The sequence below is a fragment of the Hippocampus zosterae genome, chromosome 10, assembly GCF_025434085.1.
Source record: "Hippocampus zosterae strain Florida chromosome 10, ASM2543408v3, whole genome shotgun sequence".
Taxonomy (NCBI): domain Eukaryota; kingdom Metazoa; phylum Chordata; class Actinopteri; order Syngnathiformes; family Syngnathidae; genus Hippocampus; species Hippocampus zosterae.
Genome location: NC_067460.1, coordinates 9161163 through 9233251, shown reverse-complemented (window position 1 = coordinate 9233251; position 72089 = coordinate 9161163). Strand labels below are relative to the sequence as shown.

The 72089-nt window shown below is 43.1% G+C and overlaps 2 protein-coding genes and 1 long non-coding RNA gene across 4 annotated transcripts in view; 2 read left to right on the top strand and 1 right to left on the bottom strand.

Moving 5' to 3' along the window:
* Positions 1-23675: 23675 nt before the first annotated feature.
* Positions 23676-58085, top strand: LOC127609128 (tyrosine-protein kinase receptor UFO). Its single transcript, XM_052078867.1, has 19 exons — positions 23676-24022; positions 30519-30732; positions 34090-34190; positions 34268-34450; positions 37444-37524; positions 37655-37770; positions 39643-39838; positions 43376-43515; positions 43924-44068; positions 46730-46859; positions 47163-47254; positions 49508-49603; positions 49823-49900; positions 51306-51398; positions 52244-52365; positions 53531-53640; positions 54272-54431; positions 54510-54646; positions 55036-58085. Exons 1-19 carry the CDS (start codon positions 23878-23880, stop codon positions 55511-55513), a joined length of 2817 nt encoding a protein of 938 aa, XP_051934827.1. The 5' UTR covers positions 23676-23877; the 3' UTR covers positions 55514-58085.
* Positions 58002-66507, bottom strand: LOC127609222 (galectin-4-like). Of its 2 annotated transcripts, none has more exons than XM_052079058.1 (12): positions 66371-66507; positions 64784-64872; positions 63834-64038; positions 63654-63767; positions 62427-62453; positions 62264-62326; positions 61462-61500; positions 61302-61328; positions 61179-61208; positions 60210-60298; positions 59358-59523; positions 58002-58291 (listed from the first exon to the last, which is right to left on the bottom strand). In XM_052079058.1, the coding sequence occupies exons 1-12, from the start codon at positions 66413-66415 to the stop codon at positions 58145-58147; spliced, it is 1041 nt and encodes a 346-aa protein (XP_051935018.1). In that variant the 5' UTR covers positions 66416-66507; the 3' UTR covers positions 58002-58144. The 2 variants fall into 2 exon arrangements, with proteins under 2 accessions (XP_051935018.1, XP_051935020.1); XM_052079060.1 differs by having other exon boundaries at positions 61462-61497.
* A 5040-nt stretch (positions 66508-71547) lies between these two features.
* The window catches only part of LOC127609300 (uncharacterized), an 11637-nt gene continuing 11095 nt past the window's right edge, over positions 71548-72089 (top strand). The window contains exon 1 of the long non-coding RNA XR_007964520.1: positions 71548-71672. This is a non-coding gene — a long non-coding RNA (uncharacterized LOC127609300). The remainder of the gene's footprint in view (positions 71673-72089) is intronic.

Sequence of the window (72089 nt, the reverse complement as noted above, 5' to 3'; positions counted from 1 at the left end):
AATGTCGGGGCACGGGTGGGGTCGACAACAACAACAACAACATCAACCTGCTGTAAATAATGCCTCCATTCATGATTGTAGAAACCCCAGAACGGTAAACATGTGATTATTTTATTTTAAAATATAAGAAGCCTATGTTTTGCAATTGTGCTCATTTTCATTGTATTGCACGACAAATATAATAGATGAGCCGGTTTGGGGACATCATCAACCAAGCTGCTGCTCCAATTGCAATGCGATATATTGTCCTGCTCTCCTAAATTCGCATCTACACCCCAAATTATAACATCCTAACTGATTTAGCAACAACTGAAAATTCACATCATTATTTAGGGAGTTGCATAACTGTTGCATTATATGGTGCCCTATTCATTTTATTTAGTATAGCATACATATATAAAAGTGGAAAGATACTGCAGAGCTGTGCCATTACTCTTTATCTCTGTGTACATAATAAATAAACATCACCTACAGATACATTGGTAAAAATTGCTTGATTCCTTCTGTATACTGTAGATATTACGCAAATGGCGGTAAATAATTGTGAAAGCTCAGAATCAGGTTTTAAAGGGTTAATTCTTTGCTGGGTGGAGCTCTTATCATGGAGCCAATAGGAGGTGTCCTCGGGTGGTGTCCGTCCCTCATTCAGCTCGGGTCCTCCACCAGAGGCCGGGAAGCCCGAGGGCCCCGCGCAGTACCCCCGCCGCTCCCAGCACCGCACACCTCCGGACCGAGATGTCCGACGCTGGTCCCGGGATCTGTCGCAACCACCCATCCAGTCCGGGGGTCACTGCCCCGAGCGCCCCGACCACCACAGGCACGACCGCCACCCCCACCCCCCAGGCCCTCCCCAGCCCCTCCCCGAGCCCCTGGCACCCCCCGAGCCCCCCATGCACCCCCCTCCCGATGCCTCCACCACCTGGGACCGCCACATCCACCACAACGGCCCTCCTCCGCCCCCCATCCACGACCACGACATCTGGCTGGCTCGCCACCACCATCCCGCCAGTCTGGATCCGGAAGTCCCACAGGATCCCCGCTCCGCCACCCTCCACCACCCTCGGAGGTGCCCCCCACTCCGACCCCGGGGCCCCCAGTCCACACTCCGCACAGATGCCTCGGCAGACCACGCCAGCCACCTGGCCATGGCGCTCCACGCAGGCCCCCCCTGCCAGCATCCCACACCCCGCAGCCACGTGCCGGATCGTCCCAGGCGCCTCCCCGCACAACCCACACCCCGGGTCCTGTCCGGCGCGGCACATCCGGGCCTCGACGGCTCCGGCGCCCAAGGCCCGCTCCTGAGCAGCCAGGATGAGCGCCCCTGCGCTGTCCCCCAGGCCAGTCCCCTCCAGCCACCGATAGGACTTCTTGAGATCAGCCACCTCAGCCACGGTCCGGTGGCACATCCCGCGTAGGGGCCCGCCCCACCACGATGGTCCCCCCCCCAGCGCCCGTCCCTCCGCTCCCCACTTGGGGCAAAAAATGAGCACATAACACCATCCAGTGTGGGTCCTTGGGCAAGAGCCTTCACGCTAATGCGTACCTCATACAATGATGAGAGACAATAAAATGAATGACATGCCAGCTCAGACGTCGCCCGGCCAAACAAGGTCTGCGTCAGGTGCTGGGGAACCAGAGCACCTTGATGAAAAATGGAGCAGAGATGGGCAAGATGCAATAACATGGCTCTGTTGGAATGCTACTACTCAAGCAAGCCTAGTCAGAGAGGTTACATGGAGAGAATGTGGGCTAAATGGTTACTTCGAAACCCACAGTCACGGGTGGCCACGAAACAACTCGTAACTCAGTGTTCCAACATCCACAAACGGCAACTGGGAAACCTAGAATCCGATTACAACGGCTATGTGAAGTACCACCTGAAAGTCTCTTGGAAAGTGTGAATGCAGCACTGAGGGCGATCCTTACCGTAACGATCACGGAAATGAACTGATATACGCTTCAGCATCAGTGATCCTTGAGATGCTTGGCTATCAGAGCAACCATGGAAGCCATGAGATACATTACCGACCATGGAAAAGACGGTTGGAGGCTAAGATCAAGGCGGCTCGGAAAGATGTGAGTCAATTGACTGAGGTCCAGAGAGGTGTGATGAAAAGGCCGATCCTGAGAGGTACATCCAGATGACCATATATGAAGCACTCGAAACAAAGGCTCCAAGCCTTGTCCAGCCGCCTAAAGCGGTACACGAAAGAGAATGAGGCCAGACGAATAAACAGGCTGTTTGCAACACAACCTGCGAAAGTGTACGCTCAGTGGCAGGGTCCTAACAACAGAGCTGATCCACCAAGACTGGAAATTGAAAGGTACTGGAGAGGCAGATGGGAGAAGGAGGTTGCACATAACAGCAGTGCACAATGGCTGGTCACCCAAAGAGAGGAGCACAGACACCTCCCTGAACAGAACCCAATTACCATAACAGTGGCAGACATAAAGGAAATAGTCTCAAATATGAAGAACTGGACAGCACCAGGCCCGGACATGGTCCACACTTACTGGCTAAAGAGACTCACAGCACTCCATGAGCGCCCAGCAGCACAAATGAACCAGCTGCCTAGGAATGGGACTCACCCAGGATGGCTAACCGAAGGGCGAACGATCCTTATCATGAAAGATCCCTCAAAGGGTGCAGTCGCATCCAACTATCGGCCAATAACCTGTCCCTCCACAATTTTGGAAGCTCATGTTGCGGCTAAGATAAGTGCACACATGGATCAATACATGAGCGAAGCACGGAAGGGCATTGGTAGAGATACCAGGGGAGCCAAACATCAGCTCCTGGTTGACAGAACAGTCGCACAAGACTGCAGGTCCCGATGTACCAACCTGTGCACAGCCTGGATTGATTAAAAGAAAACCTATGACTCGATGCCACATACATGGATCACTGAATGCTTGGATGTGTATAAGGTGAACAGGACCCTAAGAGCCTTCGTTGCGAACTTGATGAGGATGTGGAAAACCACACTTGAAGCCAATGGCAAGCCACTTACCCAAGTGTCCATCAAATGTGGCATATACCAAGGTGATGCACTCTCCCCACTGCTGTCCTGCATAGGACTGAACCCCCTAAGCCAAGTAATCACCAAGACAGGCCATGGATACCGCCTCAGAAATGGAGCTACGATCAGTCACCTCCTCTACAAGGATGACATGTAGCTGTTTGCTAAGAGCGAAAGGGACATAGACTCCCTGATCCACACAATCAAGATCTACAGCAGCGACATCGGGATGTCATTCGTGCTGGAGAAATGTAGTCGGATGGTGACTAAGAGAGGAAGGGTAGTCCGCACTGAAGGGGTCTCACTCCCTGAAGGAACAATAGCAGACATTGAGGACAGCTACAAGTACCTCGGCATACCACAAGCCAATGGCAACCTCAAACTGGCAACAAGGAAAGCGGCTACGGCCAAATACCTCCAGCGAGTGAGGCAAGTCCTAAGAAGCCAGCTCAATGGCAAGAATAAGACCCGGGCAATAAACAGCTATGCCCTTGTAGTGATCAGATACCCTGCAGGAAAAATAAGGTGGCCAAAGGAAGAGATTCAGACCACGGATGTTAAGACCCGAAAGCTCGTTACCATGCATGGAGGGTTCCATACCAAATCCAGCACCCTGAGACTGTACACAAGCCGAAAGGAAGGAGGCCGGGGACTAGTGAGTGTGAGAGCCACTGTCCAGGATGAAACATCCAAGCTCCACAAATACATCAAGGAGAAGGGACCAACGGATGATGTACTCAGAGAATGTCTCAGACAATGGGGAACAGAAGATGAGGTGCTGGAAGAGGGACCATCATGGGAGGACAAGCCCCTACACGGGATGTACCACCGGACAATAACTGCCGTGGCCAATCTCAATAAGTCTGATCAGAGTTCTAGAGAGGGCTGGCCTGAAGGACAGCACAGAGGCACTCATCCTGGCTGCTCAGGAGCAGGCCCTGAGCACCAGAGCCATCGAGGCCTAGATATACCACACCAGCCAAGACCCAAGGTGTAGGTTGTGCAAAGAGGCACCTGAGACGATCCAACACATAACTGCAGGGTGTAAGATGCTGGCAGGGAAAGCCTACATGGAACGCCATAACCAGGTGGCTGGCATAGTCTACCGAAACATCTGTGCGGAGTATGGACTGGACACCCCAAGGTCAAAATGGGAAACACCTCCGAAGGTGGTGGAGAATGACAGAGCGAAGATCCTATGGGACTTCCAGATCCAGACTGACAAGATGGTAATGGCGAACCAACCAGATATCCTGATGATAGATAAAGGGCAGAGGAAAGCCGTTGTAGTGGATGTAGCGGTCCCAAGTGCTGGAAACATCAGAAAGAAGGAACACGAGAAACTCGAGAAATCCCAAGGGCTCAGAGAGGAGCTGGAGAGAGCCTGGAAGGTAAAGGGGACAGTCGTGCCTGTGGTGGTCGGAGCACTCGGGGCAGTGACCCCCAAACTAGATGATGAGTGGTTGCAACAGATCCCGGGAACAACATCGGACATCTCAGTCCAGAAATGTGCAGTGCTGGGAACGGCAAGGATACTGCGCAGAACCCTCAAGCTTCCTGGCCTCTGGTAGAGGACCCCAGCTGAATGAGGGATGGACACCACCTGAGGGGTGAGACGAGGATTTTTTTTTATAGATATACAGTAGATACACATTCACTCCCATGAACATCCCCAACAACATTAACACCAACACTACAGAAATTCAAACCGTAAAGATTCACATAACCAACCACAAAAGACTACACATATGCAACATGTATATACCCCCCAGAGATACCACCCGACCAGACCACGCCACAGAAGACACAGACATCACCAACACCTTCCAATACATAAACTCGCTGAACAACACCATTCTAACCGCAGACATCAACGCTCACTCAACACAATGGCACTCTCCCTACGACGACCACAGAGGCACCCACATTGCAGACATACTACAAAACTCCCAACAAATCACTCTAAACACAAACACACCCACCAGAAAACCTACAAACATCAACCAACAACCAACATCACCGGACATCACAACAGCCAGCAACAGCATCACAAACAGAACAACATGGACCACAATACACGCACTCAGTTCAGACCACCTTCCTATCAAAATCACACACAACACGCGTGCTCCTTTCCGCCTACAACAACACCTTCAAACTTGCACAAATTACAGGAAAGCAGACTGGGAAGGATACACCTCTGAAATAGAATCAGCACTGGAGAACATAACCATACCTGACAACATCCACACAGCCAACACCATGCTCACAAACCTCATACTTACAGCAGACAAACACCACATACCCCACAGAAAAATAAAAAGCAAATCACTTCTCCTACCACAACACATCAGAACACTCATCAGCCAAAGAAACGACATCAGACAACAAAACCACCAAGACCCACGCATCACAGACCTAAACAAAGAAATAGACAAACAAATCCAAAAACACAAACAAGAGCTATGGAAAGAACACTTAACGGATGCATGGAACCACAGACACAAACAATATATACTCTGGAACACAGTAACAAGACTATCTAACAAAGAACAAAAAGCACCAGAAAACACCACAATACAGTTCGGACAACACACGGCAATATCCAACAAACAGAAAGCACGAGCATTCAACCAACAATTCACCAACATAATACAACACAAAACCAACAGAACATACAGACAACTACAACGCAAAATACGAAAACTCAACACCACGCCCATAACCATCACAGAACAACAAGTCAAACAAGCACTACAACGCTCCAAAAGCAACAACTCCACAGGCCCAGACAACATAAACATCAGACATCTGAAACACCTAGGCCCCAAAGCAATAACACTACTCACACACACTTACAACACATCACTCAACACCAACACCATCCCCGCAATATGGAAGACTGCAAAAATAATCCCAATACCAAAACCCAACAAAAACCACGCACTCGGCCCATCTTACAGACCAATAGCACTACTCAGCCCAATAGCCAAAACAATGGAAAAGGTAATACTACCCTTCATTACCAACAACACTCAACTACCCTCTCACCAACACGGCTTCCGAAAACAACACTCCACAACCACAGCACTACACCACATACACAACATCATAGCCACAGGTTTCAATCAACAAAAACCACCACAACGAACAGTTGCCATAGCCCTAGACATGTCCAAAGCCTTTGACACGGTAAACCTACACACACTCACAAACAAACTCAACAACACTAACACCCCAAACATCATCATCAAATACATCTTCAACTACATAAGGGGACGCAGACAATACACTCAATACCGGGGGGAAACATCAGAACATAGAAACACGAAAACGGGGGTACCACAGGGGGGAGTACTTTCACCAACACTATTCAACATATACATGGCAGACTTACCACAACCACCTCCAAATGTACACACAGTTACATATGCAGACGACATCACCATTCTATCCACACATGTCAAACCACAACAGGCACAACAACAAGTACAAAAATATCTCCACGACATGTACAACTGGACAAAACAGAACCAACTCACACTCAACGCAGACAAAACCACCACCACTCTGTTCACACCGGATCCGGCAGAATACAGCAACAGGCTCACTTTACAAATAGATAACACCACCCTACCCACAGTCCGCGAACCCAAAATACTGGGATTAACATGGGACCCCAAACTCACCTTCTCAAAACACACACAACACACTCTAACCCGCGCCAAGCAATCAAACAAAATACTTAAAGCCTTAACAACCACTCACTGGGGAAAATCCAAAGAAACTATACTCACCACATACAAAGCAACCACACTCACACGCCTCGAATACGCAAACACTATATGGTCACCAACACTATCGGACACAAACAAGACAAAACTCCAGACCACACAGAACACAGCACTCAGAATAGCAACAGGATGCACACAAGACACAAACATACAACACTTGCATGAGGAAACAAAAACTCTCCCACTGAACATCCATCTAAAACTACACGCATCGCAAATCAGACAAAAAGCCCAACACCCAACCCACCCACTACACCCACTCACTCAACAACCACCACCACCCAGACAAAAGAAACAAACAATCTTCCACAACAACAACTACACACACAACAAAGACACAACACCACAGGACACCAACAACGACACCATAAAACAGAACATGAAAGACATACACACCCACTTTGTACAAACACACTTGGACACCAGACAACACAACAAAGTAATACATGCACCAGCACCAGAAATAGACCCATCAGAGCAAGACCTACCACACAGAACCAGACAACTCCTAGCACAACTCCGAACCAACAAATCACCAGCCCTCCACTCCTACCTACACAACATTACACCGGACACACACCCAACACCACTCTGTGCGCTATGTGCGCAAGGATACTGCGCAGAACCCTCAAGCTTCCTGGCCTCTGGTAGAGGACCCGAGCTGAATGAGGGACAGACACCACCCGAGGGTGGGTGAGACGAGGGTTTTTTTTTAATATATACAGTACCTGATTGACTGTTGTGTTCTTGAGATACAGCACAAACATTGCTGATTACTTCAGCGTTCATTCTTTCCCTATGGAATGCAATGTTAACGGAGTGGTGGCTTGCTGACATGGTGATGCACTGCAGTTCCAAAACAACAATAGCGGAGCCAACCGGGTTTGCAACAGAAAAAAAAAACACAAGCAGCCAACACCTGCCCAAAAAGATGTTTGTGAGAAATATAACAACAAAAAAGTCACCGATGCAAAAGCACGGAGACTATGTTTATATGCAGACGTACTATATGCTCATGCATGCTTGACATTTTCAATGGTCAATTTCAACACCAGGTTGGTCATATTTTTTTTTTACAAAGAAAACACCTTTATTTCAGCCTTGTAACAGGACTGTACTGTGTTATGGCTGCTTCATCATCGACGTCGTGAGTCATTATGAGTACAGATATTTTTTATTTGTTGATATTTCTCTCTTAATATACTGTATGATACATTTTAACTGTGTTTGATCATTTAAAAAATGTGTTAAAACACCGTAAAAACATTTTTTTTAAAAACGTTCTGGAAATGATTTTATAACTTGCTCAGGTGTGTAAATTGAAGGAAACAACTGTAACATTCGTTCATCTATTTTCTATATTGCTCATGAGAGTCACAGGTGACCTGGATCCTATCCCAGCTCAATCCCAATGATAGGCATGATAAACCCTGGACTGGTCGCCTCTCTATTGCAGGGCACTTATCGACAAACATCCATTCACACCTAAGGATTTGTTTTTAGTTTTCAATTAACACAAAAAGTGTGGTTTTGGAATGCAGGAGGAAGCCAGAGTACTGGCATAAAATCCCAACAAACATGGAGAGTGCATGCAAACTTCTGGAGGCCCAAGCTCGGATTCTAACAACCGACCTCAGGACTGTTAAGTGACCACAACATATTATATATAATTTTACATTGACCTTAATGAGTAACTTTTTTATTCAGTTCACATACTGTAAATACTTGTATATATATGTGTATATGTATATAAATGTATAATTTTCAAAGGCATGAAAAAGTCACCCAGGTTTTTTTTTAAGGTTATCTTTATCCGCTGTTGCAGCATGATCTAATGGTTACTTTAGGCCAGTGGTCCACAACTAGAAATGCTGTAGGTCCACTTTTGTTTTTTTTAATAAGACCAAGGTCCGATTCCATGCACGGGAATCATGGGTAGCAGGGCTATATGCCCATTTGGTATGGTAAAGCCAAGCTTATACAAATCAATACTCCTCACAACCAATCAATAATGGGGTGCATGAAAATAACAATTATTCACTTTGCCAGTACACAGCAAATAATGAGATAATAAATGAGCAAATAATTGTGTTGAGGCACAGGAACTCTTTTATTTTGTTAAGTTGTGTCTGCTTAATAATAAAAATAGCCCTTTTAGGGAAATAAGACATTTTTACTTTAACTTTGTTAAACAGTAGTTGTCTTTTTTCCCTGACTTTAACAAAAACAAAACACTAATTTTACCAAAATAAATACTAAACATGAAAACAAAAATATCCTTTTCATGTGTACAATTCCCCTTTTCAAATCCCCTCTCCTCCTTAAAAATATATCAGGAGTTAAGAATCATTTTAAATACTGACACAAGGAGCACAGGAATGTGCAGTGCTGTTCTTCCACTATAGGATCTATGTATTTAACATATATTATTAAAATCCCCCATTAAGAGGATATGATCATATCTCAGCCTGATTTCCGCAAGAAAGGTTGAAAAATCGCTTTAAAAGTCTTTGTTGTATTTAGGAGGACGGTAAATGACAGCACAAAGCACCGGAAAACACGACCAACTTCAAAGAAGGTTAGTTCAAAGCTGTTGGCCGATGTGGTGAATGTGCACCGTTTAAATTTGAAATTGATGCTTACCGTACCTCCACCACGTCCCGATGTCCTCGGGGTATCGAGGAAACCACAGTCAGGTGGTAACAATTCAATCAAAGCGTTGTACTCACCAGTACCTGCCCGAGTCTCCGTAAGACACAGAAAATCCAAGTCATTGGAAAGGAAATACTCCCTCAGAATATGGGTCTTGTTCGTCAGCGACCGGGCGTTTAACAACGCGATCCTTGTGGAAGTAGCAACGGGAGGGATTGCCTCTGTCGCTCGCGAGCCCGGGGGAATTCCCTCAAAAGGTTTCGCTGGATTCCTCCCCGAGAAAGGCGCGGAGGGTAAAAATGTCGTGGCGCGTTGGGAGAGCCAACGACCGTTAGCAAGCACGAGGCGACGGGGTCGAGGGCACACCACGCCGGAGCGATCGAAGTTTGTCTCTGATTCCGTTTCAGCTTCACAAGCTGACCACTGCGTTTGCCGCGGCTGCGGCGGCGGCGGCGGCGCTTCGGTGAAGGGAGCGAGCGAACGCGGAAGAGATCATCCGGCAGGTTAGCCAAAAACGGAGGTAGCGTCTTCACCACTGTCTTGCCAAAACGCGTGTGTATTGGGAAAGACGCGTACTGACGGTTATGTATGGGCACGCCTTAAATTCAAATGAGCCAATCAGCGTATCGTATATGATGACGCTTAGGTATGGGCACACCGTAAATTCAAATGGGCCAATCAGCGCATAGTATATGCTGACGCTTCGGTATGGGCACACTTAAATTCAAATGAGCCAATCAGCGCATCGTATATGCTGACGCTTATGTATGGGCATACCTTCATTTCAGAGGAGCCAATCAGCCATCGTTATCGCCACATGCCCTCCTCAGACAGGGTCTCCAGTTGTCAAACATAATACACACAAAGTCGCGCTGCTGCGGTCCTCTGCATTACATCTGTTAGTGCACGCAAAGAATACAACGGATAATTTTAACAAGCGATCGCGGTAATGCGCAGATTATAGTCCAAACATATAAAATGTATAACATAAAAATTACTTGATAATTTTTTATTTGATACAATTTGCCGAGGGTCTGGACAGAGAAGGCTCGGACAGGCGGTCCGCCAGTTGAGGAAGACTGCTTTAGGCAAAACATGCAATACAGCAACTGGTTTGGCATGTGTTGGCATCACAGGGAAGACACCATTAGTGAAATGGAGGAGCTATCTTGGTAAGCCATTTGACAGCCACAGTGTTTAAAAAATGTCATCAAGGGTGGGCATCTAAAATGTCCCCTGCAGTGGGCTTCACACGGAACAATTACAAGAAACGTACGGTGAGAGCACTTGCTTTCCATACTTGGTTTTATAACTTCGGCGATGAAGTTTGATCGAGCCAACTGATTTTTCTGGCAAATTAGCTTGAGCATGTCTCGCAGCGTGATTCAACACTTACAACAATTGGAGGCAAATTGTTTTATGCATTTGGGCGTCTGGTGCCATGATGAATGGCTCTTCTCAAAATGGGTAAGCGCCATTTAGCTATCAAATTAAATGTTTTTTTTATCAGTTGGTGTTTTTAATGGTGGCTATGTGCAGCATCAGGTTGACAGCAGTGCGATCGAGCAGATTAGATGGAGTAGAATTTGAATGGGGCTTCACTGATTTATTTCATACAATTCATATCTAAAACACAGTTGAAAAATATTTGATTGTTAAAATATTTAAATACAAGAACTATATCAAGAAATTAACAAAACATACAGTTTTTTTAATTAGGAGAAAAGTCTAAAAACGTATCACAAATGACAAACGTTGTGCCTCTCCTCCTCCTGTTCTTCAATGAAGCTGATCACCCTCCAGCTCCCGTTAGAAACATCGTGCTGCTCAAGGTGTGCCGGCAGAATGTGATACAGGAGGTGCTGTGGACTCTCCCAGAAACGAGGACCTAGTTTAGTTGTAGATCCAGTAAAACATAGTGCAAATGTGACATTATTTATAATGCACAGTTACAGTCTTGTGAATATTAAAAAATGTACTTCATGTAATGCAGGAAGCGAATAATTCAAACGAACTAAGGCAGCAAACAGTAAGAGCAAAATCGTGTTCCAAACATTAACTTTAACTCTTTTTTAAATGTCAATTAACTTGTGAGTAATAAGACAAAATGTGACTGTCAGACAGAGAACTGTCAGAGCAAACTGCAGATTTTAGAAAGTCCTGCCGAAATAAATCTGCACCCGACTGCGACTGTCAGCGTTGAACTGCCGCCATTGCTGTCAAAGTCAGACACATCTCCGAAATCGTTGGAGCAAATTTTTAAGCAGGCAAGCACTTTGAACCCTTTTGAAAGCCCTTTGAGTATTTATTCCATATTGCCCACTAGTTCACTAGTAAGGTCATTTTGACGCTTACTAGTGAACATGTAAGGCCATAAATGTGCCCACTAGTTCACTAGTAAGATCCTTTTGAGGCTTACTAGTTGACATGTAAGCCACAAAACGCCCACTAGTTCACTAGTAAGATAATTTTGAGGCTTACTAGTGAACATGTAAGCCAACAAAACGCCCACTAGTTCACTAGTAAGGTCATTTTGACACTTACTAGTGAACATGTAAGCCACAAAACGCTCACAAGTTCACTAGTAAGATCATTTTGACGCTTACTAGTGAACATGTAAGGCCATAAATGTGCCCACTTGTAGTGCTAGTGACATTACACTGTACTTGCATTACATGTAATACTATTGGCTGTACGTTTCAAAATAGTATCATCCCACCAGTCAGGGCTCAGAATTTTGGAAATTCTGTGCCCACTTAGTTTTTTAGAACAACAATGGCGGACAGCGTCCTGAGACGTATTCGGCGAAGGTGCAGGGCAATAGAGAGTGCCTGTCGTCAAGGGTCTGCCGGTGAAAGTGAAGCACGCGCGATAAACATTTTAATTGCTAATTTAAGAAGAGTTAGTGACCAGTTTAGCGCTAATACTATTCGAAATTTGATTCAAAGTCTAATAGATCACCGATCTGTCATCATTGCGGGAGCCGCTCCTCATGGCGGACGTGTTTGTTCCCATGTGGCACATCGTTTGCACACAGGTAAAATGGCTACCATTTTTTGTCATTGCTTTTTTGTATGTATTTTTATTCGAACTACACACGGGTTTTACTGACGACTTGCTGTGACTTACCTTCTATAACCCTGTCAAACGTCGTTTTATACCAGTGGTTTTCCTGCAAATCAGTAGACTATTAAGTAATGCGATGGCTATACACTTTTAAGCAATAACTAGTGATCTTTTACTTATTCAATTATAAGTTGGAATTATTTTTTTCTTGAGTAAAATGGTTAGAGAAAATAGCTGCTTGTGGTTTTGAAGCTGCAAATACTTTTATGTTCATCTGTGTCTATATGCCTGTACTGTATAGAGTATATAAAAAACACGTAGTGATTCATTTGCTTGAATTCCTTAATCCTTTTATTTCCATACTTTAGGTACACGAGGAAGACCAGCACTTGACATTACAAGGGATCAAATTGAACTGCTCCTCACTCAGGGGTTTACAGTGAGAGCCATCACGGGGATGTTGGGTTGTTCCTCTTCATACCTGCATTAAAAAAAAGAAGTTTTTTCAGATTTCAGGCAGAAATAGATTTATTCCCAGTCATGATGTTGACCTGGAGGAGCATGTCAGAAGATTGCACAGCCAATTTCCCAGATCAGGCTTGGAAGCAAGTGTTCTGCTACATACTCTTGTCCCTTCATGTATATATAATCTCTACCGATACGATATGAAGATAATGAACTACATATAACAAGATATGAAACTTGATTGTTTTCTTGTATTTAATCATTATTCCTTTCATGTTTGTTTTACAGGAGGGGTTTGTGACATATGCTGGCATTGATGGGAATTCCAGGCTAATAACGTACCTCAATTGCAGCACAGACAACACAGCTTTGACAGTGTTGAAATATTTTGTCCAAGCCACCTGCCTGTATGGGTTACCCTCCAGAGTAAGATCCGACCATGGTGGTGAAAACACTGGTTGCTCTTTTAATGAACCTACTGCAGGGACAAGACACCAAAATTATTATTAGCTCCAGCCAACACCCCCTCACAATTTACTCACACCTCCCATGGCCTGATTATCTACCAACAGGGGCCTTTTTTGGATTATCATTTTGGCATAGGAACTTTCCTTTCCTATCCTAACCGAGTGAGATGAGCCGGTAGCACCTGGAACAAAGATCGTCTAAATTTTAATAATGCTTAGGAAAGGTTCTGACCATCCTTTACGAAAGGAAAGGAGATATATTATGCAGCAGGAATATTTAAAGGGGAAGTCTTTTGTTATTTTGAATGCCTTTACAATCATACATTCTATGCACATACACTGGTCTAAACATGGTATTCAGATTAATTTTACCTTTGTGGAATATGAATTATGCAGAAAATCTCACTTGTTTTTATCCAAATCAGGGGGCTAACATTTTGTACTTGCTATTGACCGAACAGTACATCACAGTTTCTGTGAGGACAAAATTTGTGGTTCTGTCACAGTTCACCGGAAGCAGAAATTGCTTTCACATCGCGCAGGTGTAACTTGGGCCGATCACAAGTGCTGCTTAACTTTGTCAAACTAAATGAAGAGATGCCTCAGTGCAATACTCAGAGTAAGATGACGTTGTGTAAAGGAAGTGGCATGATGTATAGAAGTTAATGGAGTGCTGTGTCTGTCTCCTACATACAATAAGGACTTTTTAAATGGCTTTTCAATTTTTCTTGCAGGGAAAAATATATATCTATATATCTACTGTATATCTATAAGAAAAATCCTCGTCTCACCCCTCAGGTGGTGTCCATCCCTCATTCAGCTCGGGTCCTCTACCAGAGGCCAGGAAGCTTGAGGGTTCTGCGCAGTATCCTTGCTGTTCCCAGCCCTGCACATTTCTGGACTGAGATGTCCGATGTTGTTCCCGGGATCTGTTGCAACCACTCATCATCTAGTTTGGGGGTCACTGCCCCGAGTGCTCCGACCACCACAGGCACGACTGTCACCTTTACCTTCCAGGCTGTCTCCAGCTCCTCTCTGAGCCCTTGGTATTTCTCGAGTTTCTCGTGTTCCTTCTTTCTGATGTTTCCATCATTTGGGACCGCTACATCCACTACAACGGCTTTCCTCTGCCATTTATCTATGATCACGATATCTGGTTAGTTCGCCATTACCATCTTGTCAGTCTGGATCTGGAAGTCCCAGAGGATCTTCCCTCTGTCATTCTCCACCACCTTTGAAGAGTTTCCCATTTTGACCTAGGGGTTTCCAGTCCATACTCCGCACAGATGTTCCGGTAGACTATGCCAGCCACCTGGTTATGGCGTTCCATATAGGCTTTCCCTGCCAGCATCTTACACCCTGCAGTAATGTGTTGGATCGTCTCAGGGGCCTCTTTGCACAACCTACACCTTGGGTCTTGGCTGGTGTGTTATATCTCGGCCTCAATGGCTCTGGTGCTCAGAGATTGATTTCTTGATTGTTTTCTTGTATTTAATCATTATTCTTTTCATGTTTGTTTTACAGCTGGGGGTTTTAAGCTGGCATTGATGGGAATTCCAGGCTAATAACGTACCTCAATTGCAGCACAGACAACATAGCTTTGACAGTGTTGAAATATTTTGTCCAAGCCACCTGCCTGTATGGGTTACCCTCCAGAGTAAGATCCGACCATGGTGGTGAAAACACTGGTTGCTCTTTTAATGAACCTACTGCAGGGACAAGAGCACGCAAGGCACATTACAGGCCAGTCTGTGCACAATCAACGTATCGAACGCCTTTGGAGAGATGTTTTTCATCAGGTTGTGCACTACTTTTACAAGCTGTTCTATTCGTTTGAAGATGAACAAATACTGAACCCTGAAGATATCATTCACAAAATGGCACTACTGATTGTATACAAGCCAGAAATTGAAAAACGACTGTGCTTATTCAAATGTGGTTGGAACAACCACAGAATGAGAACAGCAAACAACCGCACTCCAACACAAATTTGGATGGAGGGCATGTTAGCCAACAGTGAGCAGGAAACAACAGCCCTCAACAATGTCTTTGGAGATGACCCTTACAGCCAAGAAAATCTCGAAGCTGGCTTGGCAAGACACGGCATACAGTTCAACCAGTTTCAAGCAAACAGTGAGGGTCTTGAACAACCAGTGACTATATCACAGCAACTTAACCTGAGCCCAGAGCACCTGCAATATATTCAAAAAGCAATCAATGAAACAACAGACTTGAGGGAAAAATACCTGGTGTGTGCAAGAACGATTCAAAATATTATTGAAGGGAGATAAACACACCTCTACACCTTTCCAAAGCCCAAGGAGTCGCCTAGTGCCTGGGAGAGCATCTGCTGTAAGCTGTAAGTCATTCTCCTCTGTAACTCCTCTCGGCAGGTACAAACACAACATGCAGGTAGACGCATAGGGCAAACGTCGCATGCCCTCAGCCTGGTCATAAAAATCGATGCAGATGTTGTCGCGGAAACCCAGGACAGGAACTTCATCTGCCCCAGTGATGAAGACGAGTAGGTCTTCAAATCTGATTTCAACCATTTTGTCTGCCATTGGACACAAAAAAAGTCAATCAAACATAACATCTGGACAGTATTTCACCATCTTCTCGTGTAACAAATTTAGGGTATATGAACATAATGTAAGGAAAAAGATTTGCATTTCATTAAAAGTTTCTAACAATCCTATCTTGTGTCAATTACATTGTCTTCAAGTGGTAAAACATCCGACTATAGCACTTTGATCAGTCCGTCAAAGTAGTGAAAATTTTAAGTGTGCCATTTTGTTTATGCAAGGTATTTAATAATTTCTGCAACAAAGGCTTGATTAAGTTACCCTCAATCATATTCAAAACCATTTCCCAGCTGTAGATGGTATCCTCCTCTGTCTGCCGATTATTGGTTCCTCAGTCACTATAATTATAAGTGAGAATGGCTTTGAAGGCTGCCTTTGACAGAGGTTCCTGCATGTTGGTGAACAGGGGCAAGAAAGCGATCCAATTTTTTCTTGACTAGGTCCCACAACTTTCCGTATGCATTCATTCTCTCTGTGAACTGGTGTATCATCTTGGCCGTTCTATAATGCAACAGTGAGAACATATGCAGAGTGTATTAGTCTGTAACAGTTTTGAATCCCTGATATACATTTGGAGTTTTTCATAAAACGCATCATTGGGCCCAAATTATATGACCGTAGGGTATGTAGTCATAATTATGTTTTTACAATAGCTTTCCATTTTTAGCAGTCATGACCAGGTCAGAAAGGGGAAAACCCCTATACGCACACCTTTTCATGATTTAATTTCATCTGTCTCTTGTTTCAGCAATGAGAAACACATTTCTAACTGATATTCAGCTGGGACCTCTGTCATTTGTAAGAGCAACATTATTTTTGTCCTGAGAATTAGAAACACTAGTATTGCCGATTCTGCAAAACCGGAAATGTTGGAAAAAGTAAGCATTCGTGATAATTTTTTACTCTTCTAGATGGTACTCTTGATTTGAACATAAACCCTAGTGCAGTGGAAATGTAATATATTTCCACTGCATCTTTATGTAGTTCCTGATTGGTTTGTGTGCGCCGATTTGGTAGGCGGAACTACCTAGTAGGCGCACACAAACCAATCTGGTGCTACATTTAGATCGTGAGTGCCATATAGAGGAGTCAAAAAAATAATTACTTCATGAAGATTCATTTGTCCATCACAATTTGTTGTTGATTCAAAACTAACAGGCAGGGTCTGATTGAAATATACATATTTACATCACCTCAGCTCTCCGCCGCCCATTATAATGAATGGCCTTTTGCCTACTACACCGTCGTCTGGCGGACACGAGCGGTATTGCCGAGAATGAATGGGGGGATTTTTAAATTTTCCCAATGCGACCAAGACGCCTCTCCGCCGGCCACGCTTGGCCATGTCGCCGGGCCTCTCCTCCGGTGCTCAAGATGACTTCCGCTGGCCGCATTCCAACACTATTCATCCGACCAAGACGCCTCTCCGCCGCCGGGCCGGCCCGCTCTCCGCCATTGAGACTGAACGGGGGCTTTTTTTAATCTCTCAATCTGTCCAAGAGGCCTGCTGCCCGGCCGCCGAGCCGGCCCTCTCTCCACCGCCGGGCCGGCCCGCTCTCCGCCGCCGAGCCGGCCCGCTCCCCGCCATTGAGACTGAACGGGGGCTATTTTTTATCTCTCAATCTGTCCAAGAGGCCTCCTGCCCGGCCCCACTCGGCCGCCTAGCCGGTCTTTTTTTTCGGCTCAAAATGCCTTACTGTACATGGTCATTTTTTTCGGCAAAAAAACGCCTTACTATACATGGTCGTTTTTTTCAGCTAAAAACGCCTCACTCTAATATGGTCGGTTTTTTTCCGGCTAAAAACGCCTTACTATACATGGTCGTTTTTTTCGTCTAAAAACGCCTTACTATATATACATGTTCAGGTTTTTTTTTTTGGCAAAAACATCTTACTACACATGGTCATGATTTTGGGCTAAAAACAGCTGACTATATACATGGTACTTTTTTTCAGCAAAAAACACCTTACTATATGCTTTACATGGTCATCTTTTTCGGCTAAAAATATCTTACTTTACACGGTTGTTTTTTTGGCTAAAAACGCCTTACTATACATGGTTGTTTTTTTTTCGTTTAAAAACGCCTGACTATACATGGTGGGGGGTTTTTCGGGTTAAAACGCCTTACTATCCATGGTCGGGGTTTTTTTTCGGCTAACATTGCCTTACTAAACATGGTCGTTTTTTTCGGCTAAAAAAACGCCTGACTATACATGGTGGGGGTTTTTTCGGGTTAAAACGCCATACTATACAGGGTCATTTTTTTCGGCTAAAAGCGCCTTACTCTACGTGGTCCTTTTTTTCGTCTCAAAATGCCTTACTATTCATTGGCGGGGGTTTTTTCGTCGAAAATCACCTTACTATACACGGTCGTTTTTTGGGGGGGGCTAAAACACCTTACTCTACATCAGGGGTGTCCAAACTTTTTGCCAAGGGGGCCAGATTTTATGTGGTAAAATGTCGGGGGGCTGACCTTGGCTGACATTCTTTACATTGAACAACAATATTGTTCAACAAATTTTAGTAAGCCAGTCTGTTTCACATTTCCATTTTTATTTTAATTTCAACAATCTTAAGAATGTCTTTTGGTTCATTTGAAACAGGTATATCACATGCAACTGCTTATTCACTTGACTTTTTCTTAAACAGAAGTCTCCTGAGTGCAAATTGATTGATTTGAAACATAAAATGTATCACCATGACTTTTCAATAGTCACAAAACCTTTGACTCGAACAACAGGGAAATGAACAAGCAATACACATATCCACAACTCCAAGGATCATTTGAAATATGACATATCAGTCAATATAAACACGGAGTGATGTCTTGTTAACTCGTGAGTGATGCCCTCTAGTGTCTAAATGCTATTACCTGTACTCATTTAGTGAATGCTATTACTCATTTAGCCACTAGAGGGAAGCAGTACTCTATGAAACATCACTCACCAGTCTACGAGACCTCAGTCAATGCAACACGTGTTCCATTGCGCCCAACCTGCGGGCCAGACGGCACTGACTTTATGACAGGGGCCGAGGGCCGGATGAAATTCGACCGCGGGCCGGATTTGGCCCGCGGGCCGGACTTTGGACATGCCTGCTCTACATGGTCGTTTTTTTCCTCTAAAAACGGCTCATTGTTCACTTCAAAGACTACTCTTTGTACCGGCTCGTTCAAGACAGACATTACTTGTGTAAATGTAGGTGATTAAAAAGTCAGGGGTTCTGCCAAAAAGAACCCTTTCTGCACTGAAATACAATGATATTAATTTACAATATACAATGCAATACAAACCGGATACTTCATACTTGACCATAAAGTTAATTTAAAATTTAGTACCTCAGTTCAAAAACAAAATCTGACATTGATAAAAACGTTGTTTTGTATTTGTAAGACTGAATATGAAAATAAACAGAATTAAATTTTTAGTGAGGATCAAATACAGTTTCAAAGAAAAAAAAATCAATCGTTTCAAATTCAGATTGTACAATTCAGATTCAGTTATTCAATATGATTCAGAGTAAAATATACAAATCCATCCATCTATGCGAGCCACTGACCTTCAATTCACGTAATCCAAATTCAGTACAAACTATTTAAAAGTTATTCACGTTTAGTTTTTGGTGGCAAATATTCTGAGCCACAGCGTTACGCCTAGTTTAGTTTTGTTTGTAAAGTGGCCTAGAGTGTCTTGAAAGACGCTTATAAATGAAATGTATTATTATAAGAAATTTCAGGGGTTATTTTTACTGACTATTCATTGTTCATGACATGTACAAATGTTTGTTTCCCTAACACACTGTCCATTCTTGTTTTCTTACAGTTCTTACAGCTGCTGTGACACCTTACAGCCTAACATCTTGGGCCTCAGACCAGGAAATTGATGTCACAATCAAAAGATGGCTACATCTGGCTCCTGATCGGGATGGTGACAGGAAGGAGAGCATGAGAAGAAAAGAGGACATGGGGAGCGCAACAATTTGATGGACAGAAAAATACCGTTCAAGAGTAAGCTGCATTCCAATTTGGACTTTGTGTTCACTGTTAAATAAAGAAAAGCACATTTTTCCAGTGTATGTGGAGTTTTATGTGAGGTTCACAAATTATGACAATAAATATATTTTTATAACAGTCGTTTTTGAGAATTTTTTTTATGTGGGTCAAATATGGCTTATGAAAGATGTGGCTTAGTTGAGGTTGAATTCAGGCTTATATGAGGAACCCATTCTGGCCCAGCGTCGGGTCGAAGTAGGGCCAGATATGTTTTTACAATGCGGCTCAGATCTGGGCCAAATGCGGCCCACATCATGGATGCCAGACGTGGGCCACTGCAGGACCGTCATTCATTGAGGTATGTGGGCCGAGTGTACGTGCCGTGTCTGCCCCAGAGCTGGGCCAGACCAATTCTGCTGATATTTATATATAAATCAAACTAATCCTTTCTTTAAGAAAACCCACATCATTAATAAAACACAAGTGTTGTATTTCTACAAGTTAAAGCCTTTTTTCTGAAATGGGCATCACCTTCCAATAAACCCCTGGTCCTGTCTGCAATTCCATAATATAGAAACTAAACAAAATAAAATTACGGTGCTCTGTAAAATACAATGCAGTAAATAAAACCAAACATAAAAATGTGTACAAATTACATACAAAATAATGAAACGTGCAAAAATGAAAACAATTAGTGGTACATAGACAATAAAGAAAAATGGAAAATGCATTGAAAACGAATCATAACTAAAAAGGTCATCAAATGTTAATAAAATGTGGGATAAAATCATGAACACATTTGATCCAAACATTATTTTTGTGATTCATCTTTTGCACATCGTGGTTTGCCGTCAGTCATCATGGGGCGAAAGAGTCTCTGAATCCCCGGGTCAAAGCTCTCTGGTCACGTGTTAAGGGGACGCTGTGACGTGCCAGTAGTTTTTTAGAAGGGGATGGGTTGGTTTGGGTTGTGAGGAGGCTGGCAGGGAGTATGCTTGCAAATAGAGGTTCAAATTCATTGTGTGCCCAAAGTTTTCTGTGTGGAAACAACAGTTTTGTATTTGCAGTGCAGGCCTGATAACCCGACTGCTGCAACAATGTGCTTTCAAACCCCTTAATCCACTTTAGCCTTGCTGCCAAATCCCTGTAGATCTTGTAATTAAAAATGCCCACACACAAGCACATGCACGTACGCATTTACAACCCCAAAAGCCACGGAAGTCTTAAAACACCCCTCTTTTGTTGTCCCGCACCCCATCCCTTCTCCTTCCTTCTCTCCTCCTATCTGGGAGTAGTACTAGAACGCTCATTGAAAAGGCCAGCCCGTATACAATGGGGCTCTTTTAAAGGGCCCCGGGGCCATTCTTAAAGGGCCCAACCTGCAGGCCCCCAGCGTGGGAACGAGAAGGGATGGGGGTAGTGTGGGGGCGATGGAGACACATAAAGGAAAAACACCACAAACATAACAGTTATTGATGAAAGTCATGTGACCTGTGCACGGTCAGGTGCAACGCTACCTTAAAGGGGAAGTTTCCAGGTTTTTTTTTCTAAGGAAATCACCACACCTTAGGAAGAATATCTTCTCACTGGCCCATCTCCGCTGCCTCACGCCGACCTGTTAGAGTAAACAGAGATTAAAGGTTACAGGAATGTAACGCCCCACCTTGGCCCTATCGATTGCTTTAAAGAGCAGCAAGTGCAAATATCAAATCTTGAATGAAAGTCGACGGGGAAAGATGAGGTCTACAATCCAGCGCAATTGTTACGTCACCAAAACAGACAACAGAGATAAAGTAGCTTAGAGAGATAGAGAGTGCAGAACGGAGCCAAGAGGATTTTGAAGCGATTTGGTATTAACAACATTTCAGCTCAACGGGTGAACATTTAAAAACCAAAATGAAGGCATCAAGTAGGCCTTCATCTTGAGGCCTACTGGATGCTGGTGGCCCATGGTTGCAGTATTTATTGTGCAAAACAAACACAGTCCGAAAAAGCTTGGACGGGGTCACGTTTACCACTGTGTTCCATCACCTTTTCTCTTAGCAACATTCACTAAAACGTTTGGTGAGGACACATTATTGACGTATTGTGGGTGGAATTCTTTCCTATCCTTATTTGATGTAGAACTTCAGTTGCTCAATAGTGTGTGGTCTCCATTGTCGTGTTTTTCACTTCATAATGCGTCACACATTTTCAATGGGAAACATGTCTGGACTGCTGGCAGCCAAGTATAATACTTTCATTTGTATTTAGATTTTTTTTTACCGCAAAGCCACGCTGGTGTAACAAATGCAGAATGTTGCTTGATGTCGCTTGTATGACAGCATATGTTGCTCCAGCACCTGTGCGCACTTTTCAGCATTCATGGTGCCTACCATCACAGATGCTAGCTTTTGAACTTTGCACTGATATCAATCCGAACACAACGGACTTGTCGGACCACGGCGCACTTTTTCGCTTTGCGTTAGCCCATCACAGATAAGCTTGGGTCCAGAGAACCATGGGTATTTCTGGGTGCTGTTATTTATCATGTATGGTAGAGTTTTAAATTGCATTTGATGATGTAGTCATAAATAATATCAACTGACAGTTCAAGTGTTCCGGAGAATTTGTGGTAATATCCTTTCTACGAAGCCGTCTGTTTCGAATGTAGTGCTGCCTTTGGGCTCAAATGTCGTGTGAATTATACGTTGGTGTTTGGCCTTGCTGCTCACTTAGAGAGATTTCTCCAGATTCTCTGAATCTATTGATTAAGATCTACAATACAATACATGTTTATTTATATGGCACGTTCACAACAGCTGCATCTGTAACAAAACGCTTTCCAGAACATTTGTGGGCCACAGATGACGAAATCTCTAAATTCATTACACTTGTGTGTTGGGAAATGTTCTTGGACTGTTTCCTCCTGTAATTGTTCTCAAAATTACAGCCCCTAAACCTTGTGCAATCTTTGCTCGTGAACAACAGAGCCTTTCATGGATGCTCCTTTTGTCACGAATCATGACACTCACCTGTTCCCGATGAACCTCTTCACCAATGGCTGGTTTGCAACACCAAATTCCAAATCAAACCATACGGTATTTGGAAGAAAAAAAAAGTTAATTAGTTTGCCCATTAAATATTTTGTTGTTGTTGTGTACTCATATCATAAAAATGATTTGAAAATAATTGTTTTCAGTCTTTAATCTGGATTTCATTCCAACATCGTTGGAATTGAGGTTTTAGTCATAGTTTGTAAAGTGTCCTTGGGTGTCTTGAAAGGCGCTTATAAATAAAATGTATTATTATTATTATTATTACTGTCTTTCTTTTCAAGGCAACATATTTGTTTCATTTTTAATATATATTCAAAGAACACGACGTGAATTGCGCTCTTCGATGCTTTGTTGTTTTGACCCGGCGTGGGCGGAGCTAAATCCAAGTTGAAGCCACCCGGTTGTTCGGTTCAGCAAAAACCTCCGCGGTGCAATTAAAATGCCAATTGTGTGCGTGCAGACAATCAGCAGGCCTGCGGGGGCTCGGGCATCCTCTGAAGAAAAAGGAGGAGGACGACCGAGAGGAGGAGGGTGCAAAGAAGCTGACTTGTGGAATTTGAGTCCTGCTCGAAAAGAGGAGGAGGAAAATGAGGAGGAGTGGAAAGGAGGAGGGAGGCGGGAGTAGAGGAATGTACGCGGACTGTGACGGGACGCCGCACAACAACCACTCGTTCCCAAAAGTGGACTTGGAGGATTTTTGTTGACTTGGTAGTCGCTTTATTTGGTGGACACAACAAGTGGACTTGATTCGAGTCGCGGACGACTTTCTCCCACTTAAAAAGTGCGACATGATGAGAAGATGATGGAACGAAAGAGGGTGATGACTCAATCGAAAAGGGAGCCCACTTTTCGGGGGGGACCGCTCGGTTCCAATAGGTTCGTCTCGCTCTTGTTGGTCGTCTTGATGGTCGCCGGTGGTCCAGCGAAGGTGGCCTGCCTGCGAGGTAAGCAAAAGAAAAAGGGGGGCGGGGGGAGCTCACGCTTTTTCCTCTCTTTTTTTTCTTTCCAATTCAAGAATGATGTTTGTAAAGAGAAAAGCGCTTTGTTGTTGTTTTTTGGGGAGGGGAGGGCACAGAGAAGGAGGTGAAAGTTGTTGATGAATTTGAAGAGGTGAGGCAGGTTAACATCTGGATCATGAGCGCCACATCCAAAATAGGCTGCTGAGTCCCAAGATGGGAAGTTTTAAAAATGTATAACATTAATTCAAATTTAAAATAAATTGAAAATAGAAAATAACTATTTCAGTTGTAAATAATATGACTAATATTTATACTCTGACGGTTAAAACAAAAACAGAACCGCAGGTTGCATTTAAAAGTTGAATACTTAGGTGTAGGTAAAACTATTGAAATAGAAATAAAAATACATTTCACGAATCATCTGCAAATTACATTTCGAAGACAAATATTGAACTTTATAATAGTAATTGATTCCTTTTTTTACGTACTTCTGTTCACCTATGTCATGGATTGCGTTATTTGCTCGGCATTTTATTGTTTGTACTGTTGCGTTTTATACATCTAATTGATTTCATGTATCAAACCCAGGAAAGATTAAAAAATAATACATACCATTCATTAAAAACGAAATATATTTTCAATAAAATATAAATATACAACAATGGATGAAATTTAAAATATAGATGTTACCTTGATAACTCTGACAACAGCGGTTAAAAATAAAGCATTCAAAAATAAGATGAGTTAAATGGAAACTTAGTTTCAGATCTAAAATATGTAAAACTAAACATATCTACAGATATTTGTTTGATATTACTGAAGCTTTTGCATATACAGAGTTCAAAAACACGCTTATTCAACTGCATACTCTATTTGTTTCATAAACCATTTTGTCAACCTGTGACAGGACCCCCTCTAGTGGTATGCAAAAGAATCACTGAATTAAACACTAAACCTTTAAATCCTATATAATTGCTTTTAAGATGCAAGCTAAACACAATAGTTTTTATCTAACTTTAACATGCAGTATTTTATTTCTGAATGCTGATTTATATAGCGCTTTCACAACAGCGGCAGCTGTAACAAAGCGCTTAACAAAACAGTTAACATAAAGTAAAATAATAAACACAACACATCCTAAAACACGGACAGTCATGCAGTTCTAACCACTTTTCCATCACACGCTTTGTTGTTTGAAGCAGTTTGAGATGAAAGAGGAGAGATGAGTAGTTTTGTGCTCTCGTGTATTTAAGATCAGTGTTATTGTTCAAATGGTGTTATTAAATATACTTTTCAGGAGTAAACGTATTTGTTTTTTAGTAATGATGGTGGTGCAGTGAACATTTTCTGAGGTGGTACGTGTTGTTGAAAGCTTGAGAACTAGTGCTACAGTCTACAGGAAAGATTAATGACAAGAGACAAAATGAATAAAACCCAGGAAGTGTTGGGGAAATCGTAACACACGTTGCTGTCAAGCTGTTGACATGGGGAATGTTTTTGGTAGCCTTCAGTAGGTAAAACAAAAATGACTGGTGCCACTGAGAGCAGGAATGTCCAAAATGTATCATCAGTGAGTGACTTAAACTCAAGTTTATAATATGTCATCATTTTACAATTAAACAAACAAAAACAAGAGGCAAAGTTCGTTACCCTTAAGCTGCCGACAACCTCGGTAGAGCAAGCGTTGTGTGGTGTGGAGTCCCTGTGTCAAACTCACATGGCCCTCAGGTGACTGTCGGCGCTTATAAATTAATAAGCTCCCACATTTTTCCTCCATGTCTCACAGCTCCGATGTGGAGCCTCAGGGTTTTAGAGGAGGATGAGGAGAGTCTGCTTGTGAGTCATAGGCGGCCTTCTGTGACTCAGACTGGAGCGTGACGGACGTATGGATCGATGGATGGGTGAGGAAGGGGAGGGCATGAAGCGGGCGAGTGGGTGAGGTCATGAATGAATGGAGAGGCTGAATGGGAGGAAGGGGTGAAGGAGGCACCGTGTGGGCGCATGTTTGCTTGTGTGCCACTTGGGAGAGAAACACACACAGTGAGACCCAGAGGGAGTTTGGTGGGACGCAAGGGAGGAGAAATGGAGCATTTCAGTATTAAAATATACTGAAAAGGTCCAAACTGGAGCTTTTTTTTGTTTACCTGTAAGGATTCAAACAAGTGGTGGCCTTTTGAAAGACCCTGCCCGCTGTTACATGAAAAGTAGTTTATAAAGAAATTAACAATAGTGGTAGTAATCTGGACCAGGGATGCACTTCAAACGAACCGTCAACGGTTCGCGTGTTGTGGGGTGGGAGTCTCAGAAGGCATGCAGCATGCAATGTTGAATTTTTTTCCACCATAAGGTCAGTATTCAGCCGCTTGTGGGCATGTTGAACTCAAACCCGAGCTTGTTTTTGTTACGTTGTGTTTGTATTCCCCCCCCCCCCCCACTGTTGAATTCTGGGTATTCAACACACTCAAGATGTGTGGCGGAGAGTCACCCGAGGTCGGAGATGGAAGGTTGGCGGTGAAGCAGACGAAAGGGGCCAGTGGGGGTGTGGGGTAGGGCTCGAGCATCTTGAAAAAGTCTGCACACACGTCGCTCACGTGAGATTTATTGTGGCGCTCTAAAAAGTTTGTGTGTGCGCGTGCGTGTGTGTGTGTTAGTATTTCCCACCTTTGACAGGGGGCGGCGACCTCTTGCTTTTTGGGGCAGAAAGCACATTTTCCTAATGTCTGAAAGTGAACTCAATACGTCATTTGTCTGCGCATTCATTTCTAAACACTCGGATGATAAATTCAGTAGGTTGTCGGTGAGAATGGGGATGAAATGCCCTGGATGAATGAAAATATTCTCAAGCATATATCCCTCCCCTCCTCCCCTTTTTTCCACTTTAAATCTCGTGGCTGCCTTTCCAGCACCTCCTATATTTTGTTGTTCTACTTCTTCCTTTCATAACTTTGCTGCTGTGAATTGGGAATTTCTCCATTGCAAGACTAATAAAGGTTTTCTTATCTTATCATAAATTTCTGCCCCAAGTGGCGTTTCTGTAGCAACCTCCTCCGACCTCTTTTTATCATTTATTAATTGTGATAAAGTGCATTATTCTGGATGTGCAGAATATTCACTCATTTTCCGATCCACGTTATCCTCACAAGGGTCGCAGGAGGGTACTGTAGCCTATCCCAGCCGTCATCGGGCAGTAGGCGGGGGACACCCTGAACTGATTGCCAGACAATCGCAGGGCACACAAAGACGAACACCCATCCATGCTCACACTCACACCGAGGAACAATTTGGGAGTGTTCAATCAGCCTGCCATGCATGTTTTTGGATTGTGGAAGGAAACCGGAGTACCCGGAGAAAACCCACGCAGGCCCGGGGAGAACATGCAAACGCCACACAGGGAAGCCGGGGTCGGGGTCGAACTCACAAATTCTGCACTGTGAGGTTGATGGGCTAACCATTGGACCACCAATTTTGAATATTAATGGGAAACCCAAGCGCGTAATATTCCAAGCATTTAAGACTTGATAAAATGCTTAAAAACACACCGAGAACACTGCTCACGCGCTTGGCAACAAACTAAAGACACTCGCTTAGAAACACACAATTGCTAACATGAATAAAACGCCTTTTCAAAGAAGAAGAAGAAACAAAGAACACTATGTAAGACATTGAGAAACAAACTCAGTGGCAGCACTAAAAACAAGTGTGTTTGAAGACTTGAGTACCAATATGCCCCGAAATGAACATGCGGCTGAGCTGCACTCTGCCACAAGCGGCCTTTGTCCCCGCTATCAAGGTCAGCTCGTCATCTATCAGTTGTCCGGCTGCTTTCAACTGGAGCAGGCACAATTAGGCGAGTTGTTTGCCGTGCCCCTGATAATCTTTCACACTGAGTGATACAATGTTTCTTGCTAAATTCATTTCTTCTTTTCGGGTTAGCAGGAAATCTGTCGTGAAATTGCAATTTTTCTTGACTTTTATCATTAGGGTTTGGGTTTTTTTCCCCTCCCCAAGCAAAATCCTCTCTAAACATAAACCGAACAATGGTTTTATACATTTCCATGCCACGAGGACCTTTACTGTCACGTTTCGCGTGATAGTAGTTGTAGGACCCCAAAAAGCAGGGAGGAGCAGGGTGGATTGACCAAAATGTATTTAACAAAAAATAAGCACAGGAGTACAATGGAAAAAAAACACTGACTCGAAGTACTCAAAAAAATGCCTGGAAATCACGAGGAACAAACAAAACTAAGACAGAAAACAAAACATGACAGGAGCACACGTATGCTCACAATGACCCAACAAAGAGTGTCAGAAACTCAGGGAACTAAATACAAGCTAAGTGACGAGACAACGAGAAACACCTGGACAACACACAAAGGGTTGAGGGAGCTAATTGGTTACACTGATAATGAGAACAGGTGGCGAAAAAAGGGCACATGAGGAATCCAAACCGAACATAACATGATCGAAACATAACATTTACGTTCGACTTGAACCCTTTCAGGGACAGCGGTTACTACCGTGGACAGCTTATCATGTTATCAGGTTACAGGGTGCATGAAAGGGTTACATTCAATTTGTTGCTAAGAATAAATCAAAGGGAGAGCTAATTGTGTGTATATCCTGAGATTTTTCGAGCTTTTTTTTTTTTTGGGTGGGGGTGCTCAAGCCCTCCAAAATTGCACACTTCAAAAGTTTGAGGTTGGTACAGTTCAGGTGGTCAGCGGCACAATTACCAATATCTTTGAATTGGAACGAGAGAAACTAGACAAGAACACTATCGCAACAAGTCAAGGTGCGGTAGACAATCCTGAAAAAACAAACACATGGTTAATAATATGTCTGTAGAAGTGCTGCCGAATCAAAATTAATTGTCTTCCACCAGCAATTAGAAAATTCCCTTTTATAAATCTAAACCTATTTTGCTGTGGCTCAACATTTATATGACCTTTTAGCAGATCAATTGGATTGTTTAGTCACATGCTTTCCCCAAAAGTGTCACGCTTCTTTTTCATCGAAATTGGGTTCAATGTACAAAACTGTGAAATTTACTTTCCTGGCCGGGTGGTGAACACCCCAAAACATGTGATCCTGCAATCACGTCTCCTCTGATGAACACATTGAAACCCAAAGAAAGTGCATTTATGCATTTCCGGAGCTTGCCAGCCATACAACTTTATGTGACCCACTGGCAAATAAAATGTGTCTAGTTTATGTTTCTTGCTGAAGGGATTTTTTTGGGAGGGGGGTGAGGGGTTGGTCTGCAGAAAGAAAATCTGGAGCGAAATTGCAATGTTTATTCATTTAACAGATGTGACAATTTTTTTTTTCACCAAATCCAATTGTTTGCATGTCACAATCTTACGTGACATTTGACTTGAACCCATTCATGCACCAATAACGATAACCTGTAACTTAATAACATGATGCTGTCCACTGAAATAACTGCTCTCCCTTTTACAAAGAGTTACAGTAATCCCTCGTTTATCGCGGGAGTTACGTTCCAAAAAGAACCAGTGATAAGTGAAATCCGTGAAGTAGTGAACTCTATTTTTTTACAGTTATACTTACAATACTTAACTATATATACAATGAAATTAAAGACCAAAACCGGTTTTCAGGCCCAATTAAAAAAAAAAAACGTTTTAAACAAATAACTATAATAGTTTTTGGAAATACTGTACTGTCGACACGCAGCGTCGACGCCACGTGCTGATTTAAAGGGTTAAAAGCATTTTAAAAAAACAGCACTAAAAAAATCTGTGAAACAGCCAAGCCATGGAAAGTGAACAGCATTAGACCGAGGGATCACTGTAAATAACAATCAAAGGCAGGGGCTAGTGCAATGGTTCTTTACCTTCTTAGAGGTACCGAACCCAAATAGTTTATATGCACATTCACCGAACCCTTAGTGAAAAATATATACAGTAGATTTTTACAAATTCAAGATAAAAGAAAAAAACGCATTCATTAAAAACAGTCAAAAGTAAATACAATTTCAAGAGATAAGTACACTTTTTTTTATTTGTAATTGTACGACCTACTATCATGACAGTCACACGTTGACTATCGAGCGAACTAAATTTCCCGCAGCACTGATTGGACAAGCAATGTCATGTGATCATCTGCAGCCAGCGATGACCAAGTGGGCATGTCATAACTAATTGACATGTTGAGTCGGGTTGTGTCTTCACCTCCACGGCAGAGGCTCCGTCGAACCCCTGAAACCGATTCACCGAACCCCTGGGCTTCAATCGAACACAGGTTACGAACCACTGGGCTCGTGTATTTAGGGAACAAGAGATGTGGTGATTATATAATGATATAATGTACATGGTTTTCAGTCATAATGGCCCTCTGAGGCAAATTGTTACTAGAACGTGACCCCATGAGGAAAATGAGTCGTAGTTACTGCTGAACTCATGTAAATTCGACTGATTTGTCATTATTTCAAAACGCGGTACCTTATTCTTCCCAATAACAGATTTTGCGTTCGAGAAACCACTGGCCACCGTCCTCTCGTCCTCGGGCAAACCGGTGAGGCTCGAGTGCTCCTTGTTGGCCACGGTCGATGATGACGAGATTCCGCCCAACGTGTCCTGGCTGAAGGATGGCGAGCCGCTACCCTTTGCCGAATACGACGACTACCAAATGCCGGTCTTTGGCACGGGCCGCTGGATTGTACACAGCACCCTCAGGTAGGCGGCGTCGCCCGACATTGTCTTCAGATAATAATATAATAATAATAATACATTTTATTTGAAAGTGCTTTTCATCTCACTCAAAGACACTTTACAAGAGCATAAAAAGACAGGATAAAAATGTGCATTTAAAACAAGCATACATAATTTACAAAAGCACATTTGGATGAACAAAAGAAAAATTGGTAAAAGAGATTAAAAGGTATTAAAAGCATAGGGGAACAGGTGAGTTTTTAGGGATGATTTGAAGGATTGGAGGTCAGTACAGTTGCGGATGTGTTGTGGTAGGCTGTTCCAGAGGGTGGGGGCGGCGACAGAGAAGGCTCAGTCCCCCCAGGTTTTGAGCTTGGTCACGGGGATGGCGAGGAGTTTTGTGTTTGAGGAGCGGAGATTGCGGGAAGGAGTGTATAGGTAAAGAAGGTCGGAAAGATAGGAGGGGGCCTGATTGTGAAGGGCTTTATAGGTGAGTAGGAGCAGTTTAAATTGAATACGCTGGGAACAGGGAGCGAGTGGAGGTTTTTAAGGACAGGGGTGATGTGATCACGAGTGCGGGTGTGGGTGAGTAGGCGGGCGGTGGCATTCTGGATGTACTGTAGTTTATTGAGGAGTTTGGAGGTTGTACCATAGCGAATGCTATTGCAGTAGTCACGGCGGGAGGTGATGAAGACGTGGATGAGGGTTTGAGCAGCGTTGAAAGAAAGTGATGGGCGGAGACGAACAATGTTTTTGAGGTGGAAGAAAGCAGTTTTGGTGGTTTGGTTGATGTGTTGATCGAAAGAGAGGTTATTATCAAAAACGACCCCGAGGTTGCGACTGTGAGAGGAGGGGGACAGGGTGAAGTTATCTATAGTGAGGGTAAAGTTGGTGGTTGTTTGGGTGAGGGACCGAGGACCGATTATAAGCAGTTGAGATTTAGTACAGTTAAGAGTGAGAAAGTTTGTTTGCAACCAGGATTTGACATCTGAGAGACAGTTAGACAGGGTGGAGTGGGTTGTTGGGGTAAATGATTTAGTGGATATGTACAATTGGACATCATCAGCGTAGCAGTGGAACTGGAGACCATGATGACGTATGATTTGGCCAAGGGGTAAAAGATAGAGAATGAAGAGAAGAGGACCAAGCACAGAACCCTGGGGGACACCTTGGGACAGTGGGGCACTGTAGGAAGAGCAGTTGTTTATGTGTATGAATTGTTTCCTGTCTGTGAGATATGAGTGTAGCCAGGTAAGGACTTTGTCGGTGATGTTTAGGGATTGTAGGTGAGAGAGTAGGATGGAATGGTTGATGGTGTCAAAGGCGGCTGTAAGGTCAAGAAGGATGAGGATGGAGAGTAGGCCGGAGTCAGAGGCGAGGAGGAGGTCATTGGTGATTTTAAGGAGGGCTGTTTCAGTGCTGTGTGTGTGGAATCCAGATTGAAATTGTTCAAAAAGCTGGTTGTTGTTTAGGTAGGTTTTAATTTGAGATGTGACGGCACGGCAGATGAATTGAAATGAAATAAGATGTTTTGTAAGATGTAAGAAGTTTTGTCTCCTGTGGCTTGGCTCCTGTTAGAGGAATTTATGAGCAAAATTGTATCATGTTTAAAGTTTCATTTCTTTGGGCACATCGAAGCGTTTGGGTGCGTATCCAGCACCCCCAAATGCCTGCACACAAAGGCGCCGGCCCTCTGGCCGGAGGGCTGTTGAAGTCCACAATTAGCACGTCAATACAGGTGGGCGACCACGGGGGAGAAGGCGAAACTCGTCACAAAAGGGGAATGAATAATTCGGGAACAGCGGTTGAGCAACAAAAGACGAGTCAAGAACACCCGTCGCGCCCAGGCGACATTGGCCATCCGCAAAGTCTGCAACATGTTAATTCGATGTAGACCAGACAGAAAAGGCGCCAATGTACTGATGGTTCATGTTTGAAAAACAGGTAACCAATCACTACCGAGGGCAGTGTTTTTCTTGTATTTTGCATATGTTACAATATGTTATGTATTTTGCATATGTTACAATAAAATGTCGAACTCGCAGAGACGGGACTTTGAAAGTGTGATCGCGGAGCAACTAGCCGTTGTTCGCTCTTAGAAATCCGCTTCCGCCGATATTGAAGACAATTTTCCTGTGTGCCGATTCATTTCTTTAACTTTGTCCGAGAAAATCTCTGACAGCTCCTTTGTGATTTTTTAAAATTGAAACCTCAGTGACGGAACTGGAAGACCATCGGGATGTGGCTTTTCTCTCTCTCAATGCAGCACTGATTTTTGGCCATATTTTTAAATTTTGTGTTGAGGCATTGTGGCTAATTTGTCATTAATCACTATCGACAAATTAGCAAAATGACCCATTTGGAAAGAAGAAAAGAAGACCGTCTTGTGAATTTCCTGGATTCAAAATCAAACATAGTCAATTTCACAGATGACGACTCATACAAAAGGCACAAAACAAAAAAACGTCCAGAATAAATTCTAAAGTTTCAAAATAGGGAGGAAGAAATGAACATTTGATGCGCCAATACAACATTGAAATGTTCAACAGGTTGTTGACTGTGGTGTGAAACCGGAACAGAATGAGTGACAAATTCAAGCCAAGGCACAAAAACGCAAACCCGTTTGAAAGAATACGTACATTAATAATATGTTGCAAGAAAAATGGGATGATATTATATCTTTTGTCATTGGAAAGGTTAGTTTCACCTTTTTGCTCCCATCTGCTTAAAACAAATTGAAACGGAATGAAAACACACTTTTCAAGTATTTTCTTATCGTCTATTCTCACACTCCAAATAAGACTCATGGTGTGCTTGTTTCAAGCTGTTGAAGCAAGTTTCTTTCTGTTGGAATTTACAGTAAAGCTGACACATTAATAATAATTTTTAAAAAAGATTTCAATTTGATATTTTAACACCACCATGTTCAACCAAACAACGTTATTTTTTTCATGTGAAACGGCACAGATGCGCTCATAAAAACAAAATGGCTGACAAGCATATTCTCTCCGCTCTGTGGCAACAACAGCTAAACAAATGGCAGAATTCTGGCAAATATTCTGCGCCATCTTCGGCTAAAGGTGACCTGCTTTTTTGTTTTCTTTTATTTTTTAAATACTTTCTTTATGAAAGTGAAAGGATGCTAAGGGTGCAGTGTGCACTCACACAAAATATATCATATTAATAACACGCACACAGACACCAGTCCACGGGCTACCGGTAAATCGCCATTGTATTGAGCAGTCCCAATGTACGTTATTATACATTTTTCTCATTCAAATTTGGATTTCACGGTATTACTGTACTGTAAAAACCCTAACAATATAACAATACTGCAAGTTTAAAATGATCAATCAATTCATCAAATCTTCCACTCAACAGGATTAAAAGCGTCCAACTTTCAGACATGGGAAACTATCAGTGCGCAGTCAATTTGGGAAGCGAGCGGATTTTGTCCACTAAGGGAAGCATCCTGCTGGAAGGTGAGTCCACGATCGAGGCACTAGAAAACTGGACCCCGTCATCGAGTCAATCCTGACGCGGCTGCTTTCTTCCCCAGGCCTTCCTCACTTCTCCACCGAGCCACAGCACATGTCCGTGGTGGCCAATGTGCCGCTGAGCCTGCAATGCGTGGCACACGGACCGCCGGAACCGGTCCGAGTCATCTGGCTTCGGGACGGCGCTCCTCTTAACACTGTGGACGACCCGGTGGCCCTGTCACCCTCGACGCTCAACATCTCAGGTCCCAACCATGCCAGTACCACCCAGCACATCTCCTCACTGGTACCAATCTTGATGGTATCACTCCTACCGCTACCACCCAACACTCATAGTCTCACTGGTACCAACCCCACTGGCACCCATCTCAGTCTTACCACACAATACTGTTTACTACCGGGGATCAGACCTCTTAGTCCCAACTTCACTAGTACCATATGAAAAAATAAACACACCACTGACTCACACACACCGACCTCATACAATATACACCTCCTTCACTGGTGCCACCCGTCCCTTTACCGGTATTGGTATCAACCCCTCAAGGGGCAAAAGCCAACCCACAATGAGCTGTTTCTACAAATGAATGAAATATTGGATCAGAACTTTGGATATTTTTAAACTGTAACAAAAAAACAGCAGTCATTGCTGGACTGGAATCCACTCAAATTGAATGAAGTGAAGCAGATTGGAGCATTCTTCAAGCCTCCCAACACATCTTGGCTCAAAGACAATAGGGCGATAATCAGCGAGGAGAAGCCAGAGCCTATCAGGCCGAGGACGGCCTTGTGGTCGAGTGGTTGCCGGCTCGGGCATGAGGGGGGAGGGAGATGAAGAAAGCGGGGGCCAGTTTAGGGCTGAGCTAGGCTGAACACTCTGTGAGATGGAGCGGGCTGAGTCACACAGGAGCGGATTTGGGGGCAGCCGGTGAGGTGCCAGGAACCTGGTTTGACTCATCGGAACAGTTCGGATGAGTGCTGACCAGGAATCGACACTCACCTCCGTGGAATGGACAGCTGCTCCAAAGCTCGCAAATCGTCCTCCAGCAGGAACGGAGAGAACATGGGGGAAACTCTGAGAAGCTGAGAACAAAGCATAGGTACACCTGCACAGACTTCTGGCTCGGACCAACGAAGGAACCCATTATGTCGTTGGAAAGCAGATATTCTGGCATTCCCAAATTTGGGCATACTGCATGCAGGGATTGGACATGAATTCAGGAGGGACTCCTCAGCCTTGGCAAAGGTCACCTCGAATGCCATTCGAGTTTAGTCATGCTGTGCATGTTTGACATATTTTAGCTCCCAAGTGCAGGAGCCGTATTATGAGTCTGCCTCACAGTTCAGAGGATGGGGGTTTGAATCCCGACTCTGCTCTTCCTGCTTCCAGGTGCTCCAAACACCAAAATGTGAATGGGTATTTGCTTTATGTGCCAGTCTCTGGGGTTTATGCCGCCAGTCACCTGGATAAAATACAGCTCAGCCATGATTGTTAATGACACAAGTACAGCCTACCCCCCAGTCTTACTTACAGGCGCTAATCTTATTTGTGACACCCTAAAACAGAACACCATTGAAGCACCAACAGTAGCAACATCATGGTTAGCAATCTTAACAGAACCACCTCACAGGCACCTACTGTAGTTGTACCAAACTGGTACCAGCCTCAAACAGTTCGGCCCACTCTCACTAGTACCACCCTCCCAGATACTAATTTTACCAATACTACCCAACAGATTCACAGGTACTAAGTTTGCTAGTCGCACTTGCCACTTTGCCTTACATAGTACCACCTGTCACTAGTACCAAATACAAAATATTTTTTAAAAAGCTGTAAGTCTGACAGGGCACACTGCTGCCGTGTTGGCTCTCGCTGGATGAAGTCCTGCTACTAGGTTACGTTTTAATCTTGGTGGACTTTAGCTCCCACTAAACTCAAGCGTAAGTGTGTCACGCATGTCACTGCGCAATAAACCTCTCGAACGTAAGTCAGGTATGTGAATCACGTGTTCGATGTTGTCCAGCGCATAGGAAAGCTGCTCCACTGAAAAAGCTGATGCTAGTCAACATGCACGTGCCAGCGTGGGCCTGCGCGCGACACATGAGGGCAAGTTGCGGATTAAATCTCTAGATGAAAGTCCCTCTACACACACACACACACAATTTGCCTTGAACATCCCCAAGTGAAGGGAGGAAGTCCACGTTCTTTTTTTCTGCCTAGCTTTCAATGGAGGCTTTGGTGCGTACAATTTGCCATGAATGACACACTGGTGGCAGTGTGCGCGTGTGTGTGCGTGTGTGGCTGACTGGCACCACTTGAGAACATTTGACAACACTGCGAGGTCACATGCTGTGAATGTTTCTGAAGTGTGTGACTACGCCGATGTCAGGAGGTGAGACATTCGTTGGCCCTCTGGATAAGGCAAAGCTGTGTGGTTACTCATCACTGAACAAATTGTCACCAAAGTGCCACATTTGGGACAGTTCTTAAAAGAGCTAAGTGTTCTTCTGGCGGTATGGTCCGTGTGCATTTGTTATATTTTTAGGATGTGTTGTACTTTCCAGACCAATATAAAGCTTCATGCATATAATACTAAAATATATGCATGTGCGATTAATTAGTAGTGTTGTTATTTTGGGGTTGCCACCCTCCTGTGCGACAGTGTCGTGTCCGTGACTTTGAATGTATCTGTGCCTGCGTAGGGATGTGGAAGTTAGTGAGTCAGACTCTAGAGTTGGATGGCTAACCTGTTAGCCACTGTGCTTTGTTTCGTGATGGCGGCAGTTGTGGCAAATGTATTTTAAGATTACTGACCCGGCAATTTTGGAAGTCAAATGCAGTGGGTCACATGGACCCAAGAACAATTTTGTATATGCCAAATAAAAAACAAACAAACCATAACTGCAATGTTAAGGCCATAAAACCTGCGTATAAAATTGCATTTTAGAACCTGCACGCCAGTATTTATATTCACCAAACGTAAGGCTGCACGATCCAAAGAGCTGTTTGAAAGAATCGAGGACCAGTGCTCGAGAAAATGAATGGATGGAAAATTTGTGTCGACTTGCTCTGCCCAGTCATCTGCTGACTCACGTTGCCACGGAAACCACAACTCTCTTCACAGGCTTTTTTTTGTCCCGCATCAGCTCAAACTGCACCTCACTCACTTTCTGAAGAGTCGCGCTGCCAAATATTTCCCCTTCTCATGCCCATTTCTTTTCTCCCCTGCCCGCTCAGGTTTAAACCGGACCAGCAGTTTCTCCTGTGAGGCCCAGAACCGCAAAGGCGTGGCCGCCTCCGGATCCGGCACTGTTACCGGTAAGGGGCGGAGACTGGGTATACAAGTCACATGACCTGACTCGATTCTTGCTTTAGACTTGCTTGGCTAAAATGTATTAAAATACTCGATTTGCCTGATTTTTCAATAAATAGCCTATTTCTTTATCAGTGCTGCCGTCCGCACCTCACCACCTGAGAGCCGTTAACATCACGCCCACCAGTCTGCTGTTGTCGTGGCAACCTGGCTTCGGCGGCGACTACCCGGTCATCCGCTGCACCGTACAGGTGAGTTTTCCAAGAGAGTGCGTTCGTTCTTCAGAAATTGAAGACAAACCCAACACACCATCCCAAGCCCCGCACAGCTTTGTCCCACTGAATAACGGGCTCGGGTTTCGCTCTGGGAAAGTGGGCCTCCTTCAACTAATGTGACGCAACGGGGCCTCTCTCTTGGTGGCCATTACGGCTAGCGGCGCCACCCCAAAACGTCTGGTTCTAATAAAACTGCTCTTCTTACCTCTCGTGAGGGGCCAGGCACAGCAGAATGGGGCAAAAACAATGTTCAGGCTTTGTTGTAAAAGGCTCAGGATAAAAAGTCGAATATGGCAAATAAAAACATGACATGGGAACAAATGTATGATTATTTTTTGAATTGTGGCTGCAATGTAGTTGTACCATACTCAATGGTGAGTAGTAAAATAATCACATTTCCAGAACTAACTTTTGGGGTGAATTGTGCTTATTAGTTTTGGAGTTAAACAATGCAACATACTTTGGAGTAATTTTACATTTGGCTTGCTGCTTTAATTTTGATTAAAGCAAAGCCGAGCTATTTGCGGGGGATAGGAAGCAGGCCGGCCCGCAAATAATGAAAATCTGCGTATGACTGACGCATATTTTGAATGCAGCAGAATTGAACTGAAGTATAAAATCATAACGCACAAACTGTGCAGAAAGAACTCTTTCACATTCAATTTATTTCTTTTTACTCTCTTTTCAGAACTGCTATTTTCTTGATCAGAAACGTTTTTGGAGGGCGATACCAGAAGATTGATGGCGTTTGCATTCATTTCTATGGGGAAAGATCATTGCATGGCTTGTACGATTGTGTATTTGTGGTCATGAAAGAGGTCAAATGCGCACAAAATATTGATCTGTAGCTTTAAATCCATTCTCATGTACATCTCAGACATCAGGGTGAGGAAGCCCACCTTTGATGGAAACTGTAATACCCAATGAACTCGACATCTACCAAACCGTTTCAAGAGGAAGTGCGTGCCATTTTGTCACCCAACTGTCCAGAACAAAACACTTTTCCTAAGTCATGTCCGGGGTGCCAAACGACTAAAAAAAGTGCAGGAAAAAAAAAATTAAAAACAGGAAAGGCAACAGGAATGATGTGTGAGCCGATCGAGGGGGAATGTGCTGTGACTCAACGAGATTAAACGCCAGTTTGCAGCCTGGATGTGACTCACGGGGTCAGGAATGATACACATGAGCCTTAGGACGGGTGGGGGAGTGTGTGTGGGGGTGGGGTTGCACGCCCCCAAACTCACGCTACATTGTGCAAACGTGAGTGAGTGCAGCGATCGCTTGAAAGGTCAAACACCTGCACACTCGCACACACACCGATTTACCTACACTTACACACCTCTCACCACCAACATAGACTTTCCTTCTATACACACACACAGACGACAAGCATGGTGTATAATGATGACTTCCAGCACTTGTGCACTCCAAAGCCACAGCGGGGAAGTTGTATTTGGTCAGAGTGGCCCAAACCGACCACAGCAAGGACAGCAAGCCTTGCAGAGATTGTGCCGAAGCAGCACTCAGGATGTTTGAAAAACACCCCCCAAAACAAAACAAAACAAAACAAAAATGGTGCTCCCATCAGCATTAGGCACACACACACTCCAATGTGTCCAGTTTCAAAAGTCAAAAGAACTCATGCCCTAACAGGTAAACGTGATCTTTTTGGCTCTTGGCTAGTCGACAAAGTAGGCGCATTTTATTTTAGTTTTAGGTATTTTGGAATGTGCCGTTGTGATCTGAGCTGTCTGAAAAACGAATCGTGTTCTTGCTTTGAAATGGCTTCAAGAGAAGCATAATTGAACCCGGTCGAGTAAAATGGGCCTCCCTTCTGGACTTTCGCAGATCAAACATGTGGACGAGTCGTTCCCCGGAGGTTCGGATGACATGATTTGCAACCAGAATGTGAACGTCCCCGCGCCAGAGTACCTGGCTGAGGACTTGGAGCCCCACAGACGCTACGCCGCCAGGGTGGCGTGTCACAGCAGTCAGGGGCCATCGCGATGGACATCCTGGGTGGAGATGTGCACGGCGGAAGGAGGTGAGTTGGCTAACCAGGGCTTACCCTACTCCACAGTCTCCACCTGGCTGCAGTACCCTGGGGTTTTTCTTCTGCTTGCCCTCAGTCTCCACTTGGATAAATCTGTCTCTTTCATCGTTTCCACTTGCTTTACATAGAAAACGCGTTTCTACTTCCAAAATTTTCCAGGGACCACTGTACTGATCATTTTTTCTCGATAAAAGTCACGGGACATACAGTACATCTATTAAAACTACAGGAAGGAACAAATATGGAAAAAAGTAATTTCCCAATCAGTGCGTTTCCTTTTGCGGGCCATCAGCCAGGGATAGGCCCCAGCATGCCGCAACCCTGGACAGGACAAGAGCTATTGAAGAGTGAGATGGAAGGCTACTAAGTCCACTGAGGGTAGTGAGAGTGAGTTACAATGTTTCCGTCCCAAGGTCCTCGAACACAACACGGTGTGTTTAAGGACAGTGTGGCATTTAGGAAGGAAGGATTGCGGTCACAGAAACGTTCCTAGCCGCGATAAGCATCGACTTGGACCTCGTATTTGCATTCAAAGTGAGGTGCTAGTTTCCATGCCAGCTCCCAGCATGCATTGCAAGCGGAAATAGAGGCGGGACGAGTGAAGGAGGCAAGGGACAGCTGATCGTTGCTTTCCATGACCTCAAAAAAAGAAAGGAGAAGCGATGCTGCCTACAGCATGCAATTGTCATGTTTGTGCTCCAAAAAAATCTGTCCAGTTTCACTTCTTCAGCAATCAGGCTTTTTGTTCCTTTTCACAGAAAATTACAAAAAAGCGAAAGCACTGCGTTTGTTCAATTTCTCAGGAGGGTCACAGAAAGCCATGACAGGAGGTTATCTCGTTCTAGCGCCGCCATATTTCAAAAGCCCCTCGACCTTCACGCCTTTGTCGAATTTACATTTGGTTCTCATTGGCAGACGCACAATGTTTTTAAATATGAACAGATGATTTGGGGCATGTGTCTGCTAAAACTAAATAAAGTTAAAAAAAACAAAAACAACAAATTACAGGGATATACAGAATGTCCACTAAAACTACAAGAAGAGACGTATGGGACACTAAAACAAACTCTGGACAAAAGCACCGGGGCGTGTACTCCGAAGCAAATTATAGACTTGAAGGGCTGTGACGTGTTAAGACGACTCAAGGTTTACAAATGTGGAAGGGACACATATCCTTTAACAGTACAGGAAGTGACACCAGAGTGACAGAAAGTGAATATAATGGGAAAGAAAGTCATGTGAAACATCTCTGACTAAACTACGGGGAGCAACAACTCTAGTCCAAAGTACTTGTACGCATATCTTACAGGAAGTGGAAAATATAGAGAAGAGAACTAGGACACATGGATCACGGGATACGTGTCCAGTGAAAACTGCAGGAAGATAAACATGTGGATAAAAGTAGTGGGATACATTGCACAAGCTACAGGAAGTGATGCATACGCTAATGCGGTACCTCCCCATTACATTTACAGAAAGTAAAAAATAGACAAAAGTACTGCGACACGTGAACAAATCCAGATAAAAATAATGCGACGCGTGTCTGCTGAAACCACTTGAAGTATCAAATATGGACAAAAGTCATGGGAATAGTGTCGTCTAAAACAACAGAAATGGACAAATACGAACAAAGCATTTGGGATGCAATTTCAACAAAAAACACAGGAAGTGACAAATATGGACACATACACACGATAGACCACATGAAATAAGAAATATGGCCCCAAAATAATAGCTTGCATGTCCACTAAAACTACAGGAAGTGACTAATGTGGACAACAGGAACAGGACACTTGACTTTTACCAGCACGTGTCTCCGAACGTTCCGTTTTTTTTTTTTTTCTGTCAGAGCAAGAGCGGTCACTACATTAATATCAAATCCCAAATTGCTCGCGGCATGTAATCCTCCACAAGCTCTTAATGACATGAACAATTTAGCGGCAGGGCCACAAATGTATTTCATTGATGGATTAAAAGTTGTGTCCCACTACTTTTGCCGCGAAATAATCAGTTCAAAATCCCCCCCCCAACCCCCAAAGTCACCGCGTCTTTGCCGCATGTGGGCGACAAAGTTCTCGACTGTCCCCCTTTTTAAAAGCAAGCCTTTTCATCCTGCGCTCTGCTATTTCTGTGCTAACCACTTGTTGAGTTGACTGGCCGTCTTCAGACGCCACCAACGGCACCACCAAGGAATTTGAGGAAAACAATCCAGCCTCTCTCGAGCGCCGCGGTCTTTCTCTCCGCGTCTCTCGAGCTTCGTGTTTCGTTTCCCCCATTTTTGGCTTTGACCTCACATGGAGCAAGGCACTGTGGGAAAACAGTCAAAAGTTAGAGAGAGAAAAGACGTTTGTGGGTGGAAGATGGGGGATGGGGAGGTGGGAGGACTCTGAGGAACCTTTACTATTTTCCCATTACAGCTCACCACCACCCAAAGGAGAGAATAGCAATTGGGGGGTTGGGGGAGGCGGGGTGGAAGGAGCTATTTTCCTCCCCAAGTCACCTTTAAACAGGATTCCTCATGTAGGGTTTTCTTTAAAAAAAATAGGGCAATTGTTAACGTAACATGTACCTTTTTTTTGGTGCTTGTTGTTTTTCAACTTCTTGCCAAAAAGATTTGAGAGCCCTTAGGCGGAAGGTGTCATGTGTGTCAATTGTTTTCATCCGAGCAGGATATCGTGTTTGTACTCATGTTACACGCTACCTAAAGCACGACACCACTAATGTTGACGTTTTCTGGCGACCTTGTTGCCGCGGTTACGCCTCTGGCCTGAAAATCCAAACGATCCCAGGTGGAGCTTCTTCCAAGTTGTGAAGTTGACGAGGACGTTGGACAGGCCGTGGGAGCGCACGATTTATTTTCGGAGTCTCTCAGTTTTTTTGGCCTCGGCGTGACCTTTTTCCAAGACGGGAAACAGACGCGCTCAAAAGTCACGCAACAGCGCCGTCTTTAGCGCGTTCCACGGTAGTCGGACGTGTGTGTTGCAATCGCGTTGAGGGGATACATAGCTGACCGCATCTGTGCTGGAAACGATTCCGCGAGCGGTGACGGGGGAAACATGACACACTCTGAGTTAGCAGGGGGAAAAAACTTTCTTGTTCCCTTTGCAAACTTGTTTTTCGCAACAATGAACGTCTTTGTGCGCTTGAACGTCCCTCGCATAAAAGAAAAGAGGCTCGGCTTCAGAGAGATGGAAAGGGGAGAAGAAAAGTTGGGTGGGGGAGCGGTACAGCGATGGAGGAGACCTGGGGGGAGGGCGGAGGGAGGCAGCGAGGGAGGGGCGCTTCATTTGTTTTGGCTGCCGTGCCAGAGGCGAGCGCATGTGGAAACAATCAAACGGCAAACACTTCCTGATTACCATCACGCTCTGCCTGGACCACGTTTCCCAGACTGCCTCATTCAATAACACACACACACACACACAGGAAATGTGGATTTCTGTCCCTTGAGTTGCCGTTGTCCATATGGCGTGTCCACTTGTGTGGAGTGCGACGACCTCTTGATGTGCGCGTGCGTTTCGTGTGTTTCAGTGCCCGAGGAGGCGCCGGGCAACGTGACGGCGCTGGGCAACGGCAGCCTAGTGCTGCTGGCGTGGGAGGAGCCGGCGGGGAAGCTCAACGGAGAACTGCGCGGATACTTGGTGGAGCTGAGCGTGCCCGACGACAAGCAGGTGCGCTGACGCGTACCAAATCTCACACATATTTCTCCCACACACACCAAGATATCAATGATATCTGGCGCCATCTAGTGTCGTGAATGGGTATAATGTCTAGACCCCAAATATAAGACGCCCCCCACTTGTTCGGTCTTATTTCAATGCAAAAAACACGGTCTAATATTCGGACTGAGACGGTACTCTCTGTCTCTTACAAGTACTTTTTTTCTTGCACTCATTTTGGGACGGTCTTCCTGACCGTGAGCCCGAGATACACTTACTCACACAAACGCGCACAGACACACTATTGTTCTCTTTTTCCACCCGAGACACACACATTCATTCTCTCAGGAACACTTACTCTCATATGTTACCCCCCCCCCCCCCAAAAAAAATGGCCCTTGACTTATCTCCCTATGACAGCTTCTCGTGGATGCCGGCCTGGACACCGAGCTGTCAATCAACCTGTCTGTCCCGCTCAGCAATGTGACCTTCAAGGTGTGCGCATACACGGGAGCAGGGCAAGGACCCTGGAGCCCCACGCAGACTCTGACGCTCGTCTCTCCTGGTGAGAAATAAAACCCAAAATGTCACACTCTTTACATACTTTTGCATTCATGTTGAAGTATTGATGCCTCGACTGAGGTCAGATTTCTGCACACTGCTTCAGGTTAAAACAAACTCAAACTTCCCTAGACTTAAATGACTCTGCACACTTTTATGCTGACAGGCTGACACAAGTGTCTTTCCTTACTGAGCACCAGGAGGACTCAAGTGCGTTGTTTTAGCCGGCAAAATTGCTGCTGTGCCTCTGACGTCACTTTGTCTCAAAGACCAACATTTATGGGCAGAGATCGAAATTCTGAGTAATGTGTCTCAATGAGAACAGTTGAAATTGAACGATAAAACATTAAATTATGAAAAACAGTTGGCCGTTTATTATTGAGTGGAAATGTTTTGAGTGGTCTAATGTTTCTTTAACCAACAAAAAAGAAATAGCTGCCTTTTAAAAAAAAATCAAATATCCGATTAGAAATTATAGTAGGATATCCGAAGACAAAAATATTCGATAGCTGCAGTCCTACTGGAAACCCTAACCCTATATTGAAACTGTAATCGGACCCTTAAGCCCTAATGAAACCTGACTTTGAAACTCTAAGCGTATTTTAAAACTGTAATTGGAAACCCTAACCCAGGCATGTCCAAAGTCCGGCCCGCGGGCCAAATGCGGCCCGCGGTCGAATTTCATCCGGCCCTCGGCCCCCGTCATAAAATCAGTGCCGTCTGGCCCGCAGGTTGGGCGCCATGGAACACGTGTTGCATTGACTGAGGTCTTGTAGACTGGTGAGTGATGTTTCATAGAGTACTGCTTCCCTCTAGTGGCTAAATGAGTAATATCATTCACTAAATGAGTAATAGCATTTAGACACTAGAGGGCATCACTCACGAGTTAACAAGACATCACTCCGTGTTTATATTGACTGATATGTCATATTTCAAATTCCTGTTTCAAATGAACCAAAAGAAATTCTTAAGATTGTTGAAATTAAAATAAAAATGGAAATGTGAAACAGACTGGCTTACTAAAATTTGTTGAACAATATTGTTGTTCAATGTTAAGAATGTCAGCCAAGGTCGGCCCCCCGACATTTTACCACATAAAATCTGGCCCCCTTGGCAAAAAGTTTGGACACCCCTGCCCTAACCCTAGTTTGAAACTCTATTTGGAAACCCTGAACCCAATTTGAAACTCTCCCTTGGAACCCTACCCCTAGATTGAAACCCAAATTAGGAACTTTAACCCAAATTTAAAGCCATCATTGGAAATCCTAACCCGAAATTGAAACCCTATTTTGAAATCATAATCCGAGTTAAAAACTCTACTTTGCAACTCTAATTGGAAACCTAAGCCTAGTTTGAAACTCTACTTTGAAACCCAAACCATAGTTTGAAGCCCTAATTGGAAGCCTTAACTCTAGTTTGAAACTCTACTTTGAAGCCCAAACCATGCTTTAGAACCCTATTTGGAAGCCCTAAACCTACTTTGAAACCTACTTTGAAACCCTGACCGTAGTTTGAAATTCTACTGTGAACCCCTTCTTTGAACGTGACTTTTACTCTGCAAATGCAATGAGCGACTTTTAAATGATATGGTACAAGCAGCGTTGCGGAAATAAAGTTAGCCGTGTTAGTAAAGCCCCTGTTTCTTCTTTTTTTTTCCCCCTCATTCATAGAATTCCGAGGTGAGTGACGACACATCACACGGCGAAAGACTCCCTTCCCTTCCTTTCTTCCTTCCTTCTTTCTTCCACTCTGGGGGAAAAAACAGGAGGGAGAAGACGAGAAGAAAAGCAAGGCGAGGTTGCGCTGGTGTGAACCAGAACACGGCTTCATAAATATTTAAAGCGCTGCTATCTCTGTTTGTTAAGCGTAATGGGGCCAGACAGACGAGACAAAGCGGTGGAGTGCGAGATCCAGACGTGTCTGGATCGGTTTGGTTGATTGATTGTCTTGATTTCAAACATGCGTGCGATCAAACTGAATACAATACTAAATAAAGAAGCAAATTAAAAACCAACCGACAAGCGGTAACATCAGATAAACTTTTGACACAATCGAAAGTGGTACAAATTGAAGTGCCAAAAGATCTAGACAGTCCTACCATTAACTCAGAGATCTATTTAACCTACAGTGTTGAACACTGTAAACATGTCACGATACACAAAATAGACCCAAAAGCTATGCTAACTATGATTTCATGGTCATTTTATAATGAGTTGCATTTGTGGCCTCCCCCACAAATGGTTTATTTGTAATATACATTTATTTCTCTCTTTATTATGAACCCAAAATTTAACAAAAATGAATGAATTTGCATTTTACTATTTTAGTAATTTTATTATATTATCATAACAATTGTATGATGTAATAAAATTGAATATAAATCAAATTTTTAAATGTTAATTTTTTTTAAACATTTCACATTTATCTTTATTTTATATTGAGTCAGCGTGTACATACAGTAGTCCGTTTTTTTTTTAAAACACACATTAGCTTTAATGCGGGTAAGCCTTAATGGCGGGAGGTATTTACATACTGTATCATTTTGACAATTTTGCAAGATATCGACAAAAGATGATTTTAGTCCACACGTTGCTTTGCTGACACCAGATCTGTACATACTGTTTGTTTATTGAGTGTAATGAAGTGTCCCGCCTCCCACGTGCAGGCCTCTCATCCCCGCCGGCCTTTTCATGGCACTGGTGGTACGTGGTGATGGCCGCCACTGGCGCCGTAGCCCTTGGCGCGCTCATGGCCGTGTACGTGGCTAAACTGCGGCGTAAGGAGACGAGATTCGGGTGCGTATGGACCAGGGTCTTATAATCGTATGGGTATTTTCATGATCATTTTTGTTTCAAAACTTATTTGAACTAACAGAATTAAATCAGAAACAAACTCCTGACGTTTGTTTGTGATTTAATTCCGTTAGTTCAAATGAGTTTTTAGAGTTTTTATTTGTTCTTTGAAAATGTTTCATTTTTGTTTTAGTTTCATTTAAAAAAATTTTTTAAAAGAATGAAAATGAATTGAGTATATATTTCCCCCAAAAAATCATAAAAGGAAACTTCCTGTGGTTATGTGTTATTGTGGTTGTTTTTTAGTGATGCGTTTGAGCCCATGATGCACAGCGGAGAGCTGGTGGTCCGCTACAGGGCGCGACGCTCGTACAGCCGCAGGACTACTGAGGCAACGCGTAAGTTTTGTCAACCTGGTAATATTGGGACGCAAACACAATCTGTCATGCTGCGAGCGTTACTGGAAAGCAACAATTTTGTAGGTTTTCAACGGAAGTACAGTATGTGATGACCATAGAAACAGAAATTGATCTTACATGTGTGGATTTTTAAAAAATTGTTTTTGGCAACAACATTCAAAAAAATCAAGGGTATATATTATGCATAGGCACAAGGAAAAAGCCCCAAATCTGTCTTAAAACGAAATGTCAACGGTTCTTGTGGATAAAAATAATTGAAAATTTAGCACTTTTTTTCTGTGTGCTTATTGAAAATTTTAACGTTGACTGATTAAAAATATTAAGAAGTGAAAGAAAATCATTTAATCTGGGCATGCGCACAGGGCAGAATATTGAATTGAAAAATACAATAAAATACATATTACGATGCCGATAACCGTTTTTGGAGCATGGGCACGAGTAAGTCTGGAAAATCCTGCGGGAAAATGGCGACTTTAGGGATGTGTATTGTACACATGAGAAATTACAGCGCAACTGCCATGACGACCTGACTTCTAGTTTATTCAACAGTACTAATTTGTGATCTCATGTATGCTGTCGAGTTTCTAAGTAAAGTCACCTGTCCACTAGTCACAACACCAAGTCGATCCATGTTGGCATCTAGACGTCTTGCACAGATGGAAATCCGACTGATCTCAATGCTTATTTTGATGTTTAGTCTTGTGCCGTGGTGTGGACGCTTATCATCTGCAGGAATTTGGCCTGGAAAAACAAATTCTTGTGTTACTACAAACACAATTCCAGGACATCTCTCAATGATCACACACACACACACGCACACACACACACACACACACACACACACACACACACACACACACACACACACACACACACACGCACACACACTTGCCTGGTTGACCGTAATTACGGCGACTTGGTTTACAAGTCCCAGCTTGCCCCAAAACGATTCCCACAGATGGAGATGTGGTAAAGGAATGTCCCAGCAGCATGCATGCCGATGTTTGGGGCCCGCCTCTCCAGACAAAGTGCTGTGGTACACCTTGGGCAAGGATCCATATTTGATCATGTCAAAAAGGCCTTGGCATTTTGTAAAAAACAGTTAGTAAAATAAGGGAGTCATTCATCCGTCATCCGTTTTCTAATCTGCTTTATCCTCACGAGGGCTGCGCTGGAGCCTATCCCAGCCGTCTTCGGGCAGTAGTCGGGGGACACCCTGAACTGGCTGCCAGCCAATCACTGGGCACACATCGACGAACATTCACGCTCACAATCACACCAAGGGACAATTTCGAGTGTTAACCTACCATGCATGTTTTTGGAATGTACGAGGAAACCGGAGTACACCCAGAGAAAACCCACGCAGGCACGGAGAGAACATGCAAACGCCACACACAGGAATGCCAGGGCCTGGAGTCGAACACATGACCTCCGTGCTGGAAGGGAGCAATAATCAGGACAACAAAACAAAACTATTAAATAATATAACCGATTTATTGTCGAAACTATTGCAATCATAGATCGTAAAAAACAATACAATAATCTGTTTTCAACACTCGTTTTAATGCTACCCTAAATAATAATGTGACATATTATTTGGAAACCTGCTAAAATATTATTACTTGAACAAATAAGAATATAAAACAAGCAACAAATAAAACAAAATGTAACAACAGTATCTGGCAGCATAATAAAATATACTATTTATACATGTATAAATATTGAGTCTGACAAGAATTATAGTCTTGCTATTTAAAAATGAATTAGAATTAATGAATGAATTAGAGATCATTTTGTATCGATGATTGTCAGACAGAATTTGAAACTTCAAAAGACAAAAAAGGTTGAACAACAAGCTACATTATTTAAAAAAAAAGTTCATGTTCGAGTTGGACATATGTCTGCTTGAATATTGAATATTGTCACATTTTGTGCATCCTGGCGCATTAAACCTGGTGAGATTCCTGCAAGCTGTAATGTCAATTGTTTAATTTTTTTGCTTTAATACTGGTGGAGTTCAACATTTTTGGAATTGTTGTTGCACTATTTATATTCTTCTACTTATTAAATGCATTGCTTCTTTACAATGGTCTGTTTTCTACACATAGTAATAGCATCTTATTTCTCCATGTTATTGCTTTAATGACATCATGTGTGCGTCCATTGTCACGAGACGTTTTTTTTTGTTTGTTTCAAAAATTTGTTGTTGTTTTTTTTTTGGTGCCCACTCAGTGAACAGTTTGGGCATCAGCGATGAGCTGAGGCAGAAGCTCCAAGACGTGATGGTGGACAAACACAAGCTGACGCTGGGCAAGACGCTGGGAGAAGGTACAAATGAGCATTCTGCTATCTCATAGCGGCACTTGTCATCACAACAATTTAATTTGAGCGTGAATCAGCTAGGTGGGCCCATTAGTTTTTATACTTTAAGGGCCATGCATTGTTTTTCTTAAAAATCGACAAATGGGTCAGATTGTTGATAGAACGCCGTGTGGTGATTTAGTCCACTTGCGATCCTTGTTGGTGATGTGTTGCGTATCTTTACAGGGGAGTTTGGCTCCGTGATGGAGGGTCAGCTAACACAGGAGGATTCTGTTCTCCGAGTAGCCGTCAAGACCATGAAGAGTGAGTGGAGGACCACTTTACACTATTCATAACTTTAATGTTATACTAATATCCAGTAATACCCCCAAATCACACTTTTATGCTCTTTCTTTAACAACCCACCAGCTGATCAGAAAGTAGTAATTGGTGTCAAGTAAGTGACATGTCGCAACAGCGTCATTTTGTGTTGTTTTCCTCACTCTTAGGTGCATTTTTTTTAAAATAATCTGTCTATCCACCCATACATCCATACAAACATACATAGTCAAATAAATCTATAGTATGTATAATCTAATAGTTGACACCCTTAAATGCATTGTGAGTAACAAAGATTCAATCTGCAAGTGTATGTTGACTGTCTTATCGAAATCATTTTAGCGACGTAGCTATCGAATTAGCGATTATCGGGAAGAAGCTAAGTTTAGCCTGGGTTGTTAGCAGATGATTGTAAGTTTGGGGTGGAATAAGCCCCATTCCTTTTTTCCAGTGGCGGTTTCAGCCTGGCGTCAGCGATTATTAGGGGTGTTCACACGGCACACATTTGCTCCGGCGCTGCACCGATGTATTTTGTTGCGATATATTTTGCACCGCAGCAAATTGTGTGGAGTGTTCACACGTACAAAGCTGCTGAGCGTGACAGCACCGGCACAGCGTCGGTGCAGCCCCACTTGCGTTCACACGGCAGTTTCTGCAGCGGAGCAAAACGACTGAGCTGTCGTGTTGTTTTTTTTTTTTAAACGTATACACAACTCAAGCGACTACTGGACAGGCGTCCTTCTCCTTCTGGGTCTCAGTGCCTTCTGCTCGAGTGTGACCGCCCACGAAAACGTAAATCAACGATGACTTCAATGACACTCAGAAAAGCAAACAAACAATGCGCCAAACTGAAAATCAAGAGAGGAAATCACAAAATAAATTATATGAGTGCGGGGGGTTGTGAACACAAAACAAAAGAACAAACTACACAAACAACTCCGAGACCGTCCAGTATCCTACAAAAGGAAAGATGTTACCAGCCAAGTCTTGTGTCGTTATTAAACAAACACATGACGGAAGTCTGACAGAGCATGAAAGCAACGCATTCTTTGCTCTGGAGCTAATTTAACCCAGTTGCGTTCACACGCGCACATTTACACCGGTGCTGCCTCGCAAACGAGCATTTGGCCCGGAGCAAATATTTGACCCACCTCCCTGAGGTGAGTCAAATTTGGTCCGGTATAAGCTCTTTTCCGGGGCTACCCCGGAGCTAATTTGCATGTGTGAACGCTCTACTGGGGCATCCCCGGTGCAGCACCGGACCAAATCTTGCCGTGTGAACACCCCTATTAACAATGGAAAGTACGACAATTGGGTTGATGTTGCAACGTAGCAGCAAACGTTCTATCGGAGCACATCAATAAATGCTGACTTGTGGCTCTCGCCCCAGTCGCCATCTGCACGCGTTCGGAAATGGAGGACTTTCTGCGAGAGGCCACCTGCATGAAGGAGTTTGACCACGCCAACGTCATGAGGCTGCTCGGTGAGACGCCACCTCTTTGCACGCCGGCAGATGCTGGCGAATGAATTTCTTACAAATTGCTTAGGAAAAAAATCCACATCATTCTTTTTCATCCATCCCTCCATTTTCGTCATTGCCTTTAGATTTCTCACATGAATATTTGTATTTGTGGTAATATAGATTACAATTGAAACTTTACATTTTATTTATTGTTATTTTTCTCTAATGTATTTTATTGTTTATAAAATAAAACCCATAATAATCCAACTGCACATAGCCTATACAGTATGATTATAATTCAGAAATATGATTTGATATTTTGTTATTTATCTACAGTATGCATTTAAGTGTCTTTTAAAAAAGCTAATAATTATGCAGGTAAAATGTTTTTAAGTTACCATATTAGACAAAATTATTGTTTATATTTTCAAATATTTTACCATCATTTAATAATGCAATATTTTGATTGTTTATACAGCAAATTATAATGAGTAATGCAAAGTATTCAATGAAATAATTGTGATTTTTATTTTGGCTTTCTTTTTCTGCCCATTTTATATTACTTTTATGTGTGATTTAAAATATGTTCATAAATGGTAACACTACAAGCTCTATATAATTTTAAATACAGTATATATTTTTGGTTTGCAAGTTGACATCATATTCTTAATAAAATACCGTCTGAACAAAAATGTATTTTAAAATAAAAATTGCCTTCATCATGGGTGTCCAAATGAATAATAAAAAATAAAATAAATATCACAATGTTTGGCCTGGGCACAGAATTTCTCTGCGTGTTCAACATGGGTTAAAATTGGCCACTGACAGGGTTTTCTGATATGTTGACGTGGCGTGTCTTCGCACAGGCGTGTGTCTGCAGACGGTGGAGAGTGAAGGCTTCCCTTCGCCCGTAGTCATCCTGCCCTACATGAAACATGGCGACCTGCACACGTACCTGCTCTACTCGCGCCTCGGAGACTGTCCCGTGGTGAGTGACGCGAAAAAACACATTTAGTTAACCATTGACATTTTTTGGTGACGGGGGGCTGTGAATGCCTGTTGCCCCCACACACCTCATATGTTAATGGTCACCAAAAATAAATAGGTTTTTATTTTATATTTTGGTTGGTTTTTTTTTGTTTCTTGTACTTTTCTGGACAAAACAAAAACTTTGTTGCACAGCAAGCTTCATGTGATTATATTTGATTGCATTGGATGTAAATTTTGTAAATTGCATTTGTACTTAACTCATTCAGTACCAGTCAATTCTGGACCAAGTCTGAAAAGACGTTGAAAAACATCTTTAGGAGTGAATGAGTTAATGTCAGAGATTTTTCTCGGACAAAGTTAAAGAAATGACTCGGCACACAGGCAAATTGTCTTCAATATGGCGGAAGCGGATCTCTGAGAGCGAACGACGGTTAGTTACTCCGCGATCACACTCAAACTCCCTTCCCGCCAATTCAGACTTTTATTGTAACATTCAAGGAAAACACTGCCCCTGATATTTGCATACCGCACCCACGATCCGGCCCCTCGGTAGTGATTGGTTACCTGTTTTAAACATTGAACCACCAGTCCGTTGTCGCCTTTTCTGTCTGGTCTACATCGAATTAACATGTTGCAGACTTTGCGGATGGCCAATGTCGCCTGGGCGCAACGGGCGTTCTCAACTCGTCTATTGTTGTTCAACCGGTGTTCTTAAATTATTCATTTCCCTTTTGTGGCTGAGTTTCGCCCTGTCCCCCGTGATCGCCCACCTGCATTGACGTGCTAATTGTGGACTTCAACAGCCCTCCGGCCAGGTGGCCGGCGCCTTTATGCACAGGCATTTGCTGGATACGCACCCAAACGTTTAGATGTGTCCAAATTAAAATGAAACTTTAAACATGATGCAATTTTGCTCATAGATTCCTCTAACAGTTAATTCTGTGATTATTTCACATACTTCGGAACATCACTTGAGAATGACTGGTGCAAATCAACACCAGTCTGCTGTTGTAGTTGGAAAAAAAACCCTCAAAAACGTTGTCTTCAAATATCATTATTTTATGAGGGTGGCCATGTACTTCCTTTTGAAATGAAAAACTGCACTCAGGTAAAGACATGTTAGGCTAACAAGTTTTCAATTTTGTCTGTGCGGTGTGACGCAGTACCTCCCGTCCCAGATGTTGGTGCGCTTCATGACGGACATCGCCCGCGGCATGGAATACCTCAGCAACAAGAACTTCATCCACAGAGACCTGGCCGCGCGCAACTGCATGTACGCTCCTCATCCACTTCCTGTCTGAGGTCACTGTGGGTCAGTGGGCTCATTAGTGTCATCAAAAAAAAAAAATCGTACAATTGAATGTGACAAGATATCACACAAGATTTGTCGATTTCACACTCATACTGACCATTGTTTGCTGTGTCACCAATGGCACCAAGTGTAGATTTAGACGGTCTTGTTTGTCTTGAAAATATTTTCAACTGCTTAGCGCATGTTGAACGTAAGCAGGTGTATCCAGCTGCGGTCCTCGAGGGCCGCTGACCTTCCCTGTTTTCAAAGTTTCCCACTTGCAACACACTTGACTCAGCTGATCAGCAAGCTGTGACAAAGCCTGAAAACAAACAATGTCATCACAACGCGTTTTCTCCCAACTTTTTCCACTGACAAACCAGGCTAGACTGAGCTCCCCTCAATACAAAGTTTTCAGTCTCTGAGTCGAAAAGCATCACATAGTTCCTTGACACCATTTACTACTTTCCTATTAGCTATTTTGTGGTATCTTCATGCATTAAAGAGAAAAATGATCAGCAAAAGTCGAGAATCTATTCCACAGAAAAATGGCGAGGAGGCGGGGCTTCACTGTATCCATTCCTAAAGAATCATCCCAAATGGTGTGTTCCAGGCTGAACGAGAACATGAACGTGTGCGTGGCCGACTTCGGCCTCTCCAAGAAGATCTACAACGGCGACTACTACCGGCAGGGGCGCATCTCCAAGATGCCCGTCAAGTGGATCGCCATCGAGAGCTTGGCCGACCGAGTCTACACCACTAAGAGCGACGTGGTCGGTTCCGTTCACGCGTGACGTCTCCTTGTCACACTTTTCGCTCAAACTTGACGCAGTCTTCCTGTTGCCACTCAGTGGTCATTTGGCGTCACCATGTGGGAAATCGCCACCAGGGGGCAGACGCCGTACCCCGGGGTGGAGAACAGCGAGATCTACGATTATTTGAGGCAGGGAAACCGTCTCAAGCAGCCTCCAGACTGCCTGGATAACATGTGAGTGCTAGTTTATAAACACACAATTTAAAAATACATTTTGGAGCTAGTCGGCTAGTTACTGCTTTCAGATAGAGCTGCACAATCATCGAATTTAATGGTGCTCGCTATTTTGCCCGATACAATTAAATGTATCTGATCTTTGCTGCATACCGCATTGAATCAATCTTTTTCTCAACCTGTTGTCAGCCAACCAACAGGGGGGGAACACCTGGTGAAGGCTTCATTCGAGATAAAAGCATAACAGCTAAATGCTACTTCATCGTGTTTGCTTTGAACGAGAGACGACAGATTCTTCTCTTGCCATTATTTCTTATGGAGGAAATCAATTCATAATGTGGACATCTTGAAATGTTGAACTAATATCGAGCATTCCTCCTCTTCCTCAGCTACGCTCTGATGTTCTCCTGCTGGTTGCTGAGTCCCAAAGATCGTCCACCCTTCGAGTCGCTTCGCTGCGAACTGGAAAAAGCCCTCGACGACCTGCCCGACACCCAGGACCCGGACGAGATCCTTTACGTCAACATGGAGGATTCCTCCATGGAACTGGGAGCCGTCGGTGGCTGCGACCCCCTCGGGGGCTCCTCTCTGGGCCTCAAGAGCCTGGAGGTGACCACGGCGGAAGTGCACCAACCCAACCGCTACGTGCTGTGTCCCCAGCACGACAGTGGCCGAGTCCTGGCCGACTCCCTGGAGAGTCTGGATGCTTCCTTGCCTTTCTCGGCCGCCACGCTGCCCCTGCGCTATTCTCGACACGCCGCAACAGACGTAACTGGTGCTTCGACGCCTGACATCGCCCGGGCGGCCACGCCCGCCATGGTGCCGTTGGACGAACGCGAGTTGACCCATAAGGTCGGCTGGCAGTGATGAGCACAACAGGACTGAACCATACCCACTAAGTCAGGGAATGGAACCTCCTTATACCGTCTGTGTTTGCGAGCAGTTTGCACACGCACGTGCACACACACAAAGGCATTCCATGATATACGTCATTGAAAAGAATGTATTTCCAATGTTATCTTCATTTTTAGTCAAAACACACAAAAAATGTATGCCAGTGTGTAGTTAGTGTCTCACCTAAAATATGGTTCTCCCGAATATTTTTTGGTGGGGGAGGGGGAGATTTGGTACTCCTTTTTTGTTCCATTTTCCACATAATGGAGACTTACTTGAACGCATTCGAGGATGACTCCAATGACTAGGACTTATCTCTTTTGTTTTTTTCTCCAAAACACAACATGATTTTCCTAGTTTATGTTGTTTTTAGCCAACAAAAACAAAACAAACATCCCAAATGCAGTTTTTCCATTTTCCACGCACACAAAACCCTGACTGCGTTCCACTGCGTATAAACAGCATGCATAACCAAATTGGGATAATTTTTCATTCGTACAAAAACAAGTCACCTTTTTTCTTGCATGTATCCACCACAAAAACAAATAATTTGTAAAATTTGGAGTTAACATTGATTTCTTGTTTACACATACATTCGCGCTGTCCAACAAAAAGCATGTACCTCCGCAAATTTTCATTTTCTTGGCAGTTTACTTAAAAAGTAATAGCCCACAAAATGCGGCAATACTTGCTTTTCATTGGACAGTGATAAAATGAAGCAAAACTCATTTTCTCTTGTTCCCTTCTCCCTATTCCCCTAAGTTTGGTTGTGGACAATTTGGCATACAAATGCGTCACCACGGCAACTCCTACGCACCTGGAAACCCCCTCCACTGATGATCTCCCAAAACGGAAGAAATAGAAATATACAATAACACTGCCAGGACTCCTTAAAGCCTTTGCTCCGCAGAGGTACCAAACAGTCCAACGTCCGAACTATCTGAGGCGGACTTTAAAAAAAAAAAGAAAAAAGTCTTTTGTACGCTGATTGTTTTTCTACTTTTCCAACTTTGCACTAATGTCTTTTGTATACCCACGTGTAAGATTTTACATTTTTTTTTACATGAACTCCATGTGATGGATGAGACCTGAAGAATTTTGTTTTTTTAATTTCAAGACGTCTGTTACGAGCACCCAAAAACTCTTCACCAGCTGCCATCATCAATGCACTTATTTGACATGATACATGATGTACTGTGCATATTGCCCACCATCTCCAGCTTCAGGTCCGAGTACGCTCTTTGTCTTCACTTCAACAGACTTACACCCTCCGCCGCCCCCATTACGAGTGCCACCGTTGGTAAGGCAATAAAACCCAAAAAGTCAACTCCTCTGATGAACTACAAACACTTCTTGGCCCAACTGGGAGGCATGTGTCATGCACTCGTAGCTGCTTGGATCCTCCTAATTACTAGTATACCAAATAGTTTCTATTAGTGTGCAGAAAAGTCATACAGTGGTGAAAAGCAAGTTTGGGGATTGGGGGGGAGCAAAGTAATGAGTACGACACCACCGTTCCTTGGCACCATTTTACTAAAACGCCAAATTGTCTTACTAGGGAGGACAAAGAGTATACTCGTACATGGACCTGAATCTGATATAGAGAATAGTGACAAAACCTTCTTAAGCATACTAGGAGCACTACATTACTAATGTAGTGTAGTGTAATGATGAAAAAGTGCACTAGTTGACAACTGTGCCTACTACTAACAATCTAAAATTATATTAGTCAACACATACCAGGTCACTAGTATCGTAAGCAGTGCACAGATGTCAACTAGTTTTGCAAAAATGTCATCTAGTCGTTGAGTGGGAAAAACATTACAAGTAAGAGTTGTTCTCCTCGTAAGCTGCAAATTAAGGATATTGAAGAAATGCTTTCTACAGTTGACTGAATTCCAGCCTGAACGAGGTACATGAAAAGGTACTACGGTGGTGGGAGCTCTCGAGGTGAAATGTAATTTTTTGAAAGATGAACTCAAGGCAAATCCCCCCTCCCCACTCCATTGTTTTCAATGACATTATGGTAACCCCTGTTGTTGAAATTGTCCTCGGGCTCGCATTGCCAACATCACGGCTCACCTGTTTTCTGAGTCTGGTCGCGCGATGTTGGCGATGCAAGTCAGAGGGCACTTTAATGTCAATTTCATTCAACAGCAGAGGGTGGTGCAGAACAGAATAGCGGCAGCACCCTAAAATAAATGAAAATGGATCAATTAATCTGCTGGATTCTTATTCCACAAATGCAATGTTAATGTGAATATTGTGTTTCGATTCATGGGGTTTCAAAAGAATGTTTGTCTTGAGTTCGCCTTGAACAATGGTACTCTGCATTTATGCCTTCACCAGCGTTGTCCCCTCCCATCTTGAATGTATAGCAAATATTCGTGTTCCCATTATGACCTGAATTCAGGAAGTGCCTTCACCGAGCCACTATGATGCCTCCCGTCCACACGTTGACTGAAAACAAAAGCCTTTATTTGTCATGCTTGGATGCTTTTTATCTCCAGTATTTTTTACAAAGAAAATAAATCTTTTGGTCTGATGTTGGTTGCAATGGAGATAGTGTATAAATGTGGTGCTGGGTGCGAACCAGGAATGCTTTCAGAAGTGAAGGTAGGAAATCTGCACGTCCCCGGCCACCTCCAGCTTGTCGATCTCATTGACGGCACGCGTGCGGTGAGTGTAATCGAACAGGGGCTGCCCGTTGAGGAACACCTTGAAGCAGTCGCTGCCGCAACGGATGGAAATCTTGACAAAATGGAAAAGCAAAAACAGCTATTTATTTTGTAGAAAGCAGTGGCGTATGGTATGTTTGGAACGTGGGCCGAAGCCACCTTTTGATATCACCATCACATCGCAAAATAGCAAAAGAAAAAAACAATGCCGTAAACTTAACCTCCATCTGACAAGTTCGCAGTCCCGCTATTTTGCAGAATGTTTTTGTTCACCCCATTTTGGTATGACACTCAACTCAACAGCAAAGGCCCCAGAATTGAGCCCTGTGGACCACCACATGACAGAAACACTCATTTATATACAAGAGGTATAATTCTACAATCAACCACTACATGGTAGCACACTTAATTTGGACAAAAAAGGAAGTACCGTGTTTCAGCGCAGCTTATTGTTGAAAACTGAATATCAATTGCTGTAATCTTCCGTTTTACGTCTACAGCAAGTGACAGCGAAAGGTTAATTTTATGATATACCTAAAAACTTTCAACACGATACATAGTACCCATCAATAATGCTTGTTATTTATAAACCAAATTCATCCTCTTTTGCTAGCTGTGTGGGGTGCAGTCAAAACTAGCGAGTTGTTGCCGCTCATGAAGTGGCGAATAAACCCTATAAACGGAGGAAACATGGTTAATACGATTAACGAAAGTTAAACACTAATAAACATTTTTTAAATGAATGAAATACAACGAAAATGCTTTTTAAACAAAACTAACTGAAACTTTATCTTAAGTGTTTTAAAACTAACTACAATTTCGTCTATGAAATATGAGATTTCAGGTTCTTATTAAATATTAGTATTGCTGCACAACCATGCAAAAGGAAGGTCAATGCTTGAGAATTGTAGTTACCCTTACTTTTTTTAAATAAGATATTTGTTGTCCTTTTTTACTCTTGCAATCAACAAATAATTCATGCAAGAAGAATAAACTCAAACTAATACTAAAACCAACAATAACTAAACTAAAATTAAGCATTTTCATTTTAAGTGGTCCAAAAATTGTTCCCAAATCTTTGTTTGGATGTATCCGACTCACAAACCCCAGTGTTTCAAGGACCCTATTTCAAGACTCACGTCAAAGTACTGGCCCTCCTTGAAGGGGTTGGCGCCAAGCTGGCGTTCCTCTTGGCCCCAGTGGCCACCTATCATGCTGTTGCGCACCACCACGTCGTCCTTCACACGTGGGTTCATGTGGAAGGCAATGTCCCCAGATCTGCTCTCCAGCAAGTTGATGCTGAACCTAAAACAAACAAGTCCAATGAGTTGACGTCACAAACCCAGCAACACGGAGAGTGGCAATCAGGCCTACTCATCTATGCATTCTCTACAGTGCTAACCCCTATTTGGGTCACAGGTGAGCTGGAAAAAAAGTTTGTAGCTGATATTGTGGGCTCTATTTTTGTGATTGCAGTCAATCCTGCATGGCGCGTAGCATATTTTCAAAAAGAGGCAGGTTGCACCCTGTTTTGGTAATTTCACAGATGAGCGCAGGCTGGGAGTGGTCGTAGCGGAGTTCAATCATGGCCAATTCAAGCGGCTCCTTTCATTCCTTTTAGACGTCCACTCAAGCCACACAATGACTTAAGCACCCATAGTGGGATTTTAGGAAATATGAATCATTGAAGTGGCCCGTTGGTCCAGTGGTTAGCGCGTCGACCTCATAGTCCAGAGGTACCGAGTTTAATTCTTTTGTGGAGTTTGCATGTTCTTGCAGATGCGCCGTGTATGAATGGTAACAGTGGATACACAGTTTAAGTGCAACTTCTGCCCTCTTGTGGAAGAGAATTTCATTGTTTTGCCTGTCATCATACGCCGCTGATGAAGACACATCATTTGTGTCAAATTAATAATTTTTTTATTGATGTCCTGCGACATAGCTAATGCAACACCGTTGTTGGATATGACTGGCTAGAACTGCAATTGCACCTCTTTGCCCGGTTAGGCACCATGCCCCGGATGATGACAGTTCTCTTGGGGAACATTCCTCCTGGGATCACGCCCGAGTACGGGATGGGCTGCGGGTGCACAGAAAAGATGACATCACATGGTGGACTGCAAGCAAACTATCAAGACTAACATTTATTTGGATAGTTCACATTTTTTTAAATATTTTTTTTGGAGGAGCGAAACCGGAAGAATGTTTGTTATCTTTTGAAGTGCGCAAATCAAGGTGGATTTTGTATGATGAAGATGATTGTATGATGACGGTCGTGGGTATGTTTAAGTAAAATGATCATTCAAGTGGCATATTATTAGCCTTTGTTGTTGTTTTTATTAATTTATTTTACTGTAGACATGCATATTATGATTTTTATTTTTTTAAATAATTGGTCAATAAAGTATGACCACATTCAATTATAGCGTATATAGTATTTTTTATTACAGGAATTATTTTCTTAAATAAAAAAAATATTGCATCGCTTTAGCACATTAGTAAAATATGTATATTATATTTCTAATTAATTAACGTTAAGTTATTTAACTAATTAAATTACATATTTGAAAAGAAAAATTGTACATATACTGTACATCTTAAAATAATTTAAACATTAGGAAAATTATTAAATTAAGCCCCCCCCAAAATATATAACAAGGTTTTTTTCACCCTTCAGGTCGGGGGGGGGCACAAATGTCATAGTTAAAAATCCCAATATGGATGCTTCAGAATGCAAAAAGGAAGACGACAAGATGAACTCGATAAGAAGAAGAAATGAGTTGAAGGCATTCGACTCTTGACTGAAGAATTAACTGACTGCGCCCCAATAATAATTAGAAGTCATTGAGAAGTCATCTTGTTTGAAGACATCCAAGTGGGAAATCAAGGTCAAAACACAAGCTACAGCCATGTGAACAGTCAGGACTACAGCCTTACTTTTGCCCACAATTAGTACTTACAGGGTTGTAGATCGGTTGGCCGCTCATACTCTGCAGGGAAATTCACACAAGACATGGGATCAAACACCAAATAATAATCATCATCATCATCATAATGTGACATATGTACTCATGCATCCTCACCGGAAGGTGTGACCCTGGGAATGCACCCTGACAGAAAAAAAGAACAGAATTTGGTGAGAATATGTACCTAATGAAGTGGCCAGTGCATGGAAGTATGCATGAATAAATGCATGCGCATCTAGCAATCGAATAATTGAAAAATAGTCAAGCGGTTGCCTACCCCCGTATTGCCTCCCATGCCTCCAGGATAGCCACCCTGCTAGAAAGAAAACAAATCATCCAAATTCATCATTGATTTCACTTTGTGGGCACCGGGGACTCCTTGCAAAGGAAAGTAGCACATGTACCCCTAATTTTCAGTGGAATTAAAAGGTTGCCTATTTTTAAGAAAAAGGAAACAAACAAGATGAAAATGATAACATACTTGCATTCCCATTAGCTTGCAAATACCCAACTTGAGAACGAATGCACGAATAAATCTCACCCAACCAATTTCTTTTTTCTGGTAGATGCCAGTTGCGAGTAAAATTCTGATAGCTGATTAACCGGACGATTAATTTAAAGAATTAGATGATGAATAAAATAACAGATTATGTGGTCCCGTAACCCTTAACGGAATTAATATATGAATTACAGGCAGAATGTTTTATGACACATTGTACTTAGCGATTTTGTTGTACTTTGACAGATTAAAAAAAAATAAATAAAAATAAAAAGATCGAGAAAAAAATCGATTTTTGACAATGAAAAAACATGTTTGAATGTCATTATCTTTGTCTTATGTTGTAATTTGTGAATATGTAACATTAAAGCGACAAAAACAGTTAAGTTTAAATGGGCCGATTAAATGAGTAGTTCGATTAATTGTTCCGGCCATAATAATAAACACAAAAAGCTTATTGAAGTAAATGTTACAGCTCCACAATCTCCTGGATATCCTTTCTACAGGAAAACAGTGTTTCATGACTCAATTCCTTTTTTTAAGTGTTTGAAGGTATGATAAACACATGAAAAAGGCTCACATGGCCTGCACCGCATCCTGGTCTTGCTCCCATGGCACCTCCTGGATAGCCTCCCGGTTGCTGCTGCACGTGGAAAATATTTACATCTCAAAAACATTTTATGACCTGGCACTGCAAAACAATCATAAGAAGCAAAAGTAGTTCACCCGCAAAATGGACTTACCCCCATTCCCCCACCCATGCCGCCAGCCTAAAAAACACACACACAAACACACACACACACACACACACACACACACACACTACAGTCTGATTAAATGGCATCTGCGCTTCCTGAAGTCGTCACTTTGAATGCCACACTTGCTTTTGAGTCCAACACGCTACCACATGGAAATCTCGGAAATGTCATTGTCCAATGTTACTCTTATCACAGATTAACGAGTACCGATGTCAGGTGGAAATAATATATTGGGTAATGATATATATGATTTAAAAATAAATAAATACATAATTATGGCGGCGGCCCGGTAGTCCAGTGGTTAGCACGTCGGCTTCACAGTGCAGAGGTACCGGTTTCGATTCCAGCTCCGGCCTCCCTGTGTGGAGTTTGCATGTTCTCCCCGGGCCTGCGTGGGTTTTTTCCGGGTCCTCCGGTTTCCTCCCACATTCCAAAAACATGCGTGGCAGGCTGATTGAACACTCTAAATTGTCCCAAGGAGTGAGTGTGAGCGCGGATGGTTGTTCGTCTCCGTGTGCCCTGCGATTGGCTGGCAACCGATTCAGGGTGTCCCCCGCATACTGCCCGGAGACAGCTGGGATGGGCTCCAGCACCCCCCGCGACCCTAGTGAGGATCAAGCGGTATGGAAGATGAATGAATGAATGAACATAATTATGGCACTAAGTCCTCCTGGCCAGTAGTTGGCACCGCAATGCAGTGGTTTGACACATCAATGAATGATTATGTGAGTCACAAAGAATGAAATGGCTTTGTTCAGTTATCTGTCATGATGTGAATTGAAATTTGTCTCAAAAGTGTGGCATCAAAAATATGAGTGTGAGTGTAAAAATATCACGGTTAAGGGTAAATTATGAGCCTTAATGGAGACTTCTTTTACTTTTTTCTTTTCTGATTGATATAAAAATGATTTAGTAGATAAACACATAACGGGGTAGGACTAAATAAGTTTTTTACTTCATCCTACTCCCTTGAACATAATAACTGTGTTGAATGAAGATTGATTTCTTTCTTTTTACTTTTTTATCTACCTTATTTTCTGTCAAACTATTACTGTATATGTTTTATGCTCAATAAACAAACAAACATCAGTTATCCGTTTCATGATCAGTTAGTACTCAAAAGTGATTACTCGTACTGTATCAGACTGAAAGAAAGCATTATCTAATATCTGCCAGTAATTCTGCCTCGCAACAAACTGAGATTCATCTCACCCCAATGACGTTAATTGTCTGTATGGAAACGTCTCCCCCAATCTGCAAGCCGCACACTCTCGCCAAAGGCAGGCGGTAATTGAAGGTGTAGAAATCTTTCCCGTTGATTTTGAACTGCGGAGACGATGAAAGTCAATGGTCACGCCCGCCAACGCGCCCGCCGACTGGAGCCACGCAGACCTGGTAGCTCTGCACAGAGCACACGATGATCATCTCGAAGGCCTTGCCCTTACTGAAGGGCATGTCCCGGATCTTCTCCTCTGCATCCCAGGTGGCGTTCTGGCGGGTGTTGAAGACCACCTTGTCCCAGCCATCGAAACGCGGGTTGAAGTGGAGGGCGATGTCGCTGGACTCGGACGGTCCGCACAGCAGGTTCATAAAGAACCTGATCGAAACCGGTTCGCATGAATTAGGAAAGCCAAAGATACATCACAACTTTTCACACTGAGGTCACACTAAAAAAATGGAAGCAAGGGGTGGAGGGTTGGGGAGCGGGCTAACTTAATGGTACATTTATGAAACGTTTAAAAAAAAATCAATATGCTTTAACAGTGGACTTAGTAGCTACAGAGTAGGAGGAAAAAAAGTCAAAATGTCTTTGGTGTAATAGATGACACATCCAAAAAGTTAATAGTGTTTATTGAGGTATAAAGAAGAAACTTAAATAATGAATAACATAAAATGTGTAACAAACTCATAAAAAAGTACTTCTTTGGCATGCTTATGCCTCCAAATTTATCAACCAATTCTCACCATTCCAACTTGAACATATTCCAAATATTCAAGCCTTCCGCAACCCACCAATTCCGGTTTCCCAATTCCATATTTTATACCAAAATATTTGCCCATTTGTTCCCAAATGACACAATTTCTTCAGAAATGGCATTTTATAGTTTGAATACACAGTGGGCCTGCAAATGACTTTTGACACCCGTGCCATAAGCAAACAGTGAGGGTTGGGCCTCATGAAAAACGACACTTTGCCTTGCTCTGTTTGCTCTGCCAACTAATTGCCATACACACTTTGAGGACATCAGCTATGTGACAAAAGCTCCTTTTATTTCCTTCTATAGAAAGAAAAAAAACACCCCACCCAGTCCCAATGTGACCACCCAACCCTCTTAACTCACCTTGTGATTTTGTCCGGAACAGACCCCTGTATGTAGATGGACGATCCCTCCCTCAGACCTCCGTAGATGGGCCCCAAATACGGAATGGCCTGTGGAGCAGTATAAGATGAAACAATTAACAAGTAATGAGCACGTTTTACAAATAATGTATTTTGTTCATCTGTGAGAGTGGTTCCCAACCTTTTTGTGTCACCGACCAGTTGAGAAAAGTACATACTGTTCACGGACTGGAAACCATTATTTATTTTTTTAAGATTTATTTTTTTCACTGATTTAATAAAATAAAATAACACATTGATGTAGTAAGAAACTTGCCCATAAGGAACAATAAATACGCCTTATAATGTAAAAAACAACATTAGCATTAATGCTCGTAGCTGCCAGCTAGTTGTTAGCGACTAAACTGCTAATGTTTACGTAGGGAGGCTGTGCAAACTCTGCTTGCATTTTCATGCTTTCCACTTGATCACTTGGGTGCTACTTGTTTAAATGATTCAACAAGTTTCTTGTATTGCCTTGTTTTGGACGAGATACCACGCGAAACAGCTTCCTCCTCCACGTCGCTCTGGGCTCGGGAGGAACTTCTCTCGACAACACGGCTTCATCTGCGGAAGTCATAGCTGCCCGTTTAGCTGTATGTTTGGTCAATTTATTCCAATAACTTTCTGTTTCCTGCTTCTTATTTCATTTATTGGCGGATTCTGTTTATTTCAACTTGTACACCAATGTTAGAAGGGGACTCCGATTGGCCTCAGTCGCACACATTTCCGCCACGTGTGACGGAGTCAACCTGCTCGCTGGTCTGTCGCTGTGCGGCCAGGTCACAAATGGGCCGTGGCCCGGTAACGGTATGCAGACCGTTGGTTGTGGACCTCTGATCTAGAATACTAGATGTCCAAATCACCCCTGTTGAAATGCCATTTTGTGATGAGACCATCTTTTCGAGCGGGGATAAACAACTGCAAGGTTGCACAAGTATACACGCCCTATCATCACGAGGGCTGTAGCTGTGATAAGAATGAATCAATCTCGTTCAAATATGTGTTAAATGGGAGGCAATGTACATTAGCCTACCACCTTTTAAAGCTCCACGGGGTTAATCCCCAAACAAATCTATAAATAAATTAAGTTCTACTAGACTTTTCATTGCATTTATCTGCTTTCGAGCAGATGTCTGAATATTCGGTGCTTACACTGACTGCTATTTTGAACTGTTCATAATTACGGGACTGAAATGAGGTTGAAAATATACAAGCGAGTGACACTGAGTGTCCCACTGTGTTATGAGCAACAGAGAGACTGGAAGAGTCACAGAAAGGCCAAGAAGTGGACCATCCTTGGAAATTTTGTGTCGTATCATTCGGAGACAAGCAAGTTCTGCAAAAAGTACCAAAACATTCAAGACAATTCAAAAGTTTAGAAACGACCAAATTATGTTCGCCTGTAAAGGTTAGCGTGCGTTTAAGTTTATTTATCTGGAAAATCCAACATTTGTTCATTTTTGTGAGTCTTGTAATACCAAAACAGTAAAGTGGTCAGTGAGTGTTCAGAGTAAAGCAAGAGAGGAAGAGGATCAGGTATACTCACAGGCCCGTAGACGGGCTGGTAACCAGGAGGAGCAACGAAGGACATGGCGGAGGTCGTTGAGATTTGCAAGTAGGCGGGCGAGCAGACCGTCGCTGCCGGCTGTTTTATAGGAGTCGGCCAGAAAGGGAGGGGCGAATGTACTGTATTTCCTTTGGAGCAGGGCTGGACAAATGTTTGTGCCGAAGGGCCACATCTGAAAATGGGCTGGTGACCCAGCTCATTGATAAAATAAAAAATAAAATCTAGCTAGAAAATACGTGTCATAGTCTATTTTGCCACCGTCACCTTAATGAACCCTTGCAATTTGCGGCAACTGAGTCATTGACCCAAATGACTTGGTTTTCTATTAGACAAAGCTAGGGCTGGATTAAATGAAGCGGCTCCCCTCTCGCAAGTATTTTGATATGTGGAAAGGCCACAGGACAAAAACAAGAAAAAGGCAAGTTTGTTAGCCAATAATTGATAGATGCCCCCACGCCCCAACAACTCCATCTTTTCAATATATCATAAATATATAGTTTTGTTTTCAAATTAATATCATTATGAATTTTTTTTTCAAGAACGATGGATTCTATTTAATAAATATATTTTTAAGCACTTTCCCCTCCCACATCAAGAGTCATTTGTTTTTGATGAACTAATTAATTACATTTTAAGTATTCATTATTAATTCACCAATTACAATATAAAAATAAAACAGTTAAATGTAATGGATTTTTCTTTTTCGGGAGTTGGGGGGGAATTCCTGGTGATTAAAAAAATAATACTAATAAATGCCACACTTCCTAAAATTCAAGGACAATTGATTTTTCAATGATTTACTTTTTTCATATAATTCTAATTTCATTTCAAACATTAAATAAATATAATCAATTTACTATTCAGGCGGCCCGGTAGTCCAGTGGTTAGCACGTCGGCTTCACAGTGCAGAGGTACCGGGTTCGATTCCAGCCCCCCTGTGTGGAGTTTGCATGTCCCTCGGTGTGAGTGTGAGTGTGAATGGTTGTTCGTTTCTGTGTGCCCTGCGATTGGCTGGCAACCGATTCAGGGTGTCCCCCGCCTATTGCCCGAAGAAAGCTGGGATAGGCTCCAGCACCCCCTGCGACCCTAGTGAGGATCAAGCGGCTCGGAAGATGAATGAATGAATGAATGAATTTACTATTCATTGTTACATTTTGATTTCATTTTTTTGTATCTTCATGAAAAAAGGTATCTTGTAATATTTGCTTGTATAAAAAAGAGACCATTATTATTGTTGCTGTTTTAGTTTATAAAATGTAGCGTTCATATTTTTATATCCCAGCCAGTTTCTGTCCATCTGGCGGAAATCCGTGATCAAGTCTGGCCGGATTAAAATGGATTGATTATTTAACATTGACAATGTAAATACGCTTTGGGCTGGAGTAAAGACCAGAGCAGGACATTTTGGAGGCACAAGATATTAATCAATCTTTGATCAAGCAAAGGAGTGGGAATGTGGAACGAAATAGTGTGTGTGTGTGTCTGTGTGTGTGTGTGATCATAAAAAAATAAAAAAACATAATGGTTCTTTCTAGTGAAGGAATGTGACCCACCCAAGTCTAACACAAAAGCTCTTATCAAGCGTGTTCACTTCCATATCGGTGCACACTTGCCGTGTTACCTTGAGCTGATGTTTGACTTTTGATAAAGGTCAGCAGAAATCGTGACCGTGCGACACAGAATAGATCGCACTGAAGCCGTTTCAGCAGGATTATGCAAATGACAGTCAAAGTTGGCAAAAGTACTTGGAATTAAATAGAAGTACAGATACCCTGAGATGTACTAAAGAACAAAAGTCAAAATTTACAAAGACCACTTGCATAGCATGGCATAAGTAAAAACAAAAAAAACCTCATTGAATATTTTCCCTCTTTTATAAACTCATGTTATTAAAATAAGATGTTCCTACAGCTCTGCTGACATTTACAACGGACTGACTCGCTCATTTAGCTAATAATAACGTTGCTTGATGCATTTTTCTTTCAAATCAGACAAGCCACAAATCATTCAAATGGGGTGTGGGTCCAGTCCCAGGCATCCACCTGAGGGAGAGGGACACCAAAAAAAAAAAAAAAAAATCTAAGTGCAGCTAAACGTCGTTCTCATGAATATTGCATTTGACTACAAATTAAAGAGATCAATTTGTGTGTGTTTCGGTTTTTCAACAATGCATGCCGCAAAGTGGAGGTGCGCATGCAAATCAGGACACTTGCTCCCACGCTTGTTGAGTGAACTTAAGTCATCTTCCTCCATACGTCACACGCGCACACGCACGCACACGCGCACACACACACACACGCGCGCGCGCGCTGCAGTTTAGAGAAGGGGGAGGGGTTAGAGAAGAGTCACACACAGCAGCACACTGAGCAGCACGCGAACAAGACAGACGAAGAGACGAGAGAGCTAGTTAGTGAAAAAAAACAACACGGTGGAAAGTGGAAAGGTGAGAAAATGGATAGGAAACGCAGGGAAATATGGACTCATTTCAATTTAATTGATAGTTCAAAGGCAGCGTGTAGACCAGTGGTCCTCAACTAGAAATGCGGTCGGTCCACTTTTTTTTTTTTTTTTAATAAGACCAAGGTCCGGTCCCATGCACAGCGGTCATGGGGAGCAGGGCAATATGCCCATTTAGTATGGTCAAGCTAAGCTTATACAAATCAACACTCCTCACAACCAACCAATAATGGGGTGCATGAAAATAACAATTATTCACTTTGCCAGTACACAGCAAATAACGAGGGGTATTGTGTTGAGGCACAGGAACTCTTTTATTTTGTTAAGTTGTGCCTGCTTAATAATAGAAATAGTCCTTTTAGGGAAATAAGACATTTTTATTTTAACTTTGTTAAACAGTAGTTGTAATTTTCCCATTAATTTAACAAAAACAAAATACTAATTTTACCAAAATAAATACTAAACATAAAAACAAAAATATCCTTTTCATTTGTACAATTCCCCTTTTCACATCCCTTCTGAAATCACTTAAAAACATATCAGAAGAGGAGTTAAGAAACATTTTAAATACTGACACAAGGGAGCACAGGAATGTGCAGTCCTTTTCTTCCACTATAGGTGAATGCAATGTCTGAGGCATGCAAATATTATTTGAGGACGCCATTGGGATGTTCATTTACCATGTTGCGGTGTTCTGCTATTAAACAGCTGCAAAGTAGACGGCAGCAGAACTGCACACAATCGAAACCTCCCGCGATTCGTTTTGTCTAATTGTCTGTGTGCGGCTCTCCTTGGCTGAAGCTGTGAGCACACTGTGGCGTCGCGCGTGCGTCTGTTTCCTGACACATTCATCCATTTTGAATGCGTGACGCTTATGTATGGGCACACCTTAAGTTCAGAGGAGCCAATCAGCGCATCGTATATGCTTACGTTTATGTATGGACACACCTTAAGTTCAGAGGAGCCAATCAGCGCATCGTTATCGCCGACATGCCCTGCTCAGGCAAGGTCTCGAGTGAGTCAAACATACACACAAAGTCGCGCTGCCGCGGTCCTCTGCATTACATACGTTAGTGCACGCAAAGAATACAACGGATAATTTTAACAAGCGATCGCGGTAATGCGCAGATTATAGTCCACAAATATAAAATGTATAACGTAAAAATCAATTTATAAATTATTTTATACAATTTGCCGAGGGTCCGGACAGAGGAGGCCCGGACAGAGGAGGTCGGCGGTCCGGACAGAGGAGGTCGGCGGCCCGGACAGAGGAGGTCTGTGGTCCGGTCGTGGATCGCGGTCCGCCAGTTGAGGAAGGGGGTGTAGACTGTGCAAGGTTAAAATATCCCATAGATCAGGCTCCACAAATAACCTGTACAGGCACATCAGAACTATCCACCCATCAGTACAATTTGAAGAGAAAAGACAAGCAAGGGAACCAGTTATTAATGAAGGTGCTAGTGTGTCTGCAACTGTTGCTGCTACTGCAATGTCACAACTGTACAACCCTAGAGCTCTATGAGCCACTTTATGCAAAAAGCTATAAAACCAGCAAAACAGAACACAATTGATGAGGAACTGGGTAAAATGATTGCAAGGGATTTTCATCCATTTTGTGTTGGCTCTGTGTTGTCGCAACATCTGTCCCCTCAGAGAATCTTCTCCAAAACAGGGCAAATATTAGCAGAGAGGAGAAAGAGGATCAACCCCTCAAAGCTGAGGCACTTGGTTTTTCTTCATGCCAATCTTCGCTAAAGACAAGCTAAAACCTTTACCTGGATGCTGCTTTTTTCTTACAAATTTTAATTTATAATTTGTTGTGTGGTTTTCAAATCTTACTTATGTTGTTTTACTTTAAATAGTTAAAAGCTTATAAATATACACATTCAGAGATTGGAACTTTTTGACGACCTTGTTTTGAGATGGGTCTTTGTACTTTGTTTTTATTTTTGTAGCACTCCATGTTGAGTATGTTCAGAAGAATATAAATAAAGTCATATAAATAATAAATATTTGATATAATGTATATATTTTTTTTGCATTAGTACTTCATTTTACATATAATATTACGTTATTTTTGTTATTAAATTAATTTAAGCAACAAAAAAACTGAGGAGCCATTTGGGAGACGAAAGAGCCGGCTCTTTTTAGGGAGCAGAGCCAAAAGAGCCGGCTCTCTAAAAGGAGCCGGAATCCCGATCACTATACCAGTGCCATTTCAACTTCCCCGCAACTTCTGCGTGAGTTTGTGAGAACATTATTTGTTGACAATAGTGATGGGTCCAGTGACACCGATGCATTGACACATGCGCCGGGCTCACAGAGCAAACCACGTGTCGATGCATGTGCTGGCTCATTACGTCACGTGATTGACACGTGAACTGCGTTGACACAGTCCAGGCTTCTAATTGACACACCGGCTGCGTTGACACAGTCCAGGCTGCTAATTGACACACCGGCTGTGTTGACACAGTCCAGGCTGCTAATTGACACATCGGCTGCGTTGACACAGTCCAGGCTGCTAATTGACACGTGAACTGCACCGGTGCAGTTTAGACTGCATCAGCTGCTTGGCACAGTACAGGCTGCGCCACTTAGTCCAGGGGGCGTCGACTCAGTGCAGAGGGCGTTGACGCAGCAAAAGCCCGCCACACAGTGTTTATAAGGAACACCTGCCGAAACAAGCCAGACCTCACTCACGCTCGCTTGTCGAAGCTCGTGTCAGTGCAGACTTCGTTTTCGTGCCTTGCCTTCCTTGCCGATTATGGAGCAGAGACGCAAATCATCCGCCGTGTGGGACCATTTTGATGTCCTGGAGAATAAGGTATTATTTATTTATTTATTCAAATCGCCTTCTGTCGCCGAGAGCCTCTCGGCGCCGAGTGCCTCTCAGATTATTGACGTGTTGTACCATTCTAATCCGAATACATTTCAAGGTAACTCTTAGTTACTTCTTATTCACATTTCATTACAGGTGAAATGTCGAATTTGTCAAGTCAATTCGCCAACAGAAGCACCTCCACCATGCTGAGGCATTATCGGGCCAAGCATGAGAATGAAGTTCGCGATACGCCCGGTATTACGCCAGGTATACAAACGTTCACTCATCTTTTCACGGTTGCTATGTTGATGATTAATTGACAATCAGTAATTATTGGTTGACTCTCCACTCCATGTTTGACAATTAAGGTTCCAGGAAGCAGCTGTACTGGAAGGACCAACACACTTCTTTCCCAAACCT

Coding starts and splice junctions, on each gene's coding strand:
- LOC127609222 (XM_052079058.1), bottom strand. CDS start 66,415: ATGTCCTTCGTTGCTCCTCCTGGTTACCAGCCCGTCTACGGGCCT. Junction 61,501..62,263: donor CAGGATGCGGTGCAGGCCAT/GTGAGCCTTTTT, acceptor TTTTCTTTCTAG/CAGGGTGGCTATCCTGGAGG. Junction 61,209..61,301: donor TCCCAGGGTCACACCTTCCG/GTGAGGATGCAT, acceptor ATTTCCCTGCAG/AGTATGAGCGGCCAACCGAT.
- LOC127609128 (XM_052078867.1), top strand. CDS start 23,878: ATGATGGAACGAAAGAGGGTGATGACTCAATCGAAAAGGGAGCCCACT. Junction 49,901..51,305: donor AGCCGTCAAGACCATGAAGA/GTGAGTGGAGGA, acceptor CTCTCGCCCCAG/TCGCCATCTGCACGCGTTCG. Junction 51,399..52,243: donor CAACGTCATGAGGCTGCTCG/GTGAGACGCCAC, acceptor GTCTTCGCACAG/GCGTGTGTCTGCAGACGGTG.